At 31.7% G+C, this 72,089-nt stretch overlaps 1 protein-coding gene across 1 annotated transcript; it reads right to left on the reverse strand.

Annotated features, from left to right (window-relative positions):
• Positions 1–1,060: 1,060 nt before the first annotated feature.
• Positions 1,061–59,344, reverse strand: LOC123710453. The gene is made up of 13 exons (XM_045662335.1): positions 59,186–59,344; positions 31,119–31,471; positions 24,133–24,269; positions 22,138–22,338; positions 18,925–19,161; positions 16,327–16,433; positions 15,667–15,886; positions 15,158–15,307; positions 13,278–13,424; positions 10,095–10,256; positions 3,140–3,354; positions 2,041–2,961; positions 1,061–1,803 (listed from the first exon to the last, which is right to left on the reverse strand). The coding sequence occupies exons 2-13, from the start codon at positions 31,420–31,422 to the stop codon at positions 1,272–1,274; spliced, it is 3,333 nt and encodes a 1,110-aa protein (XP_045518291.1). The 5' UTR covers positions 31,423–31,471; positions 59,186–59,344; the 3' UTR covers positions 1,061–1,271.
• Positions 59,345–72,089: the final 12,745 nt, after the last annotated feature.

Here is a 72,089-nt window from a genome sequence, read left to right on the forward strand (position 1 = left end):
AATTTTCCATTCATATAATTGATATTTTCTTCGTTGTAGTATATATATATATGTCGTGTATACGACACGACTAATTTAATTAATATAATTCAAACTTAAATACAAATTTAAATTACATGTTTTTAAGTATGATACTTATTTTTAAATTTAAAAACAAACATTCTGTGTTATGACTAAAATAATGACTTTCTTTCATATAAAAGAAACATTTTGAATTTGATTGGTCGGTGACTTTTATTAATGAACAGTTTGTTTCATTGCCAACATTACCGGGGTCTTAAAAAAAGATAAAATATTTTTTTTTTATAAATGACTTTAATTTCCAATTTACATGGAATAGCTTAGATATTAAAAATTATTTATTTACATTTTTAATCAGATGCTTAGTTCGTAGAAATTACATAATATACATAGTTTGATTATATTGACACAGTAGACAAACGTTTTGTTGAAACAAACATAACATTGAACGATGTTACTCACAGATAAAGAATAATTTTGCTGTCAATTGTCATTAATTACTTAAATATACCTTAAACAACATATTTTGTGCAGAAACTAGATAATACATTCACAACTTACGTAGTATTTTTACAACCTATATCACATTTCATTTTTTTATCTATATGACATTACAACACCATTTATATTATGTGTCTTATAAGTTAGGATAAATTATAGTGTGTACATTTTGTAATTAATACCGATTATACTAAACTTCAATAATGATAACTTATAAAAAATAAATGAACAATTTGTAAAAAAATAAAACTTATATAATTTGCATGTGAAACTTTCTTAAGTTTTCAAGTGATAAGTTCTACAATTTTTTTTCGGAAAACGCTAACAAGTTTTATTTACAAATATAACTCAGGAAACACAGTCAATGAGATAGAAATTATTAATACAATAAAATATACTAATCTCAAGTGAACACTTAAATTAAGTGAATACATTCATATTACATTTAATTTTGTAATTACAATATTATTGAGTTTGTATCTTAATATTGTCAAGCGTTATTTACAATTAAGATATGTTATTTGAAGAGCCATTTAAATACAAAATGTATAAATATGAAATATGAGTATCAAGTTGTTATTTGAAAATCAAGAGACTATATAGTATTATTCCGAAACATCCAATATGTTCACACACTGCTGAGTTTAGAAAGCGAATAAATTTGTAGGCACTTTCGCCGTTTCAGTCTTTAATATGAAACAAAACTTTATTAATGTTCACACTGTCGTCTCTAAAGGGTCCGGAGATTGTCAACAAAAGCCATCCTTTAGGTCTGGGTAACCTAAATCAGGCAAAGCTTTCCTTGAACTTCTATTATCCGTTCGACTGCTTCTACCGCGGCCTAGACTTGCGTATCTTGTATCACTTAATTTTTCTCTTTGAGCTACTTCGTCATAATATCTAGCATCATTTAAACCTGCGCTATACTTTTGGCTGAGACTGTATTTGTCTATAGTAGCATATTTTTGTACAGTGGCGTATTGTTTTGCTGCTTCTGGTATGCCATTAGTTTTTGCTCGATCATATGGTTCTTCTACTTGTAATGCTCCATCAAGACGTGCTTTAAATTCTTTGTCCTTTTTTCTTCTTCGTTTGCATGCACAAAGTGCTATCGCTATTGCACATATTAGTAGGCCTACGCCGGCGACCGCCACGACGTATGGTGGAGGCAATGATATTCGGAACGAACAGTTGGAATCATCTTCGTCGTATCCAGATGGACAGTGAGCGCTTCCATCACACCACAGTGTGAGTGGAATGCAAGCATTTAGTTCAGGACAACTGCAAGGAAAAAAACTATATGTAAAAACATAATATTACTAAAACTAATATTTTATTTATTATTATAATTGATATGTGTGACAGTGTTAATTTGAAAAACATAATAACATAATTTTACGTATTTGTTTGACGGCAGTAAATTACCTTTTAATGATAATTTTTCGTATAGGTTTGTATCCAAGCACATTTAAAATCCTGTACGATTGTAGTAAAAAAAAACTAAAATGGAAAACTTACTGGTATCGGCAGTCGAGAAGAACTGAAGATGGCAAAATACTATTTTCTGGATCATTTTCTATAGAAGGCTTTTTCATAATCTCTATCCATTTAATTGAATAATCAGCTTGTTCATGTTGTAAGAAGTCTATAACAAAACTTCTTGCGTGTGGTTTCAGAGATGACTCTATAGAAGTTTGAGCTGAGTTCCACCCAGGTGAATAAAATTCCATCATGCTCGATGTATCGGGGCATATTTCCCTAAATCTACTTGTATCATATGCTTCATACAAAAACAATCTATTTGGTGTGAGGCATAACGATGAAGATTTATCGATTTCATATCCAGGAATCTTTAAGTACAGATATCGACCTTGCATTGGAGTAACTTCGTCCCCGCCTGGTTCAATAAGCCACGGTCTATGTACACAAGCTACTTCTGCTTTAACACTCTCTGATATCACATGCCTGTCACTGACTATTTCTGGTAAAAGCAATGTTTCTCTCCTATCAAACAGTCTTATTTCACCACTGCTTCCTCGAAGTCGTCTTTCTCCCCAGCCAGTAGAACAAACAGTCTCATCCCCTGGTCCAGTTGGTATAAACTTATATTCACCTTCAAAACTAAAATCGTCATAATCTTCAGTGATGTTCATCATAGTAACAGTGAAATTGACTTCTATCACGGGAGCTGTTAATGTATGAATGTGTAGAGGTTCAGAGCGGTTTGTACAAAGGCAATCTCTTTTTATGGGGACTCCCTCCCATGGGTATTCAGTGATAATTATCTGCGCGAGGCCTTCACCTCCTATTGTCCTCTTGAGAGGTCTATTGCATATCCAACGGCTGGTTCTCGAGTCTTTATGAGTGCTACAATGCTTATTGCCAAAATTGTTGTTATTAAAAATTAACTGAACCCTCTCGCCGTATTTTGCTTCGAACCTAAAAAAATATTTGGTATAAGTTTAAAGTATAGCATAACTTTTGTATGAAGCCTATTTAAACATAATTTAACACACTTTGTTGTGAAGTTTATATTACAGTACGTACCTAAAAACAACAAAGAACAAACAGGTTACAATTATCTTTTTACAAACAAAAATAAAAGTTTAGTAAACACCTCAATATACACGTAAGATTTTGAGCTCCACCGCGACCGTAATAAAATATCGCTCTCGGTGCTTGAAATCTTCCGGAGTACGTCTGGGCGGATTTAAAAACTCTATCACAGGCGGATTTTGAGTCCATCAATGGCTGCCCCTGTTCGCTAACGTCAACAAACTCGTAACGTAGAACAAATGATACAGGATACAGTGCTGATCCTTGGCGAAGTTCCTGAGAAAAACATTTGCATTAAAGAAGTCTGAAAGTTTGCAAGTTACTATTCTTCGTTTCGAGTAAATTGTGTTATAAGATGAATTCGTGTCACATTTTTATTTGATATTTATTATTCATGTCAAACCAAATTTTACAAATCATTGATATTATAAGTTCAAATGTATTATAAACCTTTGCAGTCCAGGGACTGCTTAAACAGGTTCTAATCATACTTTTTTCTGTATTCATATACTATAAAATATTATTGACAAAATATAAAATTTAATTGATTCATTATTTATTGTTTTATCGCTTAGAACTGCAAGTATTACAAGTTCAAATATTTAGTTAGCAAACTGTAAAGTCCTTACTCTTCCATACTTAATATTGAATAACAAAGTAGCTGCTAACTTGGATAACTTGTTCCAAACCATCGTTCTAATATTAACAGACTCACCTGCTCCTAAGAAATATCCCTCATGTGTCTTGAATATATATTTTCATTTATGAATCGCTTAATGAGTTCTTATGTGGACTAATAATACTAACGAATAATTAATATATATTCTTATTTAATTGAATTTAAGAAAATCAGTAATTGATGACACATTTCTTTAAATAACAATTTTGTGTGCATGTATCAGCCCCTCCGAGGAACCCCAGTAGTACCAATACCAACAAACCCAAAATGGCAATTAACTGTTATAATATTTTCCTACAGTAACGATAAAATCTTCCCAACCGCAATTAAAAATACTCATTAAAGCGTAGTAAAGATTTTCGAATTGGACCAAATTTATATAACATTTTAAAGTTAATGCGAAAACTAAAACCACAATTTAAGTGCCACAACTATTTGTTCGGCTTTGCACCAATTTTCTAGCGTTTTGCCGAACTATAATTTTCACGTTAAATTATTAAACTCTACGTACAATAATTAGTTACACCACAACGATTCGGTTAGACCTTTGTTAGGTATTTTAATAAAATTTTGCATATAACATGTTTAAATTGTTGATTTAAAATCTATATGGTGAATATGATGTACGGTAAGTATATTGGTGTAATTCATTTATTTTTGATCAAATTCTACAGGCGTACATTTTTACTGCTGACATTTAGTTTATGTCTATGGTCAACAACAGATCCGTGAAATGTTGTACATAAAAGGTGTAATTTTAATTTATTTAAATTGTTTTACCCCGAACATACCTACTCAGAGATACAGTCTTGAAAGCGTTTCGTTGTATCTGTGGATTGTTAGATTACTCATAGACAAGATATCTGAACTAGATATGGCTTATATCAGTCTAGTATTTCATAGTTTGTCATATTATTAGTGCAATTTTAAGTTCTCATGTCTGTCCTAATAAGTATTATATTGTCCTCATTTTAACATTTGTGATGTTTGAGAGGATAAATAAAAGTATACATAACGCAACGTACGACCTCAGGGATAATAGTCACATGCTAACAACTAGGGTAACACCGATCATACGTTTAATAATTGTTGTAATAACTATAAAACAAATATCGACAAAACAAAATTTAAATAACGCTCCGTAAATATGTAAAACAGTATAAAAGATGTCAAATAATACCTTTGTTAAAGATAAGGATATGAAAAGAAAAATAATGAGCTGTCTTTGATCGTAGAGACAGAACTTTGCAGGTCCCAAGAGGTTTGTAGTTGAACTACTTACTTATTGAAAATGTTTACAGTTGCAGTACTTGTCACGCAACCGTTTGAATCAGCGCACCCTCAATTGCTTGGCGTGTGTGCGATTTTAGACTAAAACTTCAGTTAAGCGAAAGCGATTTTATGTAATGGACGGAACATCTAAGAGTAAATACCTTTTTTATAGTAATCGTAATAACTTCAACAAGATTCGTCTTTCGCAACTGAACGAGAACGACAACTATGAAAGACGAAATAATTAGAGTTATATTTAAAAAAAAAAACTATAATTGGCATTTCTATTGTTGGATTATTTTGCAGACGATTGTCCGCTGCTTCCGATGTACAAAAAACAGGGTTTAAACATATCGGTTAAGGGTAAGGAAGAGATTGGAAGAGATGAAATTTTGCGTGTCTAATTTAACTTTGGAGTGGATTACCAAGCATCGTCTTATAAAGACGACTCTTCTTTATTTATTTTCAAATATTCTACCACTCCCGCTATTCTCAAAACCCCATCCTAATCCGCAGTAACAAGTAAGGCATCGTGAAGTGTACACGTGCCCGTTGCATTATTCACTATGGCGAGTGCAACGTGACTTATCTCCTGCGACTGTGAACTGACTGAATGAATGCATACTTATAGGCCTCAGTAACTGAGAGAATCACCGATGTATGCTCTGAATTTTCAAACACCACCTACGACATAAGTCATTTTTTTTCTTACAACGGATAATTTTTTTGACTTAAAATATTAATCAAAAATTTAAAATAAGCTCCACAATACAAAAGCATTTTATGAAAAAAATGTGCAAAGTCAGACTTATTCCAACAGCACTTCTGCAAATTTGTACAATTTATTCAGAATTAACATTTTCCTGTCTCTTTATTTATTTATTCAAAGAGAAACTCATTGCTAATTGTACTTTCGTCACCGAGGAATGTAGTTGAAAGGAATGTAGTTTTATTGTACTTAAGTATGCTTAATATTCCATGAATAATAGCAGATAAAAGTTCATTAAAATTTACTTTTATAACTCTGAAATTTGCATAGAGTATAATAATGTTTTGTCTTAAATGAGCTGTAAAAATTACGTTTCCGCTGTTCTAGCTTAAAAAATAAGTAGTTCTAGTTATATTAAGGTATTGTAACACAGACAGTTACACAAGCAGTGGTGCTACAACGTTTTAGGTCTGGACCTCAGATTTCTCTATCTGATTCGTGATGATTTGCTTTTTCTAATAGGTAAAAAGGTGATAAGCTCTGCGCTTGACTCACGACATCAACGTTTTCCGCATGTACGAGTGAGTTTACGCCTAAAAAGACAGAAATTCCATTGTTGCGCAGCCGGGGTTCGAACCTACAACCCCAAGGATGAGAGTCGCACGCTGGTAGCACTAGGCCAACACGGCTCGTGTTTGTCTACAAACAAGTAAATAAAAGTAAAGATGTGCCCTGCTGTTTTAAAGCCATAATTCGGTCGTAGCCCATCAACTGTTGATAAACTACCTAGATATTGTGAGATCGCATTCAATTAAACTTTTAAGCTACAATATAAATAAAAATAGAAAATAAGCAAGTAAAAAAATGTGTGCATGAACTAATGACCACACGTATCCTCGCATCGCATCGCACACTCTTCTTTATGACACTATTATTCGAATTATTAACTTTATAGAAATTGGTTAAATAAAGTTAAATTAGATAAAGTTGAACAAAAGGCTTTTATTATCATAGAATATAAATAATGATGAATATTTCATTTTACCTTATTACTACTAAGATTATTACAGAATTTCATTAACTGTAATATAATTATTACTATCATTGTTATCGTTATTATATATTTTTGTTATTAATGACTTCGAATCAACCGTGGTAGGGTCCAGAAAAAGATGGCACGTAACAGAAAAATGTGACGCCTAACCCAAAAATGTTGCGGTATTTTTATCCAACGTCGATAAAAAAGTTTCATTCAAAAAATTTACATCACTTTCTGTGTGTCCTTACTATTGTAATACACAATTAATTAATAATATTATGTATTAATACAATAATATTAACGTATTAATATATTTTCTCATTGTAATGTTTTTAATACGAAATAAATCTTAAGCCGTATAAAGGTATGGATTACGTATATAATATCATAGCAGGAATATTATAACAAAGCACTTCCAATGGTTGTCACGTAGCAGACGTAGAATATGTTTGGACGATTTGTCGTATGTCGTATTGTTGATATATCTCTAAACGTGTGCAAGCAATTTCATACAATGTGATAGGATTGCAGACTATGCAGGATTGTATGGATTTATGGAGTTTTTCTTAGCTAATTACAAAGAATTATTTACCCCGTTAAAATTTATATCTTTAAGATTACTCGTGGAGGAAGGAAGGTGATATACCAACAAACTAAAAAAATAAACATTTTAACTAACACAAAACTCTTTTGCATTATGGTACTTTAACAAGTCCCAAGCCCGTAATTAATGAATAAAACATTCTCTCAATTCGTTTTTACGCTACTTTAGCGAATATGTATATATGTATCATTTAAATGTATGCAATACTGACAGTACAGTTGGATATATCTAAAATACATAGAGAAAAACTAACGAGCCACTGGTAAAACAACGTAATAGATTGCAATCTTGTCTGTGAAAAGCGTTGTATGGACTACCAGCCCTGTTTGTGCGTTACATTTTTCAACGCAATTGCTATTCATACAGGAAACGCTATGCATTCCTGAGTTACCCGAAACTAAGGCGGTATATCTAATGAATGAAGCCAACAATAGCTTCTTTAGATATTCAAAAGACTACATATCATATATTTCCATATTTACAATGATAAAACGATATTGCAATATGACGTTTAGTTTATGTTGTATTACATATTCTTCTAATCTCTGCCATCAGTTATTGTTTAGCTGAAAGCGAACCACATACTGTTCCAATGCTATGATATGATAATGAAATAATTATACGTTTTAATAGTAGGTGCATATAAATAAAAATTTCGTCACTTAATTTCGATAGTGAGAGTATTAAATTAACAATTTTAAAGAAATAATGAGATGTAATCCCTTGTAATCCCTGTGAAATTTCATAATTTATAACTAGAGCGTAACTTATCAATTTCGGAATCAACAAAACCGACAATTAATTATAAATTCTCGCAAATTAATTAAATTCAAGCATGTGTTACATTAATTGTAGCCCACACGTCTGGTTGACGTACTATCAGCACACACGGTATTGAAATAGAAACTGCTGACTCCTTACCTATCTAAACATTTTTATCAGTATAATTTAATACGCTATAATCTTGTCAATGTTGCTATAAGTAAATCATGTCTTTAATAGTTAAATTAAAACAAAAAATCCTAATGCATTATGTTTGTGCACACACGCGCTGATGTTAAATGATACAGCTGCCCATGGAAACTCACATTGCCAGAAGCATTTTAAGAATTTCTTTTGTGTGCCTTTTTAGAGCGACTATAAATAACTGACGATAGAATCATAAAATAAAACTATCTTGACACTTTCCAGATTCCAGATCCTACGTTGATTGATTATAATAATGAGTTGTTAATCAGAAAATTCGAAACTGGGGACATTTGTTTGAAACCGGCTCCTGCAAAACTAGCTGAAATGTATAGTTCGTTTTGTAACTGCAAAATTTGTTCTTACACATACCTAAAGAGTTATATATGTATAAATTTAAGTTATTGTATATGTTATTGAGTTGGTCTCATCTTGCGCTATCTTATATGATTTTTTTTTTAATTTTACCTAGCCTAAGGTAAACGATAAACCCGCCCGATACCATTCTAGATATTTAATTATGATTTTGTTTACTGTACAGGTGTTAAAAAAATAATGTATTATATACAAAACCGAAAAAAATAACAAAAGCCAAATATAAACAGTAAAAATATCAATAAAGTTAACGCAGAAGTGTATTCCTCTTGCCTCTACAAGACATAAATGAATAGAAAAAGAAATTAATTATGTAATAGTAGAAACTTCTGGTAAACGACGTGCTGACGGTACGTAATTTATATAGTGAATGTTGCCGCAAATGCATCTTGTGTGTTTACGATTCTAATGTCCTAGTTCTCAATGGATTTGATGAGATTCTGATAAGATTTACTGATCTGATTTGAAGTTTATTGTGCCTGTACTTTGAAACTGTACCAAAATATATAGGATACATTTTAACAATTTATAAAACAATTGAATATTATAGTTTAATATTTAGGAACTTATATACTTCAGAAAGTTTTTCTCTTTCTCTAACACTTTAAAGTGGTCCAAATTTAAGATATCTTATCTTTTTATTGAAAGTACTATATCGACGTCTTAGTTGTTAGATACTAGCAAAAAATATATTTAGAGAAGAAATAAATCAATTATTATACCTACTGACAGTACTATATCGATGTCTTGGTTGTTAGATACTAGCAATAAATATCGATACAAGAAATAAATCAATTATAATACCTACTGATAGTACAAAACATTACATTTTTCATTTTTTTAAATAACAGATTAGTTTATTAATGATTTCGATGGATTTATACGCATCTATATTGTAGAATCATTAATGTCCCGCAGATAATAACTGCTGCAACCACTTGAATTGTTGAATAATATAAATAATGTGATAAATTTGCGTGTATGATGTTCAAGACGTTTTGGTACTACGACGTAGTGTTATCGCATCACGCGGAAGCTACACAATGATATTACGTAGCATGTGCAGGAAAATATGGTGAATATTAAATCTTATTAAAGTGTCTTTTTCTTTTGACAACACATTGTTTTGTCACCAAAATATTTTTAGATAGTGTTAAAGTTTGACCTTCTACTAGAAAAAAAATGGAATCTGCTTAATTATATAACTAATTAGCATCTTTAGTCTTATAATATTTTATTTATTTATAATTATTTAATATTTAACTATATTTTTTTATTAAACTATATAAAAATTAAAGCGCAATTTATAAACGTATCATTTCTTACGTAAGATTTAAAATTGGCTTTATAAATAAAATCTCACAAAGCGAACCTGTAATATTGTAAGTGCTGGTCCAGAAGTGATGTAACTCTCAGATGGTGCGCAAGGTCTGGTTGCTCTCGTGGCGTTCGAGAGAAGGGCATGGTCACATAGTCGTGGAGATTCTTCGCGACAAAACGATCCCAGCAGCAACTTCTTGTCGGTCATATCCAACTAAATAGAAAAAATATTATTTTAAGTTTGAATTTGTATTTTTATAAATTTATTATTACAAACTAAAAACCGAAAATCGGAAGTTTAATTATGATTACTATTTAAATAATAGTTTTACCACAGAATTGAGTTCAGTTATATATTCGGTTTTAATGGAATAAATGTAATATTTTAGTCTTGGTGCATTTGCAAAGTGACACAAGGATGCCATGGACAAAACCTTATATAGGGTGGCTATGGTACGTTTAAGGTGCAAAATTATAACCGTCGTACAATAAAATATTATACACATAAAAGAAATGGCTTTGTTTATCCAAATCATAATTTAATTTACACACCCCGACGCTTATTCGATATTGTTAATATAAAAAAGATGTAAAATCTTCAAGTTTGTTTTACAACTTCACGTAAGATAAACGTAAAAGAGAAGTACGAGGGGAAGTAAAACGTATATACGTACCAAGGAGAAAGCTTCAAAATAAAATCGTAACAGTTAGTACAAAAATATAATAATTGTATTTATGTATATTTATATATTAACCATTATACAATACGTATATTTTAACCACCATATTAACAACACCACTATATACACCAATATAGACAATATTAGGACGTATAAGAAAAAACTCGGATCACTAAGCGGAAATTATTCCTATGTGTTAGTCATAATAGTGCAGTGGTGCTCTAACCCCATCTGGGTCATAGTTCAGATTGCATCCGCATCTTTGAGAATTTTTATTTTTATATAGACAAGCGATCTAGCCTCTGTGCGGGATACATATCGTATTTTTGGGGTTCATTCAAGTTTCCTCGCCATGTTAGCCTCTACCGTAGGAGCAAATATTGATTGCTTACAATGAAACACCCATTAGTGGACAGCCGTGATTCATACGCGCGTTTAAGAGTAACAATCGCACGAATATGCACTGCCACTGCTCTATATACTACGCATAAATAATAAATGAATTTTTGAAAAACCAGCAACGTACTCGCGACCCCTTTGGCATGAGAGTCTCCAAAGGCGGAGGCGTCACTTATCATCAGATGAGCGTCTTGCCCGCTTGTCTATGTTGGATAAAAAAACAATATCTTTATAAGTGACTTTTTCAGAAAATAATTGTCTGGAAGAAACTGATTTTAGTAGTAAGACCCGTATTTAATTTTAATTATCTTTTTCTTTCGTGTTATTGTGATGTAAATAAAGTGTTATTATTATGATTATATTTAAGGTTACTTATACTTACAATGCTAAAGCAATGTACATTGTACAATCAATACAAAAACTACTGCCTAATGATAGATTGATTCTATTTGAGAACACGATTTTCCTTTTTCGTAATGCAAAACACGTAAGCTAAAATAGGTAAGTTGATTTCATGTTATTACGCAAGGGAAATCAAAACATTTATATCTTTTTGTTAGATACTATTACTTGCAATGAAATATTCCTAATACTCAACGTTCAATTATAGTGTATAAACACACGTTTCATGTAACGTCAGCCACGGCTTAATTATACGTATCGATTGATTTAAATAAGTAGAGTTTGTACTGTAGTAATATCGATTTAGATTTAATCTAGCCAGTAATAACCGTATCCAGCGTTTTCATTGTGGAACTTAATCCCTGTTACATATTGCTACAATGAATAACCCAGTTCTGGAAACCTAGGGATTCATACTGACAGCGGAACATGGAAACATTAAAATAACCTATTTCTGTTGACTTTGTCTTTTTAGACAGGTCTCAAGTAGTTTTTTAAAGTAGCACAATATAGCCCAATATCAGTAGGAATGTATTTATTGATGCACACATAGACAGAGAGTCCATTGGTGCACAGCTCGGGATCGCCCTCAGGTAAAAATGTCGCCAGTTGATGCCAGGCTAACATTGTTATTTAATATAGGCATATTACTTCAAAAAGAATGTGTAGTAACTTATAAAAGCTTTTAATCACTACCAAATCATATAATTTTCGCTAAGGCTAGAATAAATCATAATTTTCAAAAAAAACTAACGGCATAAATAGATAAATTGTGTGTTTATGGCATCCATCTGTAACGAAATCAGTTCGCTGCTAGTTGCTATTCAAAAATGAACTTCACAACTCAGGTATTTCTTGACACAGAAAACTTTTGATTAAAGTGCTAACAAAAACTTGTGCTCATCCGAACTGAATGCAATAGGAATGTCGAGTGAATGAAAACACCGCACTGCAGAGCAAGTAGGAAAGTGTTCAGACACATTAAAGAAAATTAATGTTTGGCTCCAACGTCAAGTATAGGTAGTTGGCAAAGTGCTACGAGAAACTAGACATTTTTATCGAGTGCGTAGCGTACAGCCGAATGTAGTAGTATCAATAAAAAAAAGCTAATACCACCGACCTTGTACATTTGTTATAATGTGCCGAGCACTGAAACCTTTATTTCTTAGCCAAAACTTAGCCCTAACTTAAGTACAGCTTAAATCGCAAGGAAACGTAATTAATATTTAACAATATTATACTTATTAACGCGAACCCGTGAAACATTTTTGTAACATTCTAATGTTTCTTATGTAAGGGCTAATTGTATTGACGCAGAACTGGAACACCTATCCTCCGTACTTGTTAAAAACTGTATAACGGCAGAGTAGTCTGGTCACCGCGTTGCGCTAAGCGCGTACGCTTATTGCGTAACTAACATGCCTTTAGATCTGATACAAAATCCCAATTTTTGGGGATCAAACACCCCGTTCCCTGGCAATATTTTTCTTAAACGTCAGAGTTAATAGCCAATATTGTTGCAAAGGTGGAGTGCCAACAACTACTACGTAAACATAATTTTATTTAGAATGTTCGCGTATTAAAATTCGATTGCTAGATTTATAACAGGATATTAAAACTCACTCTTGTTGTATTTTTTATCAGATCCAATATGGAATTAAATTAGAATATATCTGAAGTATAAGAAGATATAGTTCCAGTTTCGATCAGTACTTTAATTTTATCCCGTAATAAGGTATATAGATATAACCTACTTTTCTATCGAGGTCGGCATCTGGAGCCGCCCCATCCCAAATGGTTAGTTGTGAAGAGCAATCCTTTTGTTGGTCAAAGCCAGCCGGCTCCGTTCCCGCCGCGTGGTACTTCACAAACGAAACCCACACAACTTCGTTAGGACGACCCTGTAAGAGCACTTTTGTTATTTGCTAAGAAAAACGTTAACAGAACAATACACTTAAAACGTCTTACAATAAAAGTAACAATGGACCATCGTTAACAATTTATAGAAAAAAAATATAATTCAACTGTTTTATAAAGCACATGATTGAAAAAGTTGGTTGAAAAAATATAAATAATAAAATGAAGACCGTTCTTTCTTTTCATAACCTGTTTGACAATTGACATTACTAATGTTGATGTTTGACTATTGAGAGATCAATAATTGTTAATTTGAATAAAGAATAGTAGTAGTGCAAAATGGGCAACAGACAGTTGCACAGTTTTCGTGACAGAACTTTTCAAAAACTTGCCAGATTTTTTAAAATCAATTACGATAAGCCATTAACAGTAGAAAATAAATATAAAAAGTAAATGTTACTTATTACGGCTAAATTATAAAATGTTATATGGGACCGCATATGGTTCGAAAGGTATAATTCAAACATGTAATGTACGGTTAAGATATTCAAAAAATGTGTTGTAATTTTTTTTTTGGTTACGATCTATATCTCAAAAGGTCTCTGCGGCTTCAGTACGTTTGGAATAGCAAAATAGAAATCATAAATAGGCAACGTTAAATATAAAATTTGCAACTGCTCACTCTCAATCACTCAATCATCAAATGTTTTAAGGTTCATAATAATTCAAAACATCTAGAGCAGATAAATCAAGATATATTGTGGAGATCTCGGATTAAAATAAGCCAAGAAACAAAATACGATGTCTGTTTGAGAAAGGTAATTCTGGCTCGCATTACTCTGAATGGGTACTATTCATCTTAAGACTTGGATTATACCGTATTAAAAACGAGAATTTACATACAAAATGCTGTATTTTAAGGGTCCCTTCTCGGTTTTATCGTTGTTCACTTGTTTTTTTAAACAAAATTGCGATGAAGTTATTGCAAATAAATCAGGTTCAGATCTTTTATATTTAATTCTCAAACACTCGATTTCCTTACATTGAATTTCCATATAATATATGTAGCGTATTATAAGTAACTGCGGTATAGCGTATTGTTTATGTTGGTAGACTTATTTATTAATTATAAGTTAGTGTATAGCCAAAACACAGCATACAATTTCAATACATTAGAAATTGTTTTGCATGAATGATTTGATATAGTGTCACATGAACCAGTAATAGTTTTAACCGCAAATTGATAACTAATGTTAAATTATTCCATTTATTTATATCAATTCATTATAAAATAATTCGTTGATTAGTTTTAATTAAATATGATTGTGTTTGTATATTGCCGAATTCTTTGTCGCTGACAACGGCATAAAATGTATTTTATTTCGATTTAATTTAATTTTCTACAGTCTGTGAATAGTGTTATTCGATAATTAATTATAGATTCACCTTTTCGAAATCAATAGTCATATAAGTAATATAATATATCATTCATATTTATTTTTCAGTTGTGCAGTTACTTTTTAGAGAATCAGCGAAATAGCAAATACGATTATATAGCATAAGTTTCACATTGAAACTGTAATATATAATAATAAATAGCACAATTATATCGCTTAACTGAAATAATAAAGAAACTAATTTAAAATCATTAATAAAATCGCTTCATAAAGATCTACCTAATTATTCGATTAAAGTAATCAACCATTTTTTTGTATCAATAACAATAAATAAAAAGTAGGCATTTCTCAATACTGTGAAATTCAAAAATAGAATTAACCTGAAAGTAGTAAACGCAGGAGGTATTAGGAGGCAGGGAGTGTCGTGGATTACGTAGCACGCCACTCGTCCTGTCAGAGGAGCGTAGAACGAACCGGCAGCGCCCATCCGTGCCCACGTACGAGTGGGAATCTTTGTCCACGTACAACACCTGTCGGCGATTTGATTCTGTTACTAACGTGATATCGAATGTATGTCCAAAACTTTTATATAAGATGATAGGAATGATCATGAAACAATGTCTTTACTTAAAACCTTTGAAAATTTAAAGGAATGAACATTCAAATGTCAACTATGTCAACATTTATGACTATGACAAGAATTAGTTTTAGAATTATAAACAGAAATATATATTACGTGGATGTATTGACCAGTTAATTTACTCATTGACTGATGTTATTTATATAAATAAAAAAAACACGATTGATTTTATTCTGTACAATTTTTTATTACATATAAAAGTGTTGTTTCTACTAAAACTCTTGTATTTTAAATGCTTTCATAACTTACCTGTACTTCAAGTTCAAATCCTGGCAAGTAGCTTAATGGTACAGGATGAAATGGATTATCATACGGCGATGTATGGAACTCGAGCAGCATATTTGAACTTCTGCTGATGATATCTGGTACAGCATCGCCACCACAAAGTCGCACCAGTACTGGCGAATCTCTTGTTGGTCCATCCCAAACCGTCAGGTAGTCTTGGACTACGTTGCATTGGTCCCAGATTCTATTAACATTCATTAGGAATCACATACTAGGTTTAAACAGTATTAGTACGTAATAAAATTATACATATTGCAAATGTCCTACCAAATTTCAGTGAGCTCTGTTAGGCCATCTTGTCATGGTTGAACAAGAAACATTCATATATATTTAAAAAGTATAAAATAACGAAATTTAACCTTTTCAATAATTTTTGAGTCAAAAGTCTCAACAATTTATAAAAAAAAACAACAAAAAAAAGTTATCCTTTAACCAATGCGTGACTATCCAAATATATTATATTATTACAATAAATACATTTAAAGAAACTTGTTCTTCACTTTTAAAAATAAATCCAAGAAATTATATTTTAAGCTAATGCATTAATGAAGTCGTTTTAACTGAATGACGGCGGTAGTTAAGCCAATGTTATTGTAATTAGGGTAAAAGCTAGATGGTACTTACTTTAGTACGCGTTGACTCCTATCGTACTTCACTATTTGGTCTTTGATATGTATTTTATGACTATTCGTTTGCCTCACTGCCAATAGGACATGTTTGTCTGCTGGTAACTGAAAAATACATTCTTATTAGATTCACTATAAAATCAGTCTAAGGCATTTTTCCTGATATTATATAAAATAAACTTATTATCTTTGTCTACATAACCATCTTAATTTATTTATAATCACAGGACAACATTCGAAATAATAGGCCTTCATAGGTATCCTCTGTAGATTAGATAAATAAAGTTGGTGGCTAAAATAATAAATGACTAATACAAGTAAGCGCTCCAATACATCAATCCTGACCCAACTCCTCATACGGACTCGCCTGTCTACCACATTACCACCAAATATATCATATTTCGACTATACAACGCGCAGTGGCGATGAGAGCTTGGAGAAACTGTTACCAAAACATAGAAAACAAAAGAACACGTGGTCATTCACCTTCCAGATGGACATATCAAGTGAAAGACTCGTCGTCCTCAAAACTGTAATAAAAGAGGCACTGGACAAAAACCGGTGGAAATAGATTTTCCGCTCCAAACGTTTCTTTACTGACGATGCTACAGACTCAGACATGGGCTATCTATTAAAGAAAGAAAGAATGCAAGTAATAGGTACTAAAAAATCACGACTCTAAATCAAAAAGCGAAACATTTTAAGTCGAAAAAGCGGAGTACTTACTCCTTTTTATATACTCACTGGAGTATATAAAAAAGGTAGAACGAAATGACGTTACAAATCTTAATTCGCTTTAAGATATGTATTTTCCTACCGAGGACTGGTGAAATGTTTGCATTAAATATTAAAACAGCCCCAACCATACGCATTTATTTTTGTACTTGTAAAACAATGATTATCTGTGTAAAACTTCAGCTGTCACTCCAGGCATAGTTAAAAATCAACGTTGACCTAATTTAGCGTACAAACATCAACCCCAAACCTCTGTACATGATATAAACGTTATCAAATAGTTACTAGAACATGGTGACGTACCAACATCTTTCTTTTTGTATGCTTGTAAGATTAAGAAACGTTATCTGTGCCCAGAAAAAGTAAATTGTGTCACCTGTGACCGAAACATCTATTGCAAGTTGAATATGCTTATGTCACAAATTCTCGTACATTCATAATGCGAATCTCATACCAAGCCCGGGTGTAAATTTTAAATTAAATATTAATACAAACAGCCACATCAACCACACGAGCGATTGTCGGGCCTCCGCTCCTTCTGAATTCGTAAACGGTTCAAACCTACGCGTACGGATTATTTCGCTTTTGTTTTTTATTGAGTCAATTATATGTCCACGGTTATTTATGGCGGGGTAAATTCGTTTTGTCATGAAATAACATTAACAGAATGGTTTTAGTTAATACATTTTAGTGATACGTGATGTTTCTATATTTTTATTCCTATTCATATACATATATGAATAGTAAAAAATATAAAATTAATAGTTAATTAATAAATTTTTGTTATTTAATCACTTTAAATAATATTGTCAAGAATTGTTTGTAAACTTATTATTTACAAACATAAACTTAACTTAGATAATTAATCATAACAGATAAAAAATAAAGTAGTGAATGTATAAAAAATATCAATATTTTTATTAATTTATTCTATTCGTATATTACCCGGGTAGGCCCAGACCACTCATCACTTCCTACGCTTCATTCACTTTTATGACATTCACCATGCACGCTTATCGGTTATGGAAACTTTTAACTTGTACTTTCTCTAGTACCTCCTGGATTTTATCCAGGTTTATCCAACAAGGCCTATCTAACCCGACCTCACTATCCCCGGTTACCTGATATATCCCAGTTATAAGCCGCTCATATAAATGTATTATAATGAAAATGTTTAGAAGGTTTTTCATCAAATATTATCTTAAGTAATTGTTATTCTACATTTCATTAGTAACTTTATAGTTCAGTGAATACAAATATTACACCTCCGAATATTATATAACATCGTTACGTTAGTAATCAGCAAACTAATTTAATAACATGTACATACAAACTTTGCGAACCGCGTATCTTCTCAATATCTAATTTATTATGAGTAAATAAGCTTATGTGCTTCATGATCTGTATTGAATCGGAATTCGTATCGAAGTTTCTTATGATATAAAAGGTATGATACACTGCGTTTTCATGGGAGATCCAAGAAATTTTTATTATACAGTGTTATGACTCTTTAATAAAAAAAAGTCGTGGGGCAGACGTCAGGCCTTATTTTGGCTTAACATGACTACCGACTAAATGATTTTTCCGGTAATCGAATCCAAAGCTGCGGATTACACACCATGAACTCTCTTAATTACATCATGCTGGCTAATCTTATTGTAAAAGTAACTTTAAATATATATAAGACAAGTTAGTATGACGGCAAATAGTATAACAAAATAAGAATCCATCGCCTTTATTCACGTCGATTATATACCGAACAATCATCTTGATAGTAATACCATACAATGAATTTAATTCCCTATGGGACAATGGAATTGATAGAAGTTTCGTTTTTTATAGAAGCATAACTTTGTCTCACCTTAGTATGCTCGATGCGATAGGTGCACGTCGCGTTCCTCGGGTACACTCCAGGGAAGTTAGGAGACTGTATCCTGCATGCTCTTAGGTCGCAGTCACTCAGTATGCGGTCGCAGTACGTTCCAGGTACCCCCTCCCCCCTCCAAGCCCCCACCGTCGTGTTACCGAAGCGGAGTCTAGCGTCGCTCCGTCTTAGAAACTTGTAAGCCAACTTGAAGTCGAAATTGTATCCAACACCCTAGAAATGCCGTAATTAGAATAATTTCAATCGTCATGTCATTGTGTCTATCTACCAGCTCAATAGGCTTAGTTTATACGTTCGAGGTGTAATGACAAGATATTATCTGAAATATATAAGGTTTCTTCAATGTCTTTTGCAGTCTAAAACGTAAGGTACTTAAAAGCTGCATTGTTATGAATGTAATCGATTTGTGTTTATATTAGTTAGAAATGTGTATTACTCGCAATCCAAAGATAATTATGTAAGTAACGCCTCCATAGTGAGTGAAATAAAGAGCTTGAATTTTTATTATAAAACCCGTTTCTACGACCGGTCCAATACCCAAAAAAAACAAATGCTTATTGTTGTGAAGTACACAAACCAAGGAAAACACCCAGTGGTGGGTAGCCTTACTTATTTAGCATACCTCAGGCTATTTTTTAAATATTTTGATACAAAAATTATGGCATTTAGTTTATTAAATAAATATCAATTTGTGGTTAATTTTCGCTTTAAAATATACGTAATTATTTCGTTGAATAACAATATCAACCCTTGTAAAGATAATGAAATTAAGGTATATTAATATTTAAACATTAATTTCATACTCAATCCGAAACAGATTATCCGAACAATTCAGGATTTCATACAATTATCCCTAGTACTGTTCGAAATGACGAAATTTAATCAGTGGAAATATTTGAAACCTCCGAAGGATTTAAAGGGGTCCTAAAATTAAATCGCCATTAACATTATCAAGTAATTGTATTTGTCTCGCTTGTTAGGGCTGGAATATAGAATCTTAGTTATTTAAAACCTATAAGTGTTAATAAATTCGTCGGCGTTAGAGCCGGTTAGAGAGAGAAAAATGATTTTATATTAAATCAATTGTTACATAAATATATATATATAACCAGTGGTAGTCTTCAAATAAAAGAAGTTTAAATTCGTTTCTTCTAAATACATCTTGAGTAGTCTTTATCCATTGGCTTAAGCGACACTTATCTCTGAGGCCATACGTTCGAACATCGTGAGAAAACCAGCACGAATTAGATCCAAATAACGTGCCTATTAATATTTAAAAAAAACAGATAAGTATTGTGAAACCAATACCAAGGGTTGTAGCGCCGGTTTTATTAAAAAAATACTTAGAGAATTTAAATTATATAAACCGTTATGCTTCCGTTTTGCTAGGTATAATAAAGGAAATTACCTGTAATAGTCAATTTCCATCACAAATCCCTACAATTTTATAGAATTAATAGCAACAGATTAGCTTACCCTTGGGTGTTCCTTATAATCTCTTAATTAATTGATCGTTACACATAGTAGCTAAAATGAGATAAAGGGGACCAGTGAACCGGTAAAATTAGGCTGATGTGAAATATGAGTCAAGTCAGTGGTACAGTATGGTTAAATCAGTTGTGGCGTTCTGTGTACTGTAAGCATCAAGTAAAAAACCCCTCAATCAAAGAAAATAATTTTTTTTGGTTTTACATACAAATATAGAGTATTAATGTAAATATATAATATCTTACAATAATAAAAAATAAAAATTGGTGAACAGAAAACTAAAATTAAAGTAAGAGTGTCTGTGACACCTTTAGTGCTGACAGCATTTCTTGGCTGTATTCGATATTTATTGGTTGAGAGTGGAAAACACCAGCTCGGTCACCGGTACTATCTACCAAGCGTATACCGTAGCGTAAGCACTCAGGAGAAAAAAACCCAAAGAAACTTTTTGGAAAAAAGGATGTATAGTTAAAAGAGAAAGTACTGTAGGATTTCGTGTCTTGTGGGCAGCTAGTCTCTTCGATTTGGCATATTAAAGTAATTATTAAACTTTAGGTACTTGATGAAATCAGTCTTCAGTATTTTATCAAATTATTATGATAGTACTAATTAACAGATCTTTGTCAACTCATTTTCATTGACATCTTAAATTAAGAAAAGACATTAGTTACAGCTTATAAGATCGACAAAATTAATGTACTTCATTACGGAAAGACAAAAGTTAAGATTAAAAAATAGATAATCTGAGTGCATTTGTAAATAAGTGAACATACTCAAATGTTAATGATCTATGTAAACAAAGTGGCTTCATATAAAGTGTTCATATAACATCGGCCTACTGTCCTCATTATCCTGTATTACAAGCGTGAGCACTGTTAGTTACGTCATGTCATTGAAACAAGGGGTTGCTTAGTAAGCCCTTAATGAAGATAAATACCGTTGTTCATTTATATGGATTAACTTTGCAATGTGCTGAAACTGTTAATTAACGTTTCGTGTCGAAGCTAAAATGTATGAAAGGATCACCGGTAACACGCTACTTCTAGATCAGTACAAACAATAGCAGCCCGTATGTATGTCTAGTTAAAAGCTTCAAACATTGACTATTTCATTTAGGCAAATATAATTGGGTGAAATTAAAGTATCGTGTGTGCGCAAGTAGTTAGTACAACATAGTTATGTAGGTTTGGAATAAATTAATTGAACCCGCAACCCGTTCGACCCTGAACAAATTGGTGATTGTTCAATAGTTTCAAATAGTTTGATATTCTCGTTAAGCGTAAATTTGGTAAATTAAATTTAAACAAAATGCTAAATTTATTTTATTAAATACTTCAAAAAGGAAATATCTTAAATATTACTAAACTGAACAAATTTTGATTAACTAATTAACTCTGTATAGTCTTTTGTTAACATAGCTTTTACACATTTAAAGAAAACACCTTTTTACCTTTTTTATTAATTATGTAAAATAATTATGAGGTTATAATAATACATAGCTTCAATCCGGTAAAAAAGTGTTTTTTTTAACTAATTAACTTAACAATTCAGACTTTCCCTTTTTGACACACATATTGTTCAATTTTAACAAAATCACATACGGGCAACCTTCTTTTTTGTAGTGTAAATAGATACCATACATGTCCTTTCATACCAATTTATTAACAATATTATCTTATTTTTACATTAAACCAACATTACCTGTTGGCTCAATCGGTCCAGTCTCAGTGTCATATTGATGGAGTTTGATTCACTGAAATACACTGTATATCCCCAAGCTGAACCACACCACTGTCCCGTAGGCGGTGATGGGCTGCTCTCCACAATTGTCATATGCCCATCTGGACAGCCATCCGACGTGAACGACACGAATTTACCCACCGTGAACGTGTCGAATGTTAGCTGAAAAAATACCTTCTTATTACGGAAAGGATGTTACAAATTGGACAGCTAAGTGATTTTTCCTATTGTATATAGATGGAACAGTTATCGTATGGTTCTATAGGAAAGAAGTTACAATAATTCTTTCTGTAGAAATATCGTCTTGTACTAATAATTATTCTCTTTTTGGGTCTCCGTAGTGAGGCTATGGAATTCTTAATAGGAATAGGCTATGGACTATTAATTACTTTTACATTACATTACATGATTACATTAAATTCAAACCCTTCTGTGTGTTCCAACACGAAACAAAATTATTTCACTGTTTGAGAGCATTAAATCTAGAAAATTAAAAGCATTTATAATTAAATCAATATTATAGCTTTGAATATGTTACCCTGATAACAAAACAAGAAATAAATAATATTGGTAGTTTTAAGCCTGGATGATATGTCGAGCAGTTTCCTTTTTTTATACGTGTTGGGGATTTAGGTTTGATAGAATTAATCCCGTGTGAGTGAGATTCATACAGTTTAAACCGCTTTTTCATATACAATGTATATCTGTTTGATCATATATAAACTACATAAATACATATTTATTCCTACTCCTACAGCTACTTCAATTACATAAAGAAATTATAATAAATATATAGCCAAATCTGAAATATATATTATATACTAAAAGTTTCAAACATTTCTGAACTTAGGAGACAAAACTTCAATATGATACATTATTTAATATATATTATATTACTATACAGGTAACACATTGTACTACGTCGGTAACACTGAAAACGTTTAGAACGGGCCAGTTAGAAATATTGCTAATGAAAATTATTTTTGAATTTCAATTTTAGAACTCTTTGGTAACCTTATGTAGTGTATTGCATTCATTTGTTTTTGTGAATTGGCGGCGTGAATTTTTCGGTCAATGATTTATTCTGATTTTCGTTGTGGGCTTACTCAACAACTATGATAGGCTGCGATTAGCATTTCTTAATGAAGCCCCATCTCGTGCCACTATTTACAATTGGTTTAATGAGTTTAAGCGTGGACGTAGCAATCTCAATGATGATCCGCGATAAACAGTGACTACTGAAAATAACATCAATGCTGTGCGACGTATGATAGAGGAAGATCTCTTATCTTCCCTTATCTGGTCTTAGTGACCTATCAGCAGATACGCTCAAGCCTAGGCATTGGTATGAGTCAAGTTCAAAAAATACTACACGAACATTTAGGCGTCAGGAAGCTTTATACCAGATGGATTCCTCATACTTTAACTGATGACCAGAAACACCTTCGCATGGGCTGGTGAATATTTAACTATGGCAGGTGTCGACATACAGTCCTAACCTGGCACCCTGCGAGTTTCATTTAGCCGTAAGTATTCGCTTTACGAGCCCTGAAGATGAGGTGAAAGCGTACGAAAATGCCATATAAGAGACCCGTAAGGAAGAATGGGCCCATTGCTTTTCTCAGTGGTTCCATCGAATGCGACGAGGTATAGAGAGGAACGGAGATTACTTAGAAAAACAATAAAAGTATTGGCAACTGTTAATTTTAAGTTTTTAATTTTTTACACACTTTCAGTGTTACCTAGGTATGATAAAATTAAAATTAAAATTAATTAATTAATTAATTACATACTTTTAAGGACTTTATGTAATCTCTATGAATCCAATTGAAGCACTCTGTATCCACAGTAATTAAATAAATTGATGAAATTAAGTCGTCGTCAACTATAGTAACTATTATTGGGGTAACCTGTTTTTTATAAGTTTTGGGTATCGAGGTGTAAATAAATAAATACCTGTATTATATCGCCATATTTTCCACCATTTGCAGTAAAGTTGAGGTAGCATATAAAGGGAAGATGATCTTCTCTCGGTCTTCGTACTTCTAGCTCATAAGTGCGCCCTACGTTGCCCATGTACGTTCTGTTACACGCTGTAATAACATATTCATTATTGCTTAATATTTATAACTTTTATATACTATCTACAAAATGCGGTGGAGTAAAAAAAATTGACAGTGTTAATTAAACGATTTTTAGTTTCTATACTTTAGCGAATCAATTTTACACGAAATTACACAGTTTGTATTTTAATTTTTGCTTATTTTTTAATTTATGTATTTTATTTTTTAATAATTTGATAACATGATGTACACAACTAACCTACCTTCAATTTTCTTACTAAGTGAATGTAATACTTTGAGAAATAAAGAATCTTTCAACGGAATCTTATATACATTACAATAATGAAGGTATTTTAAACCGAACCGAAAACCTGTGATGAGAATTGGTTTCTTTACGATAATCGGAAGCGCTCAGCGCAATGGTTGGATCCTGGCCAGCCAGCCAAATCCTGCCCCAAGCGAAAATTAACCCCAAAAAAGTTACTTGTAAGCGTTTGGTGGACTAGTGCCGGTATTGTTCATTGCAGTTTTCTCAAATCTGGCCAGACTATTACGGCTGATGTCTATTGTCAACAATTGCAAACCATGATGGAAAAGCTAGCGGCTAAACAACCTAGGCTGGTCAATCGCTCCACGCCACTGCTGCTTCACGACAACGCTAGACCACACACTGAACAACAGATGGCTAACAAATTAGAAGAGCTTCAATTGGAATGTCTAACACCTCCTCCGTACTCCCCGGACCTTTCTCCAACATATTACCATTTTTTTCGAAATTTGGACAACTTCTGGCAAGGGAAAAAATTTAATTCTGATGGGGCAGTCCAAATCGCCTTCACAGATTTTATTGATTCCCGTCCGACTGTTTTTTTTAGTAATGGGATTAATGAACTACCTATGAGATGGCAAAAGTGCATAGAAAACAATGTGCAATGGTTCATACTTTGATTAATTAAATATATTATCTTTAAAAATATTCGACTTTTTATTCCTCCCATACAAAACGCCAATTTCATATGTAAGGACCTAATATAAGAGTATAGAACAATATATACGTATATACCTTATAATTATATTTTTATAATGAGGCGCATCACTTGTGTTCTATTTTTGAAATGAAAATAGGTTTGTTTTTATTCCTTTACAACATTTCAATCACTCGTAGCTAATAAATACATAGTTTGAAAACATAAATTAAGGTCACACTATGAAAGCGATATTAAAATCCTTTATCGATAGTCCAGTTAAACAGTTCTAATAATACGTACCTATAGTAAGGTTATGAGGTGATACGGTAAACTTTGGTTAATATAAGATTATTATGGAAAAAAGTACAAATACACGGACGCGGTATATTAATTAAAAACCATCAATCGAATTCGCCATTTCATCTTATGATAAAATTGTTGATATCGACCTGAAAATGATCAGAACTAGGATTGTTAACGCCATTGTGGCTGTAGCATAATGTTATTAGACATTTTTATTTTACGCATTTTTATGTTCATTAAATGTATAAGGATCATGCATTGTCTTTGAGTTATTGGCTCGTTTGCAGACCAAGACACAATGAGTTTGTTTGTAGTTTCATCGATATCAATACACTGTTTATTTTAAATTTATTTTTCTCTTTCTCATCTAATTGTATTTACTCTAATTAGAGATATTACAATCTTTAGATATGTTACTCATTAATTTTTAATATATCACGGGGTTAGTTTCTAAATTACTATTTATTTATTACTAATAGAAGTGTTTTTGAAAATCCAAATATACAAACATGGCCGCTTTCAAATATAACGGAAATGACAAGGGAAAGTATTAAAGCATAGAGAACAATAGAGTAGGAGCGATGTTTTTACAACCTTTTCAAAGCCTTTTGTCCACTGACAGCCACATTAAGTACACAGCAAGGAGTGTTCACTCCGTCACGGACGTTATTATTCATTGTCTTTCATTACATAAACGGCTTTCATTACCGATTTGGAAATTTTAGAATATTGTGATACAAATGTATTTGTCCAATTAGAAGATACTATTAAGTCTGTTTAAGCGTTACTCCTTTTGGAATTCACGTGTCACAATTCATAAAAAAAATAAAAATAAGTTAGCTTAGGTATAATACCTTTATATAGTAATATTAAACATTGTTTGACTTTTGTATATAAATAGTGTTCATGATCTTATAAATTTATTTATTAATTATATTCCTGAATTATTTAAAGAATATCTGCTAATAGTACATTTTTAAAATATATATTATTTACACTTGTCATTAAATAGTTGTGCGTTACAGCTATTGTTATTTTACTATCACTAGCAAGTTTGAATATAATAAAAAACTACAATAAGTAAAAAAATACATTACATTAAATACACTTGACTCTATAGAAAAAGTAGCATGGGCCCCCCAAGAGGAGTAAATACATAAATAACAATAAATACATGAATATTGGATATAACAAAACACACTAATCGTTGAATAATAAAAATAGTAAAAAGTGCAAGTTTGCCAAAAAGAGGTGCTGAAAATATCCACCGAGCATTTTATTGCATATGTTGCAAAAAATATTTTATAATAATGTTCGGTTTTGTTACGTCACATTGAACTAAGATTCAGTGCCATACTTGCATATTATAACCACAACCTTATCGGTACATAATAGTATATTTTAATTAGTAAACAAGGTGGTAAGTTACCTACTAATTAACCATTGTAAAAGTGCAAAAATCTCTCACTGTCATATTAAATATTAACGAGCACTCCCGGGGAAGCTGGGGAATATAGTGACAAATAACACAATTTTAATTGAAGAGTACAGAAGGTATTTAGCTAAAACCAGCTTGTAACTGAAGGGTGTCACCACGTTTTCCAAAATAACATTTAATATATAGGAAAAGTAATGTTTTACTACTAATTTGATGTTTTGTTGTTGATTTCATGACAAATAATGTGGAATTAAAGTTTGCTTTAGAAGCGTTATCATACACCAAAAAGTCACACTTGACAGTAGGGTGATCACGTGTTGAACTGTCACTTGACTAATTTTTAAAACAAACAATTGTAATTCCATTTGAATTATCGTCTACATAACAGTTATAAAAATCACTTCAGTAACCAATGTTAATTTCCTCTAATAAAACACTTCCGAATACGCACGAAACGATTTAAGGAATACAATATATACCTTTATATAGACGATCTAAAGGTTAAACATAAAAAAAACTTTTAACTGTTACAAGTTATAACGCTATTTCCTAAAGAGTGCGACAAATTAACACCTTATAAAATGGTTTGGGGTTTTTTGTTAATTGCAGCTATTCGGGTAAAAGCCTCGTACGAGCGAGGCTTTAAGTTACCTTAATTAAATACGGTTGAACGCCTTTGAATATAAATTTAGTAATTCACATATAACCTACACTTCAATCTCATCCCCGTAGATTTAAGATAAAAATATACTATTACTTAAAGATGTAGATATTTATTTCACAAGTGAAAAAATTTAAATCCTATAATCAATTCCCATTTAACTGCACAAAGATCTATCATGATCGTTTTGCAGTAAACTTTACTTGAATCACTGGTTAACAGTTTTTAGTTTTCATGACTGGTAAAATAGATGAAATTTGTTTAACGTATGACGTAAATAAAGATAAATTTGTCTGTGACGTTATCAATTTTTCGGGAAACTAAGAAAATAAACAATACGGGTTTCCCGAGAAATTATAAAATAACTTTTGATAATTTAATATATATATATATATATAAAACTGAGTATAAATATCATGATTTTCATCGCAATAGCTAAACTAAAATACGGAAAAGATTTTTTCTGTAAAATAAAATATCACCTTTTGATTTGAAGGAAAAATGTACCCAAAGGAATTGCTGAATTGCAAGAACCGAGAGTAATCTAGCTCTATCTTTGTCGAGTCTTTTGAAGACAATTATATCCGACCATTCGTAAAAACGTATTTCAAAGCAAGAAACTGAGGCACTTTAATTAGGTGCTTAATATGCTTTGTTGTTCTAAAAATAAATATAGTAATTTCGGATACAGTTTAACGTTTCAAAGGCTTTTTACTATGTCAAGTTTAATGTTTAATGAAAATGTAAAAAAAACCTTTTTTGCATTTATTACATTACTTCTCGACATGCAGCAGACTTGGTCTTTTGTCGTTGTATTTGTTAAATGTGAAGAACAATATTAGGAACAATTGAGTTCAGTTAACCATCTTAAGATTCAAATATACTATTTCCTAGAATCCGTCTCTTCCAAGGGTCCAACTATATAAGATATCAATAATAATTTTGTGATATAAAAAACAGTGGCACTACCTACAGATATCCCAGATCTGTTTCGTGATCATTTGTTTTATTAATAGAAAAGTAGGCTATCAGATTCTGTGCCTGACACACGTCATCGACCTTTTGTGTCTAAGGCGCGGCGCACACACGCGAAATACGTACAAATATTTTGGTCCAATCCAACCGGTGATCGACCATCTCAGGAATGACAGTCGCACGCAGAAACCACTAGGTAACATAACATAACAGCACTAGTAAAAATAATATTGGTTTTATTTTATTAATATTTGATGAACAAGTTTTATACTTTGAATCATGAACAATTTTAGAAGTTTCCGTTTTTAGGAAATTTTGCTTAACAACAACACCCTTATAATGAAGCTAAATATTACCTTGATACGAATTTTATTATGAATATAATAATAATGTTCTCTCGAAAAGTCAAGTTGTACGCCATTAGTTTGAATAAAATCGTGTAATCACCAATTATATTTTCATGACTCACCAATTATATATTAAGGCTCAGTGGGTTTTAAAAATTAGCACCCAAGAATCAAAATAAAGAATTACATAAAAGAATGCCCTTTATTTTCATGAATTAAATGATAATCGAATAAAAGTTAGGTAGCAGTAGCTGTACTCTGTGACATTTAGTAACAATTAACGCGTTCTTAGTGATAATTTAAATAACTTTCTTCTATGTAAATATTAAATTATAATAATTAATCTAGAATTAGGAATAATTCAATCAACGTGCGATAATAAAATTTTGAATCCTTCGTTAACATGATATAACAATGAACATTGTATATGGTTTTCAGTCAAATGTAATTTAGCTTTGGCCGCCATATTTTATAATTATGCTAATTTACACACAAATAAATGATTTAGTTAGCCTTATTCGTTTACCACAAAACATTCACATATATCTTTAACATATTAAATAGAAAATATATGTGTTTAATATTTATATTATGGCAAAAAAGCTATTAAGATAATTTAAATAAAAAATATTTATATATAAACGAAAATTTATCAACATGCGTAGCGCTGGTGTCACAACCTTGGAAAAATTGAAGTAGAGATCGCAATCATTATCGTTTTTGAATTTCATTTCGGAACTTCGTGCGTCTGTCCTTTCCAAATTATTTTATTTTAACGCTTTTTAATAATAAAAGATATATGTTAGGTAGCCCAGTACAGACTATCACTTAACATCAGGTGAGCCTCCTGCCCGTTTGCCCTCTGTTCTATAAAAAAAAGTAACCCAACGTTATCGGGTACATACAATTATCTTAAGTAAGATGTAGGCCTTATATTAAACATTGTTAAAAATCAATTGCTTACATAACTGTTTTATTTAATATACTGTTTTAAAGAGGCAAGTTTAAAGACAATTTTCATATATCTACATTATAACGATGAGAAATAATGATGTTTATTACACTAGTGAAGTATAAGGGTCTATATGGGTAAAGTATCAATATTTTTTCGTCTTTTTACTTAATATTTTTTTTCATGTTGTTACTGTTAATAATTATTGTTTATCATAGAATATAATTACAAGATAAAACCCGTGAATTTACCTAGCGCTAACCCAACCACTGAAGTGCTAATGGAGTTAATCGTAACAACAATAATTATAATTGTAGTTTATTTATTAGGTAACTTATATAACTGAAAATTCTAGTTAAATAAAGCTTAAATGAGTGGTTTCAAATATTATGCCAATCGCCAATGGATTTTTCGCCCGGAAACTTGTTGGTACAAGTAGAGGAGAATCCTGTTCCAAAACTATAGATCCTTTCAGGTGAATCAAAGGAGACGTCCAGAGAATAAAATGGCGAACGGGAATGGGTGTGCTCCAACATTCCCGTCACGTTTCTCAAAAATTTCTCGACTACAACTTTATATCCTCTTGGGAAAAATTTCATAGTATTTTGTTCTTCTACTTTTTGTTTATTTGACAACGCATGACTAAATTTGTCTGCCATTTTAAAAAAGGTTGATTGACACAAATATACACTACATAGATACACTTTCCAATTTACACAATTAACTTAAGTGATTTTGTAAATTTGAAGTTCTTATTCAAAATTCAAAAAAGTTGAAAGCAAATTCCTAACATCAGTCGTTAAGTAATCGGGCATTTAATTTCATAGCGAGTTATGCAATTCGTTAGATATAAAGTTTTTAGCGCCATTATAGATAATTTAAAGGATGGCAGTTAAATCGTGTTTATAATATATAAACACGATTGAGTACTAAATTACTAGTACTAAGATACTAGATTTATCACCCTTGACGTTATAATATAAAACATTGACGAAATTAGAATAGTTTCCTAGCAATATTTTTATATCTATCTGATTACACTTTCTTAGGTTTGTTTTCTTTCTTTGATTTTATTTTTTATTATATTTGTCAACGCGTCCACGCCTTTTACCGAGGCCACCCTTTTTATATGTGTGATGGTGCGGGTATATATATATATATATATCTGATTTTATCCTTTCTTCAATTCTAGCTTATGTTACAGTTACTAAATACAGAGGTAACTAATTACTTACGTGTGCAGGCCTTCGGCTCGTCGCTCTTATCTCCACAATCGTCTTCGCCATTGCAGTATTTATCTAAGGATATACATTGGCCCGTATCACAAAGTAATTCACTAGGTGTACATGGAGTTGCTGCTCCAATGTTTCTAGAGAATTTTTCTTTTCGAACTGCACTCATTTCTGTTATTATTTCGATACTGTCCTCAATAAAATCGTCACTCAAGTCCTGGGGACTGCACAGTTTTAGCGATAATAAAACGATTATAAATAAGATAGTTCTATTATTTAGAAAGTTGAGGTGCTTTTCGAAACACATTTTGCGGGCGCTGTTGTCACAACATTGCTTTCCTATGGACTGGAAGTACCTGAAACAAAAATAGTATACTATTATAAACATCAAGTTTTCATTAAAGTTGAATAAAGGGTGTTGCTATGCTTCGGCTTTATACTTTTAAACAAAATTGTGACGAAGAAAAAATGCTCGTTTGTCGGACGACTGACGGATCAGACACAAAAATGTCTGCCCATGGTTTAGATTTCAATACATATGACCACTTTAATATCGTTCTAATCAGTATTAAAAATAAATATTAACTCTCAAAGTAATACGATTAAATTGAACATAATAAAAAAATCTTTATTGAAAAACAACTGCAATTTCGAAATCAATTTAAAATTCATTTCAAAGATTCATTCACTCCTTACGCCTATAGTGAACGTGTGAAAACTGACATCAAAAAACCTTGCAAAATCTCATCTGTAGACAGAATGGAATTTTTCATAAACCTGTAATGAAACTTTCTCTTCATCAAACAGAAAAAAAGCCTTTGAAATATAGCACAGTGTGAAAATTAAGCGCGCAAAATGTATAATTTTCACAGCAATCTGCAAACAATACCTTATTTATATTTCTGCTCTCATCACTCTTCCTATTGAATGATAATTATTAATATCAACAGTAAATCATAATCAAGCTGTAGATACTTTATCTATATAAATATAATATTAATCAAGTAGCGTTACAACCCTACATAAGTATAAGCCACAATAGAGATAAACTCGTCTATCGTACAAATGCTTTTCTAGGGACGCACTGGATACAGTTTAAATGCATCTTTAATTTATCACCGTATTTATTTATAATTAGATAAAATTAAATTTTCATTAGAAGCAATATATCAAAATTAATCATCATGTGTTGGAAAATTACCTCGTTCAAAATTACCTTTTCCATTAACCGTGAGTTCAATAGTGAGTGATACAATATTATCGCGGCTCGACTTATGTAGGCTTATGGAGGTTTTACGAAATTGTATTTAGTATCTTTGTTTTGCAGACATCTATGTTTTTTTATATATTTTAAACTCATACAAAGAGTTATTAATTGTGCTGTTACTGTGGTTTAAGTAATTGTGTTAAGTATTTTATTTGTGCATACTGGCTGCGTCCATAGTTGGGCCAATATTTTTAATATATGTCAATGTTTCGTAAGTTGTTAAATCCAAACATTTTCCACAGTATATTCGTCCTTTGTTAGTACAGCAATGTAAGCTTGAAAAGGTAAATAAGCTCACATTGATTATTATTTTGTTCACAGCTTTGTATGTCCCGTTATGGGACAATTCTGTTTATTTTAAAAATCAAACAGATATGTTTCCATGTAAAAAAATATAGTCGTGATGTGAAGCCTGGACTTTCAGCATATACACCAACTAATTTAGAATTATTTTTAGTCAAATAAGTCAAATCACAAATAAAGTTGTTTGGTTAGTTAATATATGTATTATTTTGTTAAGTAGTAAGTATTTTAATTGTAATTACATAAATATCTAAACCTATTATGTTTAATAAGTTACATAATATTGTAATACAATATACTTTTTTGTTATAACTTGCATAACCAGTGCTTTTGACAGTAGCTTCATTTGACGAGATTGTGTCGAGTCAATGGCTTGAACAAAATTATAACGCTAACTTAACGAGAGAAATTAGGACGAAATTCAGTGGATATTATAATAGTGTTAATACTGAATTCCATTTAAATATACTAAATTAGTACGTTTTTACAATTTTTTATAATACTTATACAAAATTATGTACGCATCTTTACACAGATGGGGTAATACAATTTTGTATATTTCAATCAATTTGTAGTAAAACCGGCGAAACAATATCAACATGCTAATATTAATAAGTTAAAATTCATTAAAGAAAGCAATTATCTGAGGTTACCTGCTAATTATACTTTTTAGAATTTTGAGTACAAGTACAAATATAGCACGTAATAGTCTAAACTCAAAAAACAAAAAAAAACGGACACTTGTCAAGCTACTATAGTTTAAAAAGAAATCATGTGACATTCAATAGTTATTTGTTAACACTCGTGTCACAGATTACGAATTTACTTTTCACAGACTACAATATAACATAGATTATAAATTAATTATTGTTTAATGTACAACGATTATATTGCTAAAAAAATTTAGTTGTACCAAGAATACAATTGATTCATCTTTATAAAAAGTGTATAAATATGTGTTAGCTACGGACAGATTTTTATAACTAAGTTGCTTATAGAATATTGTTACTTTTCGTTTTACATCCTCACCGCCTTTTTTAACGATGGTACACAATTTATAATAACACTTTTTAACAGATATCAATTCGGATCTATTACACTGTGGTTTAAAACTCTTCGAGAGAGCCTGAGAGACTCTTTATTTAAATATACAACATAAACCAAATACAATGTGACTATAAAGTAATCTTTATTAGTAATTACTGCATTATAAGCATTGTGATTAAAATCAGGCATCGTTCCAAAAACAGCAGTGAAATTAAAATTGTCGCGCCGCGGTAATTAATCCCGTACATAACTAACGACTCTTAACGATACCCTGTTCATATGAAGCCAAAAAGTGCCTCCACAAAATTAGTTTGCAGTGGCAACATTTGGGCAATATTTTGTCAGATTCTCTACGTGAGATAGTCCCTAGTCAGTTTTAGACAGGAAGCTGTAATGAACGTCAATTTGGTATAAATATTAGGTAAAGGGTAGTGTAATATAATTTTCGTCGTTAAACATGGTCTGAAGATAGCGTGTCCTATCATTGTAGGATGTTTTCCACTATAAAATGTGTTCATAATATGTTATTCATAATCCCATCCAAAATATTTTAAATATTTATTACATATAGAAGCAGTGTTAGTTGTGGTTAACGTCGGAATCTCAGCCCAGAGGTTATGAGTTTGAACCTACACGTTTTAATTATTTTATAAATAAGCTCGAACGAAGGAAAGGCTCATCAGACTTTCAATATAAAGAATACAATTGACATCAAAATTCAAACATAGTTGTAGCTTTTATCATCTGCGACGTAGCTTAGTCATATAACTTAGGTAAAGATTAAATACGTTCGACATATAATTTCTAGTAATTTTTTTAAGTACCACAATGAGCCACGCCAGCCAAATACCACTCAAATTAGAGTTGTAACGATGATAACTTTAAAACAATCAGAAAAATTAGACTGACAATTTTATATCGCCTTTCAGTACAAAACAAGCAAATAATAATTTAAAAAGAAAATAAGAATTGGTGAAAATTACATGTTCGTGTAATGAAGCGTAACAAAACCAAAGGGGCTGTGGCAAAAAATATACATTACCCTCAACAAATGGTAAAAAAATATCTATGGATTACGAACAGTAAATACAGTTTCTTTACATGTTATGACACCTTTAATTGCTTGTTACAAATACAAAACCAAAACGTTTAAAAGGTAAAAATGCGAACTATGCTAGAAGTGAACTACCTACTACTAAAATACTAGTATATTTTAACCAGTATCAATATTGCCTTGTGTCTGTATTATGCTGATCTTCGTAACCGTCAATGCAATACGTATCTGCAAAGGTTTTATGATAGAATTGCAAATTTAATCCCTTTGTAAGCATTTCAGATTCGGAAACACAAATTCGCTTTTACGGTCATTTGCATGCTGTGTCGCAGTTGCGGCGATTCCCAAATTGTTCAAGTGTTATACATTACCAAACAGAATTATATGCATCAACTCAGTCATTATATCCGTCATGATTCAGATTGAAGAATTTGAATTTTGAATGGGTTTAAACATTCGAATCTTTTAAATAATTTACGTTATCAGAAACGACAGATGTCATTATACAAATAACTAATCTTTGTGTAAAAACAATACTACACTTGTATATTCAATGCAAAATCTTTTATGATTTATTTTAATAGTAAATAATAAAATATAGAATATAATATTCTAAAGGGGTTTGTAGTATCGGCGTATAGACGGCGTCGAAGAAATAAAAAAAATAGTTTAGTTTAAAATGTTCTAGTATACAACCATTATTGCATTCAACATCCCGTCACCGCCAAAGATACAGACATTTTTAATTATTAATTTTTTAACAAATAACGTTTCCGTGGCTCTGCACTGTAACAATTATTATTACACCGAGAATGCAAACTATGTTTGCTCGGTTATATAACACAGGCGCTAACAACCTACTCCTTAGTTTACAATTTTCTTTTATTAAAGAAAATTAACAAACATAATAAAGAGAACTAACAAACCCCGGTTGGCAAACATAAACGATCGACCCCCGTAAGTGGAGCAATTCATTTCACCCTTGGTAACATGTGTGCATCGTAAATAATTCGCACCTGTAACCTAGTGGCTTGATTAAAGAAACTTTTTTATAAATAATAGCTAATTAACATAGGTAATATAAAGAATATTCAACTTGAAAATCTCAAAAAAATTCTTCGAACTTCAATAGTCTCTTAATTACAAAGGATTTTTACGGGATGCCAACCAATATCATACGGCAACTTAAGGCAAATTATTCCTTATAATCCTTAGCTAATAAGTATGTCACCTATCTATTTATGTCAGAAAATGCTTTTACGCATATCCCTACGGTATTTAACACCAGCGCGTGTCGCCTACCTATTTCTGGCATACCTCAGGCAACTCGAGAATTATCCAGCACACTAACCTAATAGTTAGTTGTCATCTTTTGTTTACAATATATGGTAGTGTTTTTTATTATTGTTAAGGGCAGGTGCTAACTGCGTTCATAAATATGTGTTGTTAACAAAATCAAATATCTATAGAGCAATCCAGTATCAAACGCAGGATAATACGACTTAATTAACTGTTTGTAATGCTTACTAAAGAAAACCTAAACCCATAATCAACAAATTGTGTCAGTCATATGAGGTTGATTAATTTAAAATGTTTCCGAAAACTAAAACTGAGACAGCCAAGGCCAAAGTTATACGTAAGTTACAAAATAATTTTTGGTACCTCATTTAAGAAAAGACCTATTTTTAAAAATAACAATGCACATAATTTAAGCCCCTTATTTTTAGTAATAAGCTTGTGAGGTGCAATTTTTGCTGAACATTTTTGTTGGTGGAAAATGAAAAATCACGCCCGTCGCAACATAAGACCTTACCCGTCAGAAAACAAAGGAAGGAAACTTACATAGCATTGTTTTAAAATTGTGAAAAATACAGTAGTAGGCGTAATACTGTATAATCCTTTGTTACATTCCGAGTCGACTTTCTTTTAATGAAACTATGTTGCTATGCAAATAATAATTAAAACTGTTAAAATATAAATTCTTTACTTAACTGACAATTTATCTACGAAGATTTAATTTTAAGATTTTCAAAAATGAAATAATAATATTTCAGAATATAATATAACCTTATCTATTGTAAATTATAAAATTATCCTGCGTATATTCGATGATGTAAAATTGATCCGACATTTCTTGAAAAGCAAGAAAATTTTAGTAAATAACGCAAACCGTTAATGTTAACACGTACTTCATTTCAGTGTTTATATATATTCAAAAAATCTCATTACATAAAGTACTGCAGAAGCGTATTAACGTACAGTATTATTCAAAGAGACCGCAGATGTAACATAAAAAATAATAGTATATCTCTTGACTCATTAGTACAGTGAATCTTGACAGCTAATTTATACGCGTGAAGTAAGCGTTCGCAATTAGAATAATTGTTACGTTTATTTTGCTAACTTCATAGGTTTCGTGTGGTTATGTTTAACGAACGCAAAACATAGTTAACTAATTATAGTTCCGCTCTATTTTTTATACGATTTCGACTTGAATTACCCTTTTGTAGCATTTAATGTTATTGTGTAATAAGTGACAAACACCTAATCACCCTAAACGAAATAATTCACGTCTAAAAACGACAACAACATTACTACTCATTACATTTATATTTGTTTAAGCCGCCTTAATTATATATTAAATACCAATGTTACTTGGCTAAGATTATATTATTCAAACTTATCAGGAAGTACTAGATTGAGTTTAATAAAAATGTGTTGGATTGCCCAATACTCGAGGAATGTTTAGTAATTTATCATAATGCCAATCATGTAACCGTTATATATATATATATATATATATGACATAAACATTATAATAAAAACCGCAAACGAATGTAAACAATCATCTCACTGTTGCAGCCAATTAATTGTAAAACATAAGTTTTGGTAGTGATAAGTGAGCCTTTTAGTTTTTATACATTTATAAATGGTAATTTAACATTCTCGTTAACGTTTCCGAGAATGTACAATAGGTCCACATCTATTCTTCTTTATAAGTGTCCCAAGACAGATGTGTCACTAAGTTTTAAGAACCCGTAAATAAATTACAGTTTTTTGTTAGACGAGCGTCGCAACCCCACTACCCATAATATTATGTTATGTTGTTTTAAACTATTAAAAACAGTTGATACTAAGCTTCAAACAAAAAGTTTCCATTATTTGAACAGCCCTCCAACAAACGCCACCGAACATAACTGGCTACTAAAAAAAAACTAATGAAACCGCTGGACACATCCACTATATTATTGTGTATTTTATGTATAAAATGACTATAATACAATAATCAACTTAAGCATTTAGTTAAATTGACTGAAATAAGTATTATCCTTATATCTATCTGAAACTTTCTTCGTTATTTCCGTCCCAATAGTATTGGCATGCAAATTTCCTAAATGCCCCTGGGATCGGCCGCCAACTGTGAGCAAACTGAGGGCTATCAGACGTCACAAGTTTAATCCCGTCTGCGCTGCAATCTGGGCAAATGACTTGATGACTCTAGCGAGAGATTTACTCTATTCCAAGTTTATATTTGGAAATGGCTATTAGTACGAGAGTATGTAACGCCCACTGTCCATAGACGGCTAGCGAACTTTACGCCATACGAGGGTAGGGTTTAAATGTTGTCTGTAATTTCACCAAACTATTTCGTTATAGGAAAATGTTCTGATTTTGTTATGAATTAATCTAATTTCAAACAAAGCAGTATTATCCCTATATATTAGTTTGCTTAAAATTCGAATCACATAAAAATAGATTTATTCATATTGGTAATCATTATCACTTATTTACATAAATATTTAAAAATCCCTGTTGTTATAACACTTTGTGCAAAAGTATCATAAATTTTAATCTAAAGCTTTAGAACTGAAAACTTTTTTCACAAATCTATTTCTTATCATTGAACTTAAATAACATTGAAAAACATTAATTTCCGGTTATGCTTTTTATTTCTGAATAACTTATTCTGACAACAAATATATCATCGGCAAGCATAATTATTGTTTATACTTATAGGGGCCCGTTATTCAGATTTTAAATATAACATAAGCATACTTCAGTAGTCGAGTGCACAAACGTTCAATTAACTTAAAACCAACAGGAAACAATTTTCATATCTCCGATAGTTGATTTACATACACAATATTATCATTTATGTATTCATCGCAGTGGCTATAATACCGGCTCATTTATATTCACGTTACGAACGGAATAATAGCTTAAAAAATTGCTCGTTATATTGAGAATATACGTCCCGACTTAATAGAAGAGATTCTGATTGCTTTCTTGATTGAATTGTTTGATGTACGGAAATTTAGTACAGAATACAAACCTTATTAGATTATGAATACGCTGGGTTGTAGGTTTATACATTACTTGTTGATACCCGGAACTTTGGATAATTTTGTTTGTATAAAACGTCTGTCAGATTTTAATGCATTATAGGAGATATACGGGAACGCGATATCATTTATTTTTTGTCAATATCGTAAACGCCTTACAGGTTATAAATTGTCAATGTCAATTTGTCAGTACGAGACGTGCGTACTACCTTATCTTAAAGTCATTATGACCGATGGCAGTGATAACCATGTGATTAATAAAAATCTCTTCCACAGTTTATATTTATCAGAAATTAAATTTGGACCAATAGGAAGACTAGAATGTACCGTACTGGACTAACACAAATAAATATACCGTACTTAATATATTTAATTGAAAAAATAATACATATTTTATATATAAAACCTAAAATATTTCGCCTTCGTGGCTCAGTAACACATCAAGGCATAAAATCACTCCTAAGTTCCAAATCTAGCAAACACTTCTTTTTAGGTAAGGTGTCCTAAAATCAAATAGACGTAAGATTTTGTCTGCTCCATTTCCCATTATAATGTTACAAGACAGCTGCTAAAACACATAATATTCATGAAAGTAAACGAATTTCCATAAGTATATAACAAATTATATTTGCTTTCAAAAAACATTCCTATTTCAAATTCGCGTGCTACACCAAAATAAAAGAACATTTTCCTCTGAATATGTTGGACATGCGTCACTTCTTCCCGCCATTATTTCTGGCCATCATTGTGTTTTCGAGCATTTGTTTCCTTACGGCAGTTAGGAATATTTATTGGCACAACTTGTACAACTCCGCTTTTTATTTTATACTGTACTGTATTGTATCGACGAAATTGGTTGATGTATCGAGCAATGTAAAAGTTTTAATAGTCGTGTATTTGGTATTTCTATTGCAATATATTTTAACCTTAAGTACATCAAGTAATAATTGATAGTTATAGACACATTACATAATAAGAAAAGTTATTTAAAAGGAAATCGTTTACCGGATATAACGTTTTACCGTTATTGTTATACATTTATAAATTATGTGTCCGAATTATTTGGTCGCCGCAACCACGCACGCTGTAAAGCACGCGAAATGTCGGAAAATTTTTAAATTATGTAAAAAAGTTATAAGTTTATTATAATACATAGGCTTCATTCCGGTTAAAAAGTGTTTTCTTTCAATTTGTAAAAGCTATGTTAACAAAAGACAATACTAATAAACATTTAATTTACACCATAAAACAGGTAATTCCCAAGAGCAGACTAATGTCTTGAGCGGTGACACAAGTGCAGTCTTACTGCTAAGAAAGAGAAGTTTTTAACAGACGTTATCCAGAGCATGTTTATCGTGATAATTGAACTTATAGCTAGTAAAAATATATGATAATTAATCATAAGCAATTATTTCTTCTGATTAAACGTTTATATCAAGGATTACTCAAATTGTTTTTTTGTGTTGGATAGTCCACTAATCAATTTCCTACAGAACAACAAGATCGTAAAAACATTGCAAAAGTACCATGGTACATAAGCAACGAGAAGTTCACGAACACCTGGAATTGTGAACAATCAAAGAGGAAATTCGGAGACTGGCAGCTAAATACAAAGAACGGTTCATTTGTCACCCGAACGAACTTGCTCACCAACTCACCATAGAACAGAGACGAATTTCCATAAAATAAAATTTTCCTCATATTCTAGAGCTAGAAGACCAGAAGTACGTGAGTAGATGCTTACAATGAAATGCCACTCTACATGACAGAACCACATCACAGATTCGCTCGTAGCTGATTGCAAATACGTGCAGAAGAAGAAAAACGCATACACCAATTACGAAGTTAAGACAAACTTTTCAACTAATGTACAAATCTTCGAATTAAAAAAACACGAGTTTGTGTCTGTCATACAGTAACAAAGCTCGACCACTTAGAAAAAGAAACAGTGGCTGAAATGTTGAGTACAATGGCTCTACGGCATTCTTGAGCCGTGTTTTGTCCCGACGCCATGCGGCGTTGTAAAAACACACCGTGTGAGACCCTTTAAGCCGGCACTTAAATACTCTCAACTCATTTACATAAGCTCCATTTGTGTAGTCTAGGCTTTTAATTCTAAGCCAACTAAATTAAATAGCATCATGCTTTTTGCAAGTTTATTCTAATTAATATGTATCCTGCACTGTGGTGAGTACAAAACCAAGGTAGTAAAGTAAACTAAATACCCTCACGCCTTAAAAATAAAATATCCTGGTGATTTATCTATAAAAAGACAATTGAATTAAGGTAGGTGGACATCCAATCCAACGGACATAGGACTGAAAGGATTTTCAATCACAAATGATAAAATGAAAGCTACTTAACAATAGTATTGATAAGGTATATGATTTATTTTTTATCAACAGTATTTTCAAAATACTACTCAGAAAGATGTCTTAAAAATAATAATTTAACAAAATATTCATACACCTTTCATAAGTATAAGTTCCTTTCATAAACATCGGAAAGAATAAATCTGCTAAAGATTTTATCTATTACATATTTCCTATTTACACCTATTTTGCGGATGGGATTAAAATCAATATATTCATTCAAAGCATTCGCAATTGTAATAGCATGGAATCATTCCAATAACATAAAAGAGATATATAATGAGTGATTATCTTTCAACTGACCGTGTGGGGTCCGTGAATAGAATGTGGCACCCCTTTGTAATCAAAATAGTCATCAAACGCTATGAATTAGGGATGCATGTTGAAAACTCCATTAGAATTTTACATTCAGCCCACGTAATTAATCCGGTAGGGTACAAGAAATCAATATGTTTTTGTGAAAGATAAAATCTTCAGTTGAGTTTAAGAACTGTAATAATGATGTTACGATCATAGAAAAAAGTATGAGCCAAGTATTTTTCTTTTAATAAATATCTTAAGAAACTATATATATATATACTTTAAATTATAAAATTTCATTCATTATTAATAGCGCGAAAAATACATATTTATGTTTAAGTATGGGTTTGTATAATATATATATATATAGTATAGTGTTTGTAAAAAAAATAAGAGGTTAGGTCTTTAACTAAATTTTAATATATAACAATTTTGATATTTTTTTTATTTCAGCTAATCAGATTACTGGCCAAAATTATCTATGTAATTTTGCCAATTTTTCGGACGGGAGTCGATAAAGTAAGCGAAAGCGTCTTGTACTGCGTCTCGGTTGTTGAATTTTTTCCCACTTCAAAAATTGTCAACATTTTGAAAAAAGTAAAATGTGTTGGCGCATGTTCCAGTGAGAGCTTCCAGCTTTGCGATGGCCAGCAGAGCTTCCAGCTTGAAGTGTGAGCTCGCACGTTGTCCCGGAGAAACAATGGGAAAGAGCGATTAGAGACTAGTCTTAGTTGTTAAATCGTGAACTTCTTTACCAATGTTTGCAATTCTAGGCAATAAACAAATGCTGTCAATGTTGTGCCATTCGTTAAGAAACTGTGATTTAAAAGACGGGCTCGGGACCACCAGACGGTCACCATCATAAGAAATGGTAATTGTCTGTTAAATAATCCTTTTTTAGCCCCTAATGTGCTGTAACTGGGTCCATCCAGTGAGACGTATGCATACGGCTGTCCGTGGATGATCCACTTTTTATCACAGGTTATAATTTGATTTAGAATTCTCTCGTTTCTATTCCGATTCACCGAGTTCTATGCATACTTTGACGCGTAAGTCTAGTTGTTGGTCGCTTAGTTCATACACCTACTAATCTAGCTTTTTATCTCCAATTTGAAGCAAGTGCTTCAATTTTGTTTTGATACTACCTCCATGGCCCGCAGCAAGCTCTGCCGTACATTAAGTTAAACCCGCTATCAATGTTGCCTTTGATTCGTCGTTGTCGACAATGATTACAGGCCGATCGCGAATTATCAGTTCAACATATTAGATATGTTAACTGCTTTTGAAATTTTATAAACAAGGCTTTTGATAAAATTTATTTGAATTACGATTTACACCTCAATTTTTATATAATTAAATGCTGGTTATAGAATCTCCAAGTATATAGGCAAAGTATCTGTTAGATTATTCTACTACGCGATATCCTAAAGGACCATTGATCTAGTCAACTATAAATCTTTACTCCGTTGTATTTTATCGATGGAATGTTCTAGTCCAATATTATATAGTAGTATACTCTTTTGCTTTCGGTTTTTTGGTATTTTTTATTATTTTACATAATAGATACGAACGTTTACTGTATTGTCTAAATATGATATCGATTTTTCAAGACAATTTACAGCATTTTAATTTGACCGAGCGATCCGCTTCGGGCATTGTTCTCTTTGCCCCTGAGTATTGAATTTCCACGAAATAGTTTTCAATGCAGTGTTATCGTAATAGTAATTCAATATTCATACAGAGTGTACTTCATTAGATATGGGTTACTGTGAAATCGATGTTCGAGCTATTTCCCTTTATTGATTGTATAGGGGTGTTGTGAATGATTTATGAATGGGAATGTACCGAAATTGTATCAAAATTAATTTAAATAAATCTTAATATCCATCATAGATTTTCTTACACTATAGAAAAGCACAAAAAATACTCCCTGCGACTCCATATACTCGGCATTCAATGTTATTACATTTTATTGTGTTCAAACTATCCTATATCCTATATCCATATTACGTGCTAGATTTCCATAATTGAAGTCGTGAAATCCTCAGAGAAACACATTTTGCTTCAAGGAAATAAGAGATAATGGTATGCGAAATGAGCTTCGGTTGCTTCGTCAAAGTAAATTTAATCGAAGATAACTTTTGTACTTTACATAATGTTATTGTACTCGTATTATTTACATTTTATATCTATACTGGCATCAGGCCAGTGTCTCGGTGGGCCATTGGTTCGATTTCCGACACAGAAATATACATCAAATATGCATAGTAGCTTAGTAACAAAGAGTATTCTGGATTAGATTCCCGGCGACAGAATCATCAAAAAATATCAATGAACAAGATTCATAAATGTGTTTTTTTTTTAGTTTTTGTTTTAACGGTGGCGTTTTCTCAACGATGTTTCCATGATCACACACTTTTTGGTACACATCCGGGAATCAATCGCACACCCTAAGTGTTCAGAACCGAACCCTTATTAAAAAAACACTCCTATATGGTATTTATGTATATATTTAATGAAGAATAACAAGTGGTTTCAATGCTATGCATCAACTGAAAATTAGCATTAAATAAAATTTTACACGTAACAAATGAAAATCGCTGAACTCAAGCGCCAATTTCCTTTGCAAAACCGTAAGTTAAGCACTTGGGTTATAGTTTCTCCGTAGATACCGTCTTGGCATAATTTGCTTTGATTAATTATGAATTGCGCTTACAACGCTTATCGGTTAAAATTTAGAAGCAAACAGAAGACATCGACGAATTGACAAAGTATTTGTATATTATACAAATACTAGGGTAAGCAATAACAGTCAAGCACTCGGCGGCTGGTGGTACACCGCTGTTTTACAACATTGTGAAAGTTGCTTTCACTTTTGTTTAGGATATCAAATATCCATTCTCTAGAGGCCATCTTACCTGATACCAATATTTTAAAACGTTAATCAAACTCATGGCATAATTATTAATTGAGACATGTTTCAGGAAGTAGGACTTTTAAGAAAAATATAGTCACGTACGACCGTGAGAACAACTTATTGCATTGCTAATAGTTGGTATTCATTATTATTTTCTTTTATATAGAAATACACAATTGTCAATGGGCCATTGGAATTTCTATTAAAAAAAAGGTCAACAAACATTTTCAACATGTGACATACGAAAATATACTATCTTATTTATCTCCCTAACGCATCATTTATTTAGATCCTAATTTTTAGTCTTAAGAAAAATAGAAATCACGTTATGTATTTCGAAATATATTTGAAGACAAAAAAGAAAGCTCGAAAATATTGTAGCAAGCCGCAGCTTTTTCTCAGATAAGCTCGAGGTAAGAAATAGTTGAAGCATATCTCTCAAGGAAGTAACGAAATTGTTCCCTAGCGGCATTTCACGTCCGTATAATACACCGAAATGTTTTCCATAAATGGGTCTTGTACTAGTCTCGTATAATCTATATGTATCCTTGTCACTAGACAAAGGCTTGCTTCATCGATAATGCAACCTTCTAGTAATTTTGACACTTATCCCTTGACCTTATACAATATTATAAAGGGGAGAGCCGGAGGAGGACCTCCAGAGACCTTTTTTACAATAGCAATGTTTAAATATGTGCCAAATATCATATGTTATTTTGTAATGGCGTGCGGCTATTGATTCTTACTCCAGTGCAAAAATTCTATTTCGGATGTTTTTGATCGAAATTCTACAGTGCATGATCTATCCTTCATAAATAGTGTCGTTGTAAGTGTAAGTCATTATTTTTCACAAACACTTTTTCTACTTTGATGGCTAGTTTGGTAAATTGTGCCACTAAAAGTTTTGTATCGTACCGTACAGTCAAACAATCAAAGAATAAAATAAAGCAAAATAATAATTCCATTACATCCAGCAGTGATACGGAGGATAAACTCATGGAATATGATGACGATGACGACTCCGATTATGACGGCTTAGAGAATACTTGAGCCTTATGCAACGGAAACTACTATGACAAAACTGGTCCAAAAGTGGATTGGATTCAATGTGTTCATTGTAAAAGATGGCTGCATGAAACTTGTACCTTCAATTCGGACACTTGTGATAATTGTTTCAATTCAAGCCGTATTCGCTTTATATTAGAAGTTATAGAGTTTGTTTTTAAATTATATACACTTACATTAATTTTTGTTGTTAAATTACAGTAAAGGAAGATAATTTTATTCTGATACGAATTTAATTTTAGAATATAAAAGCCAAATGCTTTAATATTTTTTGTTAATTGATGGTAATAAAAATAAAAACATGTCATGTCATGTCATAAACAGCACAAAAATAAATCTATATTTTTACAGTACATTAATAATTTACGTATATAATAAAGTAATCCTACAGGTAACATTAATTAATATAACAAAAAACAATAACTAACCTTAAAATATAATATTAAAAGGAGTCCCTTTAGGCAAGGTTCCGAAGATACTCGCAGCGTTCCCCCTTTGAATAGCAAGACTAATTCTTTGTCCGAGATAGCTGCCAACTCTTCAGTCTCCTGTCATGTCGACCACCGTTTTTGCTATTTCCAAAATGTCTATTTTTAGGTTGTTTTACTTTCAGGAAGTGGTTTTTTTACAGAATATGTATTTTTGTTGATTCGTAAATATAAGTATTGCCTATGTGTCATAATATAATGAAAAGTTAAGATAAAGTCGTGACATTAGGTACTCATTACTTCATATGATAATCATCGTTAAATTTTTTAGAATATATTTTGTTATTTCACCAATATGACTATTATGTGCCGTTCCTAAACTAGATGTAAGATAAAGTGATATTACTTGTTACATACAATAAGAATAGTTTAAGTTTGTAAAACTTAAAAAAACTATTAATCGAATTGTTAAAATAATATATTTTGATTATAATTAATTAAAATTATCTATTACCTATTTTAAACATATTTATGTATCCAATTCATCATACCTCCATAGGTACCATTACAATATATCCAACTAGTCGAGTTATAGGCTTCCCATAAAATACTTTTGTTGTATAATAATAGAATTATTAAAGGATGTCAGTACAGAGATAAACTTTTTACTCAATATATAAAAGATCCAAACAACTTAATACTCAAACATAAATATAATAAAACCAGAAATTATGTCAATAAATTAATAAATAAAACTAACAATAAAACAATTAGAACCAATATAGAAGCTAATAAAAATAATCTAAAAAATCTATGGGACATATTAAACCAACTAACAGGAAAAATTAAAACATCCATGGACGTAGCTATACAAAACGCATTTGCAAACCAAAATATTACATGTAAAGATATTGCAAATAATTTTGCAACTTCCTTCCACAATAGTATTAGTAATATATCAACCAACTGTGTAAATCCACTTTTAGATAAAAGCTCTTACCAGCATGCAGAAAATACTAGTATGAGATTTCAGTCAGCAGACCCTAAATCAGTTGCAAAGATAATTAAATCATTAAACGACAGAAAGTCTCCAGGTGCAGATAAAATACGAGCTATGGATATTAAAACATTATATAATAAAATCAACGTAGCCATAGCTAACCTTATTAATACGAGCATTTATACTGGAAAATATCCTAACTTACTAAAAACGGGCATAGTTCGACCAATATACAAAAATGGTAGCAAAAAAATATATAATAATTATCGTCCAATAACTATATTGCCAACAATTAACAAAATAATAGAAAAATACATATGTGGACAAATTCAAAATTATTATAAAAAACACAATATTCTTTCTAACAAGCAATATGGATTCCAACCAAATAAAAATACCACACAATTGCTATCCGCATTCACAGACCACATTTATAAACATTTAAATAAAAAAGATCATGTTCTAGTAGTGTTTATTGACTACAGTAAGTCATTCGACACATTAAAGCACAGCGTAATCCTACAGAACTTAAATGACTGCGTAGTACGAGGAAACCTACTCAAGTGGTGTGAAAACTATCTGCAAGACAGAACTTATCGTGTTAAAGTGTGCAACGAAGAAAGTTTTCCAATATCTATCACAGAAGGTACGGCTCAGGGCTCAGTCATTGGGCCTTTACACTACCTTACCTATGTTAACACATTACCTAACATAATAAAGTATTGTCAGCTATTCCAATTTGCAGATGATACATGCCTAGTAGCCGCAGGGCCTAACATCCAAGAAGCAGAAACAAAGCTACAATCTGATTTCGATACATTGGCTAAATGGTCCCACGACGTAGGACTTGTACTAAATCCTAACAAAACAAAGTTCATGCATATCCGATCCAGTCACAATCTAAGCTCACGTACACCCATCTTAATCTTACACAACCACACATGTGCACATTCTTACACATACACATACTTGGGGCTTACAATAGATGACCGAATGTCCTGGAAAATGCACATTAATTCTGTCTGTGATAGGCTAAGAGCGATACTTGCCAAATTCACTTTAATAAAAAATAAAATACCTCTTAAAACTCTGCTACTATTATACAAAGCACTAGCCGAATCCATTATAATATATGGACTTACAAGGTATGGGAGAACATGCAAAACTTATCTAAATCAAATATTTGCAATACAAATACGTATTTTAAAAACAATTGCTCCCATAAAATTAAAATCACAATATAAAGCGGACTACAGAAAGCTATTTGCATTTTTCAAAATTATACCTATACACGAGAAAGCGCAACTAGGATTATTAAATGAAAACTACTTTACAGAAAATTACCTCAAAACAATTAAAACTTACTATCACTACTCAACACGTTGAAAATTAAAAATTATATGGGAAAAAAACATTAGATTACATTATTCTAAATTTAATAAACTCGATACCAGCTACACTTCTTACTAATATAATAAGAAACAATATTAAATTTAAATTAAAAAAATACTACATAAGTCAAACAATTATAAATTATGCATAACATAAATTATGCTATATACGTCATTAAAAAAAAAATCGAATATCCATCCTGTATGTGAATGAGAATTCTCGACAAGAACAGGTTTCTTGCATCGGCTAACTATGGCGCGTCAGTGTTTAGATTTGTTTATGACGTTTTACGTGCAATTTTAAATCGTTTGAATGGTTTGATTGTTATAAATTTACAGTTTATATGTCACTGGCCTTAGTATATATATATATATATATGTGTGTTAATGATTTAATTATGTTCGACGTCCTGGTGGATAGAAAAACTGTGCACAGTTTGTGTTTCCACCACATCAACTTCCTTTATATTATGAACACTTATACAATAAATAAATAGTTCTCCGAATCGTACCATTTGACTGCCTGTAGAAAATATCATATGTTGGGCAAATTAACTAATACCGGGATTAAAATGCCACTGGATATGATTAAGGACATACCTACTTGCCTAAATATAATTTTGCACCTTGGTTACTTTTATTGAAAGTCATCTCCTTTTTATAAAAACCGAAAACTGGTACATTTCATCCCACTTTCCCCAATATACGGTTACCTTATACTGAACAAAAATACCGTCGTCACAAATTTGCATTTTTTAATGGAATTTCATATAATATATTAGTCCTAATTTAGTGTGTTTTACATTACAATAACTCAACTCGTTATAATAATCTAGTTATAATGTTTATCGTTTTAACTTTGCAATACCTACTCACGTGTACATAATAAATTTATAAATAATTCAGGGATGTGTTTATGGTAAAGATATGTAAAAACCTAAAATTAGGCATAACTACTTATCATTGTAAAGTATATGTTAGTAAAGAGTTTATCCTTAAGTCATGTTCGCGCTAAATCAGGGTCAGTCAAAGAAGGATGACAATTGTCGATTTGACTTTGACACACGAACCGGAGATAGGTAGGTAGGCGGTAGGTGGTGTCCCGGCGTAATGGCGCAAGGGAGTTAAATTTTTAACCGCTGTCTCGTGCGCACTAAATATATACCGCATACTGTATAGCATTTACTTTTTTTGATTCATCATTGAAGGATCCAATGTTTGGAGTGAGATTCGCCACCGTTGATGGTAAGTGCTAGTTTTAGTCTTATCGATTATTGGATTCCTTTTTTTATTATACTGACACGCGACAGCCGAACTAGCGCATATTATTTCACAGAGGGAAGGGAGCATCCTGGATATAGCTTCCGGACACCGAGGCCCACACAAATCATCTTAGAAGAAGCTTTCCGTCGCCTTAAATCGGTTTCCAAGGAAAATTAGGCAATATTTAGTTTTTATAATATTTAATGTAATGTGATCTCAGCTATATTAGAGTAATTCAAGCCAGTCCTAATGAAAATTATGCAAATGACAATGAAAGTAAGTAGGGGTTATTTTCATGTTAATTTATAAAAAACATAAGAGCACCTTCAACCCTTTATGCAAATTGAAGGGTAAATCTAATTATACTGTAAACAGAGCATGTATGAGAGAAAAGAAATAATTGTGCCATCTGCCATGTCTACGTAAAATCACGACTTTTTTGTTTGCTTAATCGATATTTCTTGTAACTATTAATTGATGCATATAAGTTACGGCTGATACTATCTTTATTATTAGAGAACATTAACAAAAGTGTTTACAACAAAATGCGGGTTCCTGTTTTACATATTTACTAATTCCTTACTTATTAGATATTAAAAGCCTTAATTAATAAGTACCAGCATTCGCAGGTATAGAGTTTCAACTGATGTTTGAGTGTTTACCTCAGGAGCTACTGGATGAAATTTATAAACTCGTTTTGTATTTAAAAGTACAGTTATCGAGGAGGGAACTGTTGGTCTAGTGGCTTAATCATACTAACCTCGACTCTAAGCAGGTTAACATGATAACAGGTGTCAGAGAGAGCTAATTTACTACTTGCGAAATGTATACAAGACGTATAGAGTTGTATTGCCACTGGTTGATAATATATTTATTAGGGAAGGGTCTAATCGCAGGATTTGCCACTAGGCTAAACTGATTAAATAGTTTTACATAACTATTTATCTGAGTTAGTTACTACAAGTCACTACGATGAGATGCGTTGGAGCTCAACATAAATATTTTTTTGTCACTATTTCATTTATACCAACATATTTTTAAGCATGATTATAACGCATTAAAAAAACTTATTTTATATAGAAATTACTCATATCTACATTTGCAAATGAACAGGCTTCCTCGAATTATCTCAATAAGACGGAAGCAACTTGAAAATTTTGGCCCAAGTAATAAAATTAGGTCGACAAGACTAAAATACTTGAATGTCTGAATTTAGTACAATCCACAGACAGCGATTCTGAAATTGCTTGCTATTTCTGAATTTCAATGTACTCCGAGGATACGAAATGTAGCATTAATCATTATTAATAATAACGATTATTATTAATGAGAAAGTGTATAATTATCTACTTATGTACAACCGTTATTTGTGATTATTCGTTAAATAGTTTATGAATGAATTTAAACTCAAATATAGAGGATTAACAATATTGTTGGATTGAACTTGCGAGATCGAGGACTTGGTTCCAGCAAGACGGAGCGACCTGACATCAAATGACTCTATGGCGGTTGTGAGACGGATGCGTCCTGCAAGACTAATTTCCAAAAGAGGTGATATCCCTTGGCCTCCACGTAGCCGTGACTTGACTTATTTTATGACGTGGTGATACCTCAAACATAAAGTCTAGATGACCAATAAGATGAACATCAGTCAGCTGAAGGAAAATATCACCCCAGATTTATTGACAAGAGTTTTCACAAATCTGCGTTCGCGTTTAGATGAGTGCCGTCTTCGAGAAGGCCGTCATTTAGATGATATCGTTTAAAAAAAATAAACTACATTTAATTACCTTTATATTATACCTTTTGTATTTTTTTTAGTCAATACTTAATAAATGCACGTTCTATTGCGCCACCCGATATAACAAAGTAGAATATTTAAAAAAATCGGACTAACGTATATTACAATACCATATAACATACGTTGGAAACAGAGCCGAGTTGTATCAGATAACGTTATTACTTTTCTTTTTTATCGGTCAATCTTTTATGTTCGTAATTTAGATTATTTATTTATTGAAATATTTTATGATATTACTTATAATCTATTTGTGATCGGATAGTTGTGATTACGAAGCAAAGGATGCAAAACGTCGAACCAACTTTATAATTTTGATAAATTGTAATAAGTTTGATTCTGGAACAAACTCGTTCATCTAACTTATTTTCGGCAAAGTATCATTGATTATATTGTTCATCAATAAAGATTCAAAAACGTGTATTTCCTCAGCATAAAGTTAGTTTTAAATAAACTACTGACTCGGGTATGACTCAATATATATGTCCCTAGAGGATAAAACCCCACCTTTTATAAGAAACAATGATTGATTTGTCTCTTCCTAAACAGGTAAAGCTACCCCTCACGTCGCATCAGGCTATTACATATGTACAGTTAATGATCATATAAAAAGTGTAATAACATCATATACCCTGTGCAGATTTGATATGACAATTTAAAAGTTCCAATTTCCATGCATTTCATGTTTCCCCTCATGACGTGTCCTCTCCAATTACATTTTCCTTACTTTGACTCTAGTTCTAATTTTAGAAATTCTCTAACGATATTTTATTGTTAAATTTAAATTATTTTCGGGTCATGTTAGAAACGCAAGTCTTTGATTGTTTTTGCTAGTGACCGGCCAGGTATGACATCCATTATCCATCCCTAGGACAAGACAGACTTACCTACTAAACTCGTGATGTTTTTGTACACCTAGCATACAAAATATTTATCGTAAAATTATAATTGATCGAATTTCAAAATCAACCGTTGTGCTTCTACCCATCAATTATTTTGCTGGAAATAGATTATAATATAATTAATATTACTTCAACATAAAACAAGACAGATTATTTCAAATTACCAACTAGCTAGATCTTTAAGGCGTTATCGTCAAACAAAAAACAGAAAATTCGCAAAAATCGTTAGGTACGCGAGGCATTTAATATTTTTCCTCGATGGACGGAGAAATATGACGAGGTGGGTGACGTAGGTAAAAATAGACATGTCCAAATTGTTTTACGTTCCAAGGAATATTCGGCCTGGGGGCATAACCAGCGTCTCATAAACATTCCCGGGGCCTATAAAAATTCATAAGGGTACTTTTGCCCAGGTATAAACGCTAAAACGTCGCTAGCTTTTTTCCTACAATAAATGATTTTTGGCGTTACTTACACTAAGTTTAAATATCGATTTATTTTTGCTCGTTTAGATTATAGACAATAAATGCTCTCAGGTTCTGCTAGATATAGATTTGATTTGATTAAAAGTGCCTGTTTAGAAAACGACTTTCTTATTATGCTTGAATTTATTTTTAACGCAATCTATAAACCATTTGAGACTACAATGTATGTTCTCCTTCAGGACCAGAATAGAGTTCTATATAATATAACAAACTTTTATAAAGCTAACAAAAAATGACCTTGTCTATACGAGACGGAACAATAAATGAGTTAAGCATACAAAACCTTCGAAGTTACAAACACGAACGATCACGCACAATATAAACGCAAAGAAATTGCTCTAACATAATTTATAACAGTCATTTCGAAAAGTCAATCCGAACGATATTTATGAAGATGAAGAAATTCGTCTAAAAAGAATTCTTTTAGATTATTATATTTGTTATTGATTACAACGCGATTTATTGTACTTGAATAAAAAAATAAGTTTCTTTAAATTTAAAAACATATCAATAAAGTTGATGGAAGTTTAAGTGTACGCGACCATTATTGGTATTGTACAGTATTTGCCTTAAGACTTTTTAATATCAAGTGTAATATTTTACAATGGGCAGTAATTAAACCATCGTACGGAACATATTAAGTTTATAACAAGTCATATTATTCTGTTACTAGAACAAAATGTTTGATAAAAATACCTGATTTTTAGACTTAAGGTTAAACATTCTTATCCAACTGCGGCTGAAGGTTTGCTTGTTTTAATACCTCCTACTATTTTATATTAAACTGGTATTTATATCATTTACTTGGACAACATCTGCAAGCGCAGAAATGTATAAGCTTTATGCTAAATTGGAGGGGTAACAGAACTTTTTGGGCACAATAAAATGCCCCCTGCCTTAATTTAAGTTTTTTTATAATTCGTATATTATGTATAACGTTCAATTTGGCTATACAATTTTGCTGGTCTAAAAATTGTTTGTAGCAATTTCTCCAAACTCTTTTCGAGTAAGCCGTAAGGAAAAGCTTTAAAACAAAATTGAATTTCCCAGCAAAGCTTTTCTCAAAATCATTCTCTTTTAACGCACTAAATAATACCTACGACTTTGCTTACAAATAGCCTGTTTATGACCATTTAATCTGTTAGATAATAACGCGTCTTAAATGTTTTCAGGAAATAATGCAGCATAGATCCTACACGACATGACGATGGTGAACTTACTAACGTGCCAGCCAAAAGTTTTGTTTGGTTTCTGTCAAAATAGAGTGTGTACTTTAATAATAATTAATTATATATTACCACCTTTGTATTTTACTAGATATAGTGGACCTTATTAACCTTCAAATAAAACTTAAACTGCTTTGAATAAAATTAACGACTAACTACTAAACTGCGGAGATAAGTCTTGTCAAATAGTAATTTTTTTGTATTATAGCTTAAAGGTGGCTTTTCAAATTCCAAACTATTTACAAAGACACTGTAACTTGCCTTCTATTCATTTAGAATTTTATGCCCTTACATAACAGTAAGTATGAAAAGCCAAAACGAGCAAACAATAAAGCGTGTTTTGATGAAAAAAGTAGAAAATGTTTACGACAAAGCTTCCGATCATAGTGGAGCAAAATGGGCAGTAAGCAAACAGGACGTTTCAGTTTCAGTCAATTTTCCTCGATAGCAACTATTTTATATTAATGTTTTATTTGTTAGCTGTTGGCCGCCTTTTAGCATAGGGAATAATTCACATGGCTATGTCCTTGTTTGATGTCAAATTAAAAAGATTTGGGTGAGTTTCCAAATGGCGATTTGGCCAAAAAACGTTTTGAACGTTATATATATATATATATATATGAATCCCTATTTCCCTTGGTGACGGCATCACGCGTGAACGGCTGGATCGATCTCGCTAATTCTTTTTTTGTTGCATTTGTTATTGTCAGGAAAGGTTCTTATGAAAGAAAAAAGTAGAAATTTATAAAATTTAAGAATACTTAACCACCGTATTAAGTAATCATTATAAGTAATGCTTCGATCGGAGTTATTAAATTATTATAATTACAGTCGCTAATTGTTTGAGGCAGTTATCTTGAAAATCCATGTTTTTATATGGCCAGTTATGAGACGCCTGTTCCCGTGTCGGAATACCAACAAAAATGTGTATCATCAAGCATTTTTAATTTAGTTTAGTTAATTATACCAATTCGAAATCAATATTCATAGTTAAGACAGGACAACGTCTGTCGGGTCCACTAGTAATATAATAATAATATAAGCGTAATTATTTTAAATTATAAAACATGTCCAACGTTTTGTGTTAGTACTTAACAGCAGGCTTAGTTGTTATTGTTTTTTTTTAATTATCAAAAGCGTGCAATATATAAATTATCATAAAAATTAAATCTTCGATAAATAGCCTTTTCCTGTTTAACTAATTTAATAAAATAAGGTGTTCCATACTATTTGAGTTAAAAACAACATGCGAATGATTCCTATATTCGTACTTTCTTATTTTTATCTCATTAATTTAAAAGCCAAGGAGGGCTGCGAAATAAGAACCATCTTCTTAACAATGACATCTTGAGAGATGTCAACTCTCACGGAGAAAGCACTTGAAATATTTCTCTGTTCTATATTTAAAAACATAAGAACATTCGGACTGTTATTTAGCATATATATAGTATTCATTCAAGGATACGTAATTATAATCTGTCACGAGGACACAAAGAAAATAAAATTAACAGTTCCTTTTTTGAAAATAAGTAATGTTTATTTTCAAAAAAGGAACAGATGTGTAGAATATATAGAAGGAAACGACTTAGATTTTAATCGAATAAAATATATAATACAAACAAAATTGCATTCTATTTTTAAATTCACAGAAGTATTCAGATTCCCAAATTTGTTTATGATCTAGCAGTCATTTTTCATTCACGATACAAAATGATTGCCTAACATGATACAATAAGAATAACGACACCAAACACAACGAACGACATAATTATTGTAATATAATGGCGTATTTGAACCGAAACAGCCATTGTTACAGGATTTTAAAACATTCAATTGATGCTTCGGAAACCTGAAGTAGGCTGGCATAAAATTTCTGCATGGTGGCTATGACATTTCGAGCTCACAATGGAGTTACAGTTGCACTACACAATGACTTCACTCAATCGAGGCATTGCTTGTTCTACAAACAACGTATGGGGTTTGAAAAGTACGCGATACGACACGACAATTCACATCCGATACATCTGAGAGTATATTGTTCAAGTGTTATACGAATTTAAAGCGATAGATGAATTATGAAACCTTGCGTTTGATTGCAAATGTGATATTTCGTGCCTCGGCGCATTTGTACTAGAGATGTTGACCAATCCGAGCAAAGGGGACGCAACTACGTTTCGTGTTTTTTTAAATTATCTTGATGGTTCCCGTGTTCATGATGTTCTTATTTTTTTATGTGTAGTAGTAGTTTTTAGCATACATGTTGTTTTGTGAATTAAAAATTAATATCATACTAGCAAACTATTTTGTAAAAAATTATCATGACTAAGTGACAGGAGTTATCGTGAAAAATAGGCAATTACAAAAAATGTATATTAGTGAAATCATGTCAAACTTTTCTGTTAAATTTAATTTAATAAAGTTTAAAAAGGGTTGCATAGAAAAGATCGGTTAAGGTCCAAATCAATGACTAATTTTATAATTATGACCCGACAAACGTAGTTCTGTCTTAACTGTGAATATATAATTCGAATTTGTATAATTCAAAAAAATATATTATTCCAAAATTATTGTTATGGTCTAAGTTAAAAAATATATGCAGAGTGCCAATTGCTGACAGTTAATTCAAACAACTGACAGTTATGCAAATTAAATATTGTCGTTAAGAAAACTAAATATTCAAAGGTAAATTTTGAATTGAATTAAAGAGTTGAGCGGACTCTTCAATTCAAAATTCTCCTTGATTTTTTTTGATAAGTTACCTTACGAACACAAAAGTTTATCATTGTCAGGAGAAGAGAATTTGCTTAATTATTCCATCCTTTCTCGAATATCATATCACTAGACCTCACAAAACATCAAGACTTCTTCATCTTATCCGGTACACTCTTGACAGAGCGGTCATGATATAGTAGTCGTAGTAGAAGCGCATCACATCTGCCCCAGATGTGATGCGCTTCACGAAGCCAATTAGAGGTCATCCTGCTACAGTTATTGAATGAACCTCCTACGGCAGACTTGATCTGGTCAGTCCAACGCGTAGGTGACCTTCCGCGCGGTCTAGTGCCTTCCACCTTCCCCTGGATGACAAGGCAGACAGACGGTCACGCTGACAGACCAAGGGAAATAAAGATTGTTTTTTATATTAAGAAATATGTGTCAAGTATTATTTAGGGTGCAAACACTCTCAAAACGTTAATCCTATGTTATAATCGCTTAGTTTGAATTCCTCATTTCCTCACAGGCTAAGTACTTCAAGAGTATATTATATCAGTTATTACTAACAGGATAAACTTCTCTATCAATCTTGACGAGTTTCAACTTTGTTATTGAAATTTGAATTGTGCTCTCACTTCTAAATAATGAAAGGTTATTGATAATACTTGTAACGAAAACGGAATAAAATATTTGTCTGAGCTACGGCAAAGAAAATCGAATACAAATTAACAGACGAAAAATATATTTGTAAAAATATTCCATAATAAATTTTGCTTAATGGGACGTCCCAAAATGTTTTGTGTGAAATAAAATTAATATTATATTTAAAACTTTTTAGCATGAGTAATATATCTTTAAATAAAAAGTAATTCTGTCAATAATCGATACTCTAAACATTTGCCTGGGGTAGGCGCTGTAAACCGGCGCCCCATCATTGCCATATGATGATGGAGCGTATGGCATCTCAAGGGACAGATAAACTTGACTTTATGTATTTATCTTTTCATACTCTTGTCCCGATGGAGTAAATGTTTTGTTTATTTGGATTTGTCATGCTTCTGTATGTAATATTTTAACCATTTAATGTCTGACTTAAAGAACAATTGTCAGACTTTAAATGGTTATCGGTCATCACCGCTAATTATCATGAAATCATTTGGCTCGGAGTTTTAAAATAAATGTAACTGTTCCATTTTTTATGAAAAATAGTGGTGCCAATTTTAAGTTATTTTACTTTGTATGCGGCGGAGGAAGTTTGTACGTTAATATTTCAGGTTTTCTGGCACATTGCCTGTATCAGACCCCATTCCGAGATGACAATCGGAGATTAGGCTACCGTAACCCTTACTAGACTTCAACGAGGAAATATACAAAGTTGTTTATAGACTATTAAGTATTCTTACAATACTGTATTATTTAAAAAAATATACATTTATGTAAAAATTCAATTTACATTTGGTTTTATGTGTTAAGAAAGTACGAATGGCATTGACTATTTATCATTGAGATAGTCAATCAAAAACTTAATTTAAATGTTTGTATCTATATATATATAGATATATCTATATTAATATCATAGAGAAGAAAGATATTAATCTGTAACTTTATAACAAAAAAAAAATTATCTGGACATATTTCAAAAATTTCTAAAAATGACTCTACATTATACAAGGGTATGCTTCCTAAGTTTTAAAAGAAATAACCCATGCATGACAGGCCGCTAGCATAATATTAAATGATACCTAAAGGTACATCTAGTAGAAGCTGCTGATAATCTATAAGCGAAATGCATAAATAAACAGAACAGAATCAATTAACTTTAGTGTGTCCATGGGCGGCAGCATCACTTTACATCAGAGGAGCCTACTACTGCCCATTTTCTATAAAAATAAAAATATATATTGAACAAATGGAGTATCTACTAGCTTTAAGTTTTAAGCTTTTAATATAATAAATAAATAATTTGAGGTTACAGATATTTCATAAAGGCTTAAACCATCAAATCTTAAAAATTATTATTATCAAATTGGGACTCTTGTAGTAATGGATGACTGAAAAGAAATTATCTATTCTTATATACATTATTCATAACAATATTTATACCATAATTTTATACCTGGTCTGGTCTGGTCTGGTGGTTTAATAGTCATTGAGTTATAATGTAAAGGAAGACTTATAATATAAAATACTTTACCTTAGTGGTACAATTACAGTAATTCCATAAGCACTCACGGGAAGCAGTCAAAATTAATTAAGTTTCACAGACACTGTAACGTCACATAAATGCTGTATAATCCATCTGAAATTATTAGAGCCCTATTTGTCTCACACTAATCGTCTGTTTTGAACTACAACAAAATTAATTATACATATTATATTAAAGTACTGAAAACAGGAAGAAATGTTATAGTCAATTTACTTTAGCATATTTAACTTTTTTCTCTCGCATTGTCCAAATGCTTTTCACAAAAATAACAAAACTGTACGTACGCAGATTCTATTGTCCGATAGTGAGCTACGACGAAGAGGCGTCGTAGCTGTATCATGACCGACAAGCTACTGGCGGGGGCTACGAAACCCGGACCGCGCACACAAGCGAACATTCGTAGCTGTAACAACGTTCCTACGCACGCTCACAAATGCTCTCATCGCCAAAAGGCCGTAAGAGGAAGCGGGAAAGTAACATTTTTCGGGTTGTAAATGACAAACACGTCTATGTATTAACGCACACATTCAAAGCCTTGTTATACATACCATTCTACAGCAAGGCGATTTAAACTTGTAATCCCTAACGATGATTTGAATTTAAGAGATTTGGTTCATCTGAGAAAAACAAATACCAAAGCCAAATTTTGCTATAATTATACTCGAAATTTGTTATAGAAAAATAACGAGATTTTTTAAGTTTGATACTTTGCGATTGATATTTTAAATTACATTTAAACTATAGTAATGGCTCACTTTTCTAGTTCTAATTTTGAATATGAATATAGTTTCAAAAATAGAATATGCAACAGTAGTGTAACGTCCTTATTTTAAGGTTTATTACAGGGTAATTAATATTTACATTAAAACTAAATGTACCTCACAGTCATTTGGTAGTAATATGCTCATTTAAATAGACGACATACTTATGATAACTTTAAATAAGTTGTCTCTTTATTCATATAGACCTGGTAAGTCTGGAATGGATCTCGAATATTAAAGTATATTACGTATGTATAGCAAAGTTTCTATCTGGAGAGCAGGTGTTGCGAGTGACTTTAATAAGTTAGCCGGCGTAAAGTACAAGAACCGAATGTGACCTGACACTGCACTAACTCAGAATACTTTATACTTAATATATTGGTCTGCAGAGAAATATTATTTTTAAAGTCCACTCATATTTTTTGAAGTGAAACTTCTTTATCGGCGTTGGAAAAAAAAATTACCATCATATTTTCTATTTTTTTGTTGTCCCTACCACGGTTGTTTCGAAGAGATTCGAAGCCATTAATAACAAAAATATATAATAACGATAACAATGATAGTAATCATTCTATTACAATTCATGAAAATCTGTAATAATCTTAGTAGCAATAAGGTAAAATGAAATAATTGTATTATTTGTATTCATGTCTATGATAATAAAAGCCTTTTGTTAAACATTATCTAATTTAACTTCTGTAAAGTTCCATATAGTAGATCATGTTTCGAAAAATAATGTCATAAAGACGTTTCACTTCTTACGTGTGTACACTAGTACACGCACACATTTCTTTGTTAAATATGCTGGTAGCAGGACATAGAATAACTGACTGATAGATTTTGTATTACAAATACTATAGATTCGACTCGATTCCAATTCTGGTGCGGTTTAATAAATATATATTTTAGGCTTTTGCCAATAACGTAATTAGTGTTTCACCCGAAACTAAACTACGGTGGTAACTTGTAAAATTTAAAACGTGTGTATAAAGTAGTATGGTTTTCAAAAAAAATTAAATACACTACAGTAAAGAGTTTTGGACCTGTTCAAACATGCAAAGACACAAAGCAACTTAATTAAAATTAACATTGAGAAATATTTATCAAAATTTTAACCGATTTGACTGACTCGTTCTCGCCAAAACATTTTGTTTCAAACACCTACTGCATTGTCAAAGTTCGCCAAAGAAATGTTCAAATATCAAAGTGGATTGAAAACTTTTCAATGAAGACGTCGCAATTAATTTTCGATAAAATTTAGCTCGTTAACGTTCGAAAATTACACGGTCGCTAATTGAAATATACAAAAGTTTTTTCATTAAGGACCCACCGAATTACTGAGGGTGTGATACGTTGATAAGGCTTCGGTATAGATTTACAATTTAATTAAAATCAATATTTGTAATAATTATAATACAGATTCAGAAATTTTAAATTATAAAGCCATAAAACTTTCCAATCGTAGTCAAAGCTTCTGGAAGTTAACTATATAGACACTCAATAAAAGCTGTCGTATAGTTTAGGTACCAAGACATCATATAGTAAGCTCAGATATATTAGTAATTTAAATCTTAATTTGTATGTCTTGTGCAATATCAACTGAGCCGAATTAGCGTGCAACGTATACAGGAAAACAAAATGTTTAATAATCCAATAATCGACGACAGATACGTAGATTGTGTCATCACCTCAGTGGTCATGGTGTGCTGTGAACCTTCATACTTATGCCTATGTGGTCGCTTAATTCCAAAACTAATAATTTAAATATTATTATTTGTGAACAGTGTTGGCCTAGTGGCTTTAGCGTGCGCCGCTCATCCCTGAGGTCGTAGGTTCGATCCCCGGATGTGCACCAATGGATTTTTTCTATGTGCGCATTTAACATTAGCTCGAACGATGAAGGAAAACATTGTGAGGAAACCGGCTTGCCTCAGACCCAAAAAGTCGACGGCGTGCATCAGGCACAGAAGGCTGATCACCTACTTGCCTATTCAATTTACAAATGATCATGAAACAGTTACAGAAATTTGAGGCCCAGACCTAAAAAGGTTGTAGCGCCTTTTATTAATTTAAATCAACCAATGTAACCAAAACGTGTAATCTCACACCAAAAGGAAGGGATTTCACCTCCTAGTTATCAATCATCTTTGGTCAGTATAGACTCTATTCAATTCTCTGAATGCCTTCGAGGTATATTCATACAATTATACAGAGGAACTAGGATGTACCCTCATACATAATATAACAATTCGTGTACGGTTACCAATCCTCATTTGATCTAAACCATTATAAATTGAAACATTATAATTCTATGCCTACTGGCGCTCTATTCAATACAGAATATTAGTCAATGCTACTGAAGGCTTCATTTAGATACAACTTTAGTTATATTGGTTAATACTGTATAATATTCAATTTCTATTGTTAGTGTCAAAATACTAAAAATATCTTCTGGGTTATCGATGCCATCAGTTGAGTTTGGTTGTAGAGTGTCATTTTACGCAATGAACATTAAAAAAGTGATATTGTGTATATTAGTAGATATCGCATTACGATATCTTTTAATACCTTTTTTGTGTAAATTACATCCACCTTGACCGATGTCGAGATTCCCAATACCCGGTGGTGCAATGGATGTGATCATAGCTCTAAAGAAAGTTTTAAAGACAGCTCGCATTCACGGTTATCTAGTACATAGTCTCCATGAGGCTACCGTAGCTTTGGATATGAGACAAGCAGTTTTACGTGGATTGACCGAGAAAAGAAATGAATACAAGAAATGAGTTCAGGCACTCTGCAATAACATTGGAAATATATTTCACATGTCAAGGTTGACAAGAAAAAGAAACTACCACCTTGTTTCTTGTTGTTGTCAACCTTATCAAAATATCAAAATCAATGCAAAAATGACAAGGATGGCAAGTCGAGAAAAATAAAGAGTACATGAGAGCTTCGAGATAATTTACAGATTTGGGTTGCGTCTATTATACTTATTCCAGTGTTAAAATTAATTTATAAAGACACAAGCCATGCTGTTAAAAAATCGCTACGGTAACAACTAATCATTAGGCTGACAGAATTAAAATTCTACGATTACTAATACGAAAATCGTCATTTTAAAAATAGTATCTACTCCAAAACTATTGGCTAGTAGGGCTTTTGATATACGCAACAATGTATACATACATACGCAACGTCGTGAAGCGCATCACATCTGCCCCATTTAATACCACTACTACATAGCGATCACGACCGCTCTGTCAAGATTGTACCGGATAAGAAGAAGTATACATACATAGTATACTATACAACTATATGCTGTGACTACAGTTGTCCTTTCCTTGCTTCACAATCCAGCTAGATAATTTCAAGATTAGGTGCTTCGTGTCAGGATTAGGATCAAAAACTAACTGTAAGAAAACATTTAAAACTTTAAATATAAATAAATATAGATAAAACAACTGCAGCTGTGATACTTTTGACATTTAACACCTTTCGTCTTCAGTCACCGTGACCACGCACACTGAAAAGTACGCGAAACGTCGGAAAAAAATTAAAATTTAAAATTATGTAAATAACTATAAGTTTTAAAAATAATATATAGCTTTAATCCGTTCAAAAAGTGTTTTCTTAATTTAAAACTTTATTAATTAGAAGAGAATAAAATACAATTAGACGTTTACGTAGCAAAAGTAAAATCAAACAAATATCTGGCACAATAGATAAATGGCCGGTACAAAAGTAGTTCCATCTAGGCAATACTTTAGTTAATATATAATCTAATGGAACTACACCTACAATAGCCAAGGGAAGTTGGCCGACTTAGCTGTAAAAGAATTAAAATAATCACTAAGCGTTTTGAACTTTATAGACAATGTACGTATAGATCTAAGAATTAGTATAATCCATGGTTAAAAAATTTCTATTACTATTTTAAGAGTAGTTCTTGTTATCAATGCTATATTGTTTTGTGAGGATATCGTAAATGGTTTGTAGATAAAGAACATCAGTAAAGGCCTTGCGTAAAATGGTAGGCCTAGTGGATTCTCTCATCTCGGAAGTTGTAGTTTCGATGCCCGGCTGTGCACTAATGGACTTTCTGTCTATGTGAGTATTAAACACTCGCTCGTACGGTGATATAGAAATCTGAGGCATGGACTTTAGAAGGTTGTAGCACCACTATTTTTTATATTGAAGATAGATAGACGACTAATCATCTAGAAAGTCAAAATCTGATCTAATGAAAAGATCAGATTTCATTTGTTGCTACACTTATGCAGGTAAATACTCGTATAAAATTTTTATCCCAACAATCTCTTTCTTACATAGAAATATTTCCTCACAATATAATTGAAAGCTGCAACATGTGAGTTACGATTGAACAGGACTAACAGTTCAATCGAAGGAAATAATTAGACGACATGCTTTTATTAAAAATTTCTGTTATTAAACATTTTATTATAGGATTTTCTTTTTCATTATATAGGCTTTAAGGATTTTCTTTATACTGTATAGTTCAGACGATAAAACTTCTTAATGATTTTATTTAAGCGTGCAAGTTGAATGCAGTGACTATTCCCTAATATTTGGACTGCACGTTGCAGACCACAGCTTATTTTTATATATTTCACTTATATTGGTAGAACCATAAATCTTAGTCATGTAAAATTACATGACATAAAAAGTGACCACCAGTACCACCATGAATCTAGTGAAGGCCTAACACGACATACTTTTTAATTTGACAGGAAGAAGAAAGAATGAATACTTTAGTCAAAATATTGCAATTAGTTTGTTTTTTTTATGTATAAGGAGGCTATAATATTTATCCGTGCAACATTAATTATTTAAACAATATTCCACATACTAAAACCACGAAAACTATTACTGTACAAAATACAAAACGCAACCAACTTCAAACCATTGAGAGCCCTTTGAGACTTACTGAAGGAAATTTAATTTAATAGTATTTTCTCTCAAACCGACCACGTTGTGTTCGCTTTTATCGGATTTTTCTCATAGAATACTTGTGTGATTAGGTGTAATATACTGTTTACTACCAAAACACACTTAAATATATTTGTTAGGTTTAAAAATGTTTTAAAAAGACCAAAATTTGCCAAAACCCTACCGTGAAAACATGACAAACAATATTCGCTACGATATAATATTTATTACTATTATTAGGAAAACGCAAGAAAATAATACAATTGTTGTTCGACAGTAAAACTGAATTTCTTTTTTTAACCTATAGGCCCGACCTAACTTTTCATAAACGAAAATAAATGGAATTTAAGATTTAAGTTGTTGTATGAAACATCGTGTTTTTTAGAGATATTTCAAAAAAACAGTAAGACATAAGCAGAATTATACCATAAGTCATGGGAGCAAGGTATAAAACTAATACAATCAGTGTTTTACCCAATTAAAAATTTCTAGATGAAAATTAACGCATTGAAAACAAGATCAAACGAGAGTTTGGCAAACAACAATCATAATCTTTGATAACGTAAGGCAACAGAAGGCTGGCAATTACCGTAAAAGGGAAGTCGGTGGAAAATGTCCAAGCTATTATGATTCCCAGGAATTGCTCCGTTTCATAGGTCAACTGCCGAATGGATTAAGGCTAAATTGAATTGTCTACGGCACTTGTATAAACACGTAATAGATTGGGAATTAAACTGAAAATAAATAGATGTAGGCTATTGTCTGCAAAATAGTTTAATTGTTGAATTATCATTTGAATAATAGAGGTTACGGTTTTGTTTTACTGATGGAATAGTAATTGTCTAATTTGCAAGTGAATCATTTCTTCATATATCAAGAAAATTTAGTTATGTATTGGTGCTGTAAGATGTACGTTATTGAGTAGTACTAGAGTAAAAACCATCATTAATGATTTTAAAATAAATCTTATAGTATAATTTTAGTAGAATGAATACGTTTTAAAATTTTCTAAAATTATTTTGTTCAAAAACAATCTGAACCAGTAAATTTTACGAATATTATAATAATGTCGAAACTCTCTTAAACGCTGAGCAAACATTCAGGTACAAAAAGGAAGATGATTTAACTGCTCAACTAACAATACAGTCGGAACTTTCGCCATAAATTCTAGTAAATATAATTTACATTGAAGTTGAACGTTTTCACTGACACAGGACAGAAAACCTCTTAAATAACGACTGGTCTGAAGTTATCGGTTAGCCAACTGCACTGAAGTTGCTCTCTGTTTCTTGTGGAACATAATAAATCTTAGCAAGTGTCATTGCTACTTAGCTTTGGCTAAATGAATATCGTGGTTTGTTCTCGAGCAAGACGGATTCGCTCCTTTGATAAAATCAAAGGTCATTCAAATCGTTTTTCTTTTGTTTTCCTTTTTGTTTATAAATAAATCAGTGACGTTGAAACCTTTTTTAAATATGAGCCTCAGAATTTGTATCTGTATTATGATCATTTGACAATCTAATAGGTCATGAACCTGTGCTTGGCACACGCCGTTGACTTTTTTTGGTCTAAGGTAAGCCTGTTTAATCATGATGTTTACCTTTACAAAATTCCATTGGTGCACTGCCGGGGTTCGACCTCTAAAAATATGTATTTTTTTTATTTTATGTGTAATATGTAGACATATATATGTCGCAGATTCGAAGCGATTAATATTTGCCAGATTGTTATCACTATCGTCACGTCGTCCAACATTTTGATTTAATTGTTAAAAAGAAGGTCAGTGCGCCAGCGCAGGCGCCGATCACGCACTACTGACAAATTGACAATTTACAACCTGTAAGATGTCTATGATGCCGAAAACAAAAAAAAATCTTGTTCGGTATCTCTGTCAATTATATATTATTTGATCTAGTTATACATTAACAACAACAAACTGGTAGGTGTACAAGTATAACAAATATAGGAGCTTTACAGGACCTCGGATCACTGATTTGTCACCGCACACGGCCTCGGACTCTTTGGTCTTTTTTGGACTATAGCAGTTTATAAACTAACAAATATTTGAATAAAGCAATTCATTTTAATATAGGAAGCTATGGATAAATATAATAGTGTATGTGTTACACATAAATACTCATTTAAATTTATAGTACCAATTAGAACTACGATAATACTATTATATTTACTTTGCATACCGTCTATTATGTTAGACACGTATCAAATGTGTTGTATGGAACGTGAGAGCAGCCTGCATAAGGAAGCAAGTGGCATACTTATTCAATTGTGCGCCACAAAGAATAGTTATTTTTCTCTTTAAAAACAGAAAAGCAAGAGGTTTACATGACAATATATTTTATAGAAACTTTTCTGTAGAAAGTGTTTTTTAATAAACACAGGATATTTTAATTGAAATTTTAGTATATATTTGCTTAAAAAAATCGCATATGCTATATTACTATATTAAACGTGTTTCTCTAACGTGTGTTACGTACTGTTCTAATTCCCAACAAAACGATAATTGATTTTTTAAGTGAATGGAAATTTATTAGGCCTGCTTAATGGACTGCATTTAATTTCATTATTTTATTCATAAAAGCACTGAGACATTGATACGTATAAAGAAAAATATACAAGTGTGACAAGCACTTTTAGACACACCATTTATGTAGGTTTGTTTATTCTGCATATAAGATAATTTTCCAGAATAATATTAAATAAGAGGTCATCAATAAACTTTTATGATATGTGTTAAATTTATTTAAATAAAAATAATAACAAAATATATCACTAAGCGCAAATTGAAGACGGCTTAACCAGTTTCAGGTTTTTTTTATAAAAAAATAGAAAAATAAGTAATAAAGTATGAACAATTTTATTTTATTTCGTACTCAGGTTTTGAATCGAACATTCTCAATAGGATAGTTTAGCATAATGTTACATACCAACATGTGTAGCTATAGAGCTACTCATAGGCTAAGTCAAAAAACATATTACGGCGAAACAAAGTTCGCTGAGGCTAGTGCTTAATAAATCCCAAATGAAACATCAAAAACACGCTGACTGAAAGGTATCTCGCAAATTGGCATGCTGACATCTAAAACGTCAATTAAACGAGCAAACGCCCGACATCTTAAAGACACGACAGTCTCATTTCATTAAAACTATTAAAGTTTTCATAAAAGTGTCCACATTGCTCATTAGTATTAAAATATTCTGTCGCTACAGGATTCACCTGGCGCTAATAATCCTCGCTTCCCGTCTAGAAGCTCCGTCTTTTATCAACTTTATTCCTTAAAATACGTAACGAATGTTATGTTGCTAACTTATTAAGTTTTTATAGATTTAACGTTTTTTTTTCTATAGAAAAAGAGGCAAACAGGCAGGAGGGTCATCTGATGTAATGTGATATCCGCCCATGGACACTCGCGAATGCGTTGCTGGCCTTTTAAAATTGGGACTATCTTTTCTGAAATATTTCAGTGGGCAGCTGGTTCCAAATAGTGGTGGTGCGCGGCAAAACTGCCTTAAAAACGCTTACAACGGACTTCGAGGTGATACGGGTGGAATTTCGTATTCTGCCTCGACAACGTACGTTTCGTAATTCTCTATTTAATTATTAAGGGAAAAAGACCTTACAACTAAAAATATTTACCTAAAGTAAATCGTAATACTCGTAAAGGTTAATTAAACCTAATATAAGATCAACAAAACTGTGCTACGTCAAAGAGCCCTGTAAAAGTCCAGATAGACCAGACAGGAATGGGTAAATTGTGAAAACTAAATGCGGAAACTGAGTCCACACTACATTCGTACATACTCATATTTAATTAGAATGTGATAACTTAATTCACTAGTTATGCGTTAAAAGTGTGTAAAGTGACAGTTTTTCCTATTTTTTACTTCCCAAAGTTCAAAGACACCGCTTTTTTTATTTTATTGTTGGAAAATAAAAGTGACGGGGAGTATGGGGTTCAGTCCATATGGTGCAATGGACACCTACCCATTAAAACCCAATAGCCCCATCTGTTCGCTATGGGATTCGCTATGGGAGGCTCGGTAACAGTTTCTATAGTAGACACCTAGGGCAAGTCTAACGCATTATTCAATTAGCAGTGAGGCTGTAAAGAAAGCAAATTTTGTCAAATCAAAATTGAGTACTTTTTTAGCAATTATAATGTTAATACCGTTGCGCATGGACGGTCTCAAGGACAGAAATCCTTGACAGCCTTTTAAGAATTGGTATGCTATCTTCTTGTAAGTCAACTGGCATTTGAGCTAGTTCTAAAAGGCTGATTGCATGTAGTTCATGACAAAAAGTATCTTAAAAAACACTTGGTTGTGGAACCTCATATTTAGCGTGATACGGGTCAGGATTCCATATTCTGTCGTCCGACACTGTGGAATACGGCTACAAGAAAATATATAAACGTGTTCCATTTTTTAAACTAAAGTACTCTTATAAATGTCAAATTGTATTTACACTGTGATGAAAAGAGAATGATGAGTATTTTATCTAAAACGATTCGATTAGAAACATATTGTTATATCTAACGACGCATTTAATTGATAACGTCTTTAACAAAACGATTTTCCAAAACAAGCACATTGCTTAGAATATAATGACTTTCTTTGTAAAAGAATCGATATCAAGCATATCTACTAAGGTATAGAAATGTTTGAGACATGATAATTGAGAGAACGTAAATAACCTATTCTTTTTAAGCATTGCCCATTCTCCTAAAAGGGTGTAGGGAAATCCATTCTTCTCCTTAATTATGTCCTAATCTTTGACAAAGTAAAGTCCGAACAACCCCCAAATTAATTGAAATGAAGACGATGAAAACTGTATTAATTAAAATACTTGATTTGGGAATTCTATTGCCTCGCTGCGTACCTTTTTAATTAAAACTACGCAATCCGAATAAAAACACCTCTTTTTAACTGTTCAATAACGCTTATCATTTGTTTTTAATCATCTTTTTTTCAAACAGTGTTTTATTTGCCTTGCCAGCTTATCGGTTTATTTGTATAATATATACAGATATATCTTTATTGCCTTTAAGCGGAATGATTAACTATTTTATAGTAATAAAAGTAGAATTGTACCAACAATACATAAGTCTGTTATTATAAATTAATAATGATGTATAAATCAAGACGAATCGTGTTTTGATGAATATTCTTAGAGAAATAGGACCCAAACAATGAAAATGTCCTAACCTCCCTCTTATTTATCCACAGTACATTAGAGTTTCAACAATTCGAAAAACAATTCCGAAGAAAATCTTTAAGGAATTCTGGAAGTTTTTCATAACATTAAGCGGAGTCATGGCTCGGTCGACACTCGTTGCCTCCATTAACGGAGATGAAATCGCTTGAAGGGGAATCAATCTTTAAAAAGTTGGACACGCTTACAAATATATGAAGTTTTGCATGCTTCAAACTTCTATCAATATTAAACATGGAGTCAATAGGCATAGGGGAAAGTTAGGGTAAAATTTACTTTTTCCATATAAGGTTTTAATAAAAGGCCCATGCCATGGGGCACTCACGACATTTTTAATAATATTTTTTTCTCAGGCCAGCTTTTTATATCTTGTATTTTTATTGGAATCTAAGCTATGGACTTAAGCACTTGACTTATCACATAGGTAAGGTAAGGTAGGTACTATCACTACCACTTTACACTGTTTACCTTAGTTCATTCAATATTAAAATTGTTACATACTAACCATTTTCCTAACCTTTTACTAACTGCTTTCTTTTTCTCTTTAGAACTACTGGTACGGTATAGTATGGTAATACAAATATCTTATATAAAAAGGCACTACAATTAATATTATTAATAAAGAACATATTTGTCTTTTATATATGTTTTTTTTAAATAAATAGTCTTATATTGTACCTGCTATGGAAAATTCCAGACTTTTTATAGACTCAAGTACTGAGTACAACAATGACCTTTAGATATTAGATGGCATTGTGGTATCATTTCTTTTGTTAAACGTCAATACCATTAAAAATGACGACAATTTAGCGAATACGTGTGCGTAATATTCGAAGCAACCCTAAACCACTAACAACGAATTTCATCGATCTACATAGGTCCCCTTCGATGTACAACACTAGAACATCAAGGTGCTGATCACGTAGCCATACTGGCAACACCGACCAATCGCACTGTTACAAGACGCGACCCACTTACGCTTAAACCATTTAAACTCGAAAATTGAATTTATTTGATTCGATGTGAAGTTGCCAATCAAAATTCCACCTTTGTGGTTAAAACCGAACAAGGCATTCGATATGTTCAGTAGAATGATCACCCTTACGTGTGGCTTAATTGAATAGTTGAAATGTATTGTAAGTGAACATATTTTGTTTCAAATCTTCTATATAGGCTTGTATGCCTCAGTGAAACATCTAAAACCAATGTCTTCATATGTCAATGTGTTTCAATAAGAATCAAGTTGTTATGTACTTTCTCGTAAGAGTCATTGTCTATGATTACATTTATATAAAAGACAGGGGTATTCCAATGTAACATATTATAATTTTATTATATTAATATGTTATATAAATCAATTAAAAAACGCTAGTCTTTATTGCAACTCGTCTTATTAAAACATTATATCATATTTATTGTGGGTAAAGCATATTCAAGTTATTTATTTATAATTTATTGCACAGTATAAAAACGATTTCAAATAACAAAACAAAAATAAAAACTACACAACGGACGGCCTTATTATGGTGTATTTTACATAAGTCATTTTTAATCATTAAAATCTATCGAATCACGATACTCTCTTAACAACCTTGATTAATTAATTAAATCAATTAATCACAAACCCCCTTGAAACTTTTTAATGAACATCGCGAAATCTGTAGTATCCATTTTGAGCTTAAGAGTAATTCAAATCGAAAGACGCAAAGCGCCAAAACAGATGTGAACAAAGATGAAAAAAGTTTCCGAATTGGGCTCGAAAGATGATTACAGTACACAGAATGGAGCTGCGGCATTTTTATGAAGTCCCCTTTGTACTGATTCCGAATGTTTCCTTTGCAACTTGGAAAAAGTTTATGGCTAAGCCGAGTCCTTAATACCGAAATAAATTTGACAAAATCGTCTAATTTTAATGTTCTTTTGTGTACATTTCGCCTTAATTCCGCCTTATTGT

This window comes from Pieris brassicae, chromosome 5, assembly GCF_905147105.1.
Source record: "Pieris brassicae chromosome 5, ilPieBrab1.1, whole genome shotgun sequence".
NCBI lineage: Eukaryota > Metazoa > Arthropoda > Insecta > Lepidoptera > Pieridae > Pieris > Pieris brassicae.

Bases quoted from the DNA above. Each gene is read 5' to 3' on its own strand.
- LOC123710453 (XM_045662335.1), bottom strand. From the start codon at position 31,422: ATGTGTTTCGAAAAGCACCTCAACTTTCTAAATAATAGAACTATCTTA. The intron at 10,257-13,277 runs GTAGGTTATATC...TTTTCTATTTAG, and splicing joins ATGCCGACCTCGATAGAAAA to TTGGATATGACCGACAAGAA. The intron at 3,355-10,094 runs GTTCGCTTTGTG...TGTTTTTCTCAG, and splicing joins CAGCACTTACAATATTACAG to GAACTTCGCCAAGGATCAGC.